The 72,089-nt window shown below is 36.5% G+C and overlaps 3 protein-coding genes and 1 long non-coding RNA gene across 7 annotated transcripts in view; 3 read left to right on the top strand and 1 right to left on the bottom strand.

The window, feature by feature from the left end:
* LOC145966223 (uncharacterized) overlaps positions 1-23,409 on the top strand; it is a 64,352-nt gene extending 40,943 nt beyond the window's left edge. For 2 of the 3 annotated variants that reach the window (XM_083090166.1, XM_083090177.1), the window contains exons 2-15: positions 12,425-12,825; positions 13,596-13,808; positions 14,484-14,612; positions 14,866-14,988; positions 15,165-15,527; positions 15,629-15,706; positions 16,098-16,517; positions 16,798-17,354; positions 17,436-17,631; positions 17,692-17,859; positions 17,960-18,196; positions 18,284-18,473; positions 18,574-19,254; positions 19,348-23,409. In XM_083090166.1, coding sequence (XP_082946292.1) covers positions 12,472-12,825; positions 13,596-13,808; positions 14,484-14,612; positions 14,866-14,988; positions 15,165-15,527; positions 15,629-15,706; positions 16,098-16,517; positions 16,798-17,354; positions 17,436-17,631; positions 17,692-17,859; positions 17,960-18,196; positions 18,284-18,473; positions 18,574-19,254; positions 19,348-19,571 — 3,933 coding nt within the window. In that variant the 5' untranslated portion in view covers positions 12,425-12,471 and the 3' untranslated portion in view covers positions 19,572-23,409. The remainder of the gene's footprint in view (positions 1-12,424; positions 12,826-13,595; positions 13,809-14,483; positions 14,613-14,865; positions 14,989-15,164; positions 15,528-15,628; positions 15,707-16,097; positions 16,518-16,797; positions 17,355-17,435; positions 17,632-17,691; positions 17,860-17,959; positions 18,197-18,283; positions 18,474-18,573; positions 19,255-19,347) is intronic. The other variant, XM_083090187.1, reaches the window with a different exon arrangement.
* A 2,759-nt stretch (positions 23,410-26,168) lies between these two features.
* On the top strand, positions 26,169-42,094 carry Cah1 (carbonic anhydrase 1). 2 transcript variants are annotated; one of them, XM_083090147.1, is made up of 8 exons: positions 26,169-26,566; positions 32,421-32,621; positions 34,505-34,626; positions 36,335-36,430; positions 37,641-37,755; positions 38,591-38,689; positions 39,727-39,905; positions 40,394-42,094. In XM_083090147.1, exons 1-8 carry the CDS (start codon positions 26,527-26,529, stop codon positions 40,460-40,462), a joined length of 921 nt encoding a protein of 306 aa, XP_082946273.1. In that variant the 5' UTR covers positions 26,169-26,526; the 3' UTR covers positions 40,463-42,094. The 2 variants fall into 2 exon arrangements, with proteins under 2 accessions (XP_082946273.1, XP_082946280.1); XM_083090154.1 differs by lacking the exon at positions 38,591-38,689 and having other exon boundaries at positions 26,170-26,566.
* A 3,168-nt stretch (positions 42,095-45,262) lies between these two features.
* On the top strand, positions 45,263-54,429 carry LOC145966203 (uncharacterized). The gene is made up of 8 exons (XM_083090130.1): positions 45,263-45,423; positions 49,415-49,551; positions 49,719-49,843; positions 50,084-50,223; positions 51,219-51,430; positions 51,575-51,812; positions 52,412-52,656; positions 53,486-54,429. The coding sequence occupies exons 1-8, from the start codon at positions 45,414-45,416 to the stop codon at positions 53,714-53,716; spliced, it is 1,338 nt and encodes a 445-aa protein (XP_082946256.1). The 5' UTR covers positions 45,263-45,413; the 3' UTR covers positions 53,717-54,429.
* Positions 45,501-47,106, bottom strand: LOC145966210 (uncharacterized). The gene is made up of 3 exons (XR_014436992.1): positions 46,917-47,106; positions 46,746-46,854; positions 45,501-46,651 (listed from the first exon to the last, which is right to left on the bottom strand). It is a non-coding gene; the product is annotated as an uncharacterized LOC145966210 (long non-coding RNA).
* Positions 54,430-72,089: the final 17,660 nt, after the last annotated feature.

The following is a 72,089-nucleotide window of genomic DNA, read 5'->3' as shown; positions in this document are numbered from 1 at the left end:
CATTACTTGGTATGCGAGAATTAGCGAGTTTGCGACTCGCTAATGCAACGCGTGGAGCGTGTAACTGCATTCTAGGTGGGACGGTTAATAACGGCGATTATAAGGGAAAATTCAGGAAGTGGGCGAAAGGAAGGCGAGCCGAAACGCGTTTGGCTTTATTGCATTATCGTGCCGTTTTCGGCGGCACACGCCACGAGATGTGCCTACGCTATTAATAGGTAGACGTACGGTCTATTACTCTCGATTAAGCCTATTACCAAGCCAACGGCATTAAACGATAACGCATTCCGACGCGAATTGCGCACGCGGCTTCGTTGCGTTTGCAAATATAATTGGCACGGTGCTTGCATGACACGTACGTTTGCGTTTTCTCTTCCTCGCCTCTTTTTTCAACAAATATTGGACTCGCAATCATAGTCTGCCGAGCGGTTTTATAAATATGTTGTGTACATATCGTAGTTTTTTTTTAAAGAATATATTACATATTTCAATTCTGAATTTTTTTTACAACACACGGCATTTTTACGATGGAGGATACAACTGTCATAAAATGGAGTAGAGATGGGGACATCGATAAGATGCATCGCCGTCATCGTCTTTAGTATCGAGCCGCGCCGGGTACGATAATGAATTGATCCTGAAGGATTACGCGCGATGCGTTTTTTCAACCAAATGAGATTACCTCGAGACTTAAGTCCCTGCGTAATCATCAGAGGAGCGTTGGAAGACGTGGAAAAAGAGGAATCACTGACGGACCCATAAAGAGTCGAGAAACGAGGGACATTGGACGCTCTAGTCCCGGATAATCCTTCGAAGATGGGCACGCATATCGAGGAAACGACCGGCCTCTTCAAACAGATCCTGTCCTACGCAGACAGTCTCTCACATTACGCACACAAGCAAATACATATTTCGAGAAGAATGTTGATGGATGCGTGAGATTCGTGAATTTGTTTAACGATTTATTTATTCAGGACTCGGCATCATCAACATTAACGTTTATCATTGTTATCGATCGGAGTTCTTGGACGGAAATCTCGTCGTGGGAGCGCAAGGGGGAGCGCAGTTTTTATCGCGAGAGAGCAAACGCGATCGGGCGATCTGCTTTTTTTCTTCTCCCCTTGCTGATGCATATACATAAGAGTCCCGAGTCGAGCTGTTCGTGAAAGCGGCGCATTAGCACGTAACACATGTCGGACCCGTCCCTCCGTCAGGTTTTTTGTCGACGACCTGCATTAAGAAGCCGCCCGCCGCCTCCGAGGAAATGGAGTTTGTATCTCGCACTGTACAGAAACGTGCCCGGGACCGAGATTCCGAGAAGAAACAGTGCGGCCGTTTGTCCGGCCTGAGATCGAACGGTAATTATGGCCCACAGTAATTACGTTAATTGTACGACGCGCACCGGGCTCGAATCCAGAGAGGAGAAGACCCCGAAGGGTTACGTGCGGTGTCGGGATTTTAAGGCTCACGAACGCAAATGAGGATCGATAATGACGATGACGAGGAGAATGACGATGATGACGATAATGGCGGGGGAGGAGACATATTTCGGTGATCCGCGGGGATTAATAGCGCGAATGGGAAAGCGCAAATTCTCGCCGACGTTCGCGTCGTTGACGATTAACGCGGTGTTTGACAATCAGCGATCCCCGATGCGACACGTGGAGCGTGTGCAAAAAATGACCGCAAAAACAGGCCTAAAATCGCCCGTGGACATCGAAGTTTGAGTCGATTTTGGCGGTAAATAATTGTACATCATGGAACATCAATCCTCTGAAAATTTCAGATTGAGCATACCTTTTATTACTGAGATATGAGGGGTTAAATTGGTCACTATACATCAATGAAGGGTATGCCATTTTATCCGTTCAACACAAAATACCTCGAGGTTATTTCTTATATCAAAAAATGTTTCAGATAAGATTTGTTTATCTGTTAGAAGACTAATTTATCGTGACCTCAAATCGACGTTTAAGTCAAAATTGTGAATAACCTTAAAGTATCTTGTGTTGAACGTGTAAAATGGCGTACCCTTCATTCGTGAATAATACCAACTTCAACCCTTCATATCTCAGCAATAAAAGGCTCAATTCGAAATTTTTAGGGGATGAATGTTTGATGATATACAATCATTTACCACCAAAATCGTATCAAAACTCGAGGTCCACGAAACGGGCGATTTTTGCGGTCATTCTTTCCGCGTGCGTTTCCGCGGAAACACACCACGGTTGCGCGGGTGCTTATCGAGAGACTTTTCTCCAACGAAAACTATCCAGACGGCGGACGTCCCGTTGAGCAACATCCCGGATAAAAACGCGTAACTTAATAAATGGCAGGGTAAATAAATCGCGCACATGGGCAGAACGGCGCCGGTTCTGCTCGACGAGAGCGGGAATTCAATGGCGACATTAATTTTGTCACGGATAGATCAATGGGCAGAGAAACTCTCCATTTTGAATGGAGCTTTTGAATTTTTCAAGCGGCGCTTTTCATACGATTTTTGCATCGATCGACGCACGCGTGTACGCCTTTCATGAGCGCGTTCTTTAATAACGACTCAATCAGTTTTGCGCACGCACGCCACGTTTGCTCGTCCGCGAGTACTAATCACCATGATTAAATATAAATGACGCAATGTCTCGTGGGTCGTTAAAATGGAATCCATTTTATAGAGAGCGCTTTTACGATTAATCAGCGCTCTCGATCTTCGTCCCGCGATGATTATTTGACACATATTTCATGATAATTATTGCATGTTGCTTTTACATTATCGCGTTATTGATATCAATGTGAAATATATTTTCGGTGCTCGATGCCAAAGGTCAAACTTATCGCGTCTAGAAATACCAGAAACAAATATAAAAGGATGGAAATTGCGGCGAATAAAATTACGAAATAAAAATACGAAATAAAATTTAGCAATCGAGGACGAAGGGAGCGACGAACAAACGCGGTTCCCGAGGTGCAAAAATGAAGGAATAAATCGTCAGGCGGAGCGATTGTGCGACAATCACGTCGTTTTTCCCATAAACATAACTCGAGCTGGTAAATGACGTAAAACGTGAAGCGCGTAAAAGAATGATGGCCGCGAGACTCGCACAATGCTCCCATTCACCAAGTGCACGTCGTTGCTGTTATCACACAATACGGCCCAACAGCTTCCACGACCTGCTAACTAGAGGTTAAAGTCTCGAAGGCTGTCCCGACGAGCGTTAAACGCGAGAGAAACGATTGCAAAAAAAAGAAATGAATAACCAGATTTTCGAGCGCAATGTGATGAATATTTTCAGTATCCAGGAAGGAGATGTCCACAGATTTAAATGTTTTCGGGGACAATTTCCTCGCGATGAATCAGCGAGCTCGCCGCGGATGAAAGTCGTCGGAAATGCGATTAATTACGACAGATATAAAACGAATACACGCATGTATTGCGCAATCAAAGCGTACAAGAAAGTCGCGCGTTGTTTTACGTAATACGATGAAAACTCGTGCGTGATATGGAAGATTGAGCCATTAAATGAAACGCATATTAATCTTGAGGTTAATTACGATTTATACGAGCGGCGGTATCCGTTTCGAGCAATCGTGCTCTTCAATCTACACGAGTCGCACAAAAGCTCGACCGGAGCAAATGTTTCTCCGGGTGTGCCTCCTCTCCCGGTACGGTTAGAAATAAAGCTGTGACACATTTTATCGCCCGTGCGCGGCCAGCGGGAAATTTGTCCGGGCGATTGTTTCCTTTTTTACTGGAAGGGGGTGGAAGGGGTGGTGTCTGCAACGGCACACGTGGCCAAACTGTGTTGCCGCAATAATAACGGCCGAGGTGACACCGCGCGTTTATCCAGCGATATGTCCCTTTGTCGATCCCCCCTCCCCCCTCCCCCCGTGCCTTCCGTTTCATTCGCGCGGAGGACATACCGATAAAGACCTTCGGGCGGAAACGTATCTCGGCGAACGGATAGGGAAATGGCTCTTTTCCTTTTTTCCGCATTGTATATGGCTTCGATAAAACTCGGCAGTAGCTGTCAAAAACTACTGCGACTTTTATCGGCAGTAACGCGAACGCGAGATATCGTTCGAATGACGCGCACCGAAGCACCTCGACGTCATCGGTTAACGTCTGATTTACTTCGTTTCGCGTAACGCGAGGGGCTATCGCGATATTTCATGTATACGCTGCCGCAGATGCGGGTGATGATCCGCCTGGCGCTTATCGTCCAAGTTTATAACTCGCGAATTTGATTGTATCGTGTCTCATCGAGCGTCTCAACGGCTCGATTCGCGAGAATGCTTAATCGAGAAATTATAATGTTAAATTTTGCAAAAGAAACTTAAATTAGACTTTAAATCAGACGTGTCAGAGTCGCGTAAATCTGCTTCGAAGGAGAGCGATTTATCTTTGTGTCAAAAGTGATTTTGGTTTGCACGATCACGTCCTGTCGCTCAGGGTTATCGATAATTCGCAAAATTGCATTTGCATTAGATTGACAGTTGTTTTAGCATTTTTTAAATATTAAAATATTATTTAAAATATTATTTAAAATATTTTTAAAAATATTATTTAAAATATTATTTAAAATATTATTTAAAATATTATTTTTTATGATGCACGAAACACGTCGCGCCTTTGAAATAAATATCTAAAGATTTTCAGAAATATTCTGTTCATACTTTCCGGTATTTGCAAACGTTCTTTTAATTTCTGAGAAGAATTTTATATCTCAGGGATTGAAAAAATCGTTTCAAGAAACGAAAAAATTCTTCCCATGTCCATCGCATTTGTCTTTCTCCTTTTTAAAATCATTTTGCTCGTGTAATGTTCACCGCTACATCACTTTTCCTCTCTTTTTCTCCTCAGACTTTCGATTCGCGCGAATATATGTAAATGCAAGTCTGTCAATATATCCGAGTTCGCGACCGACCTGTTGGGAAGATATAAGAGAGCCAACCTTCCCCGACGTCCTTCGACTTATACATTGACGTTTACATTGGGACGGGAGGCGGTGAGTATGACACTGCCATGAGATATTCATCGACGCCGCAGATCGATTTTCATTTCGTCCAGCATCCAGAAAGTATTTTCGCCCTACATATTGGAAACCGGTCCAATATCCCTCGTGAAAGAGTTCGTCCTCCTCTCGAGTCGCCTCGAGTCTCCTCGCGACTCGAGTACCACTCGCCACTCGAGAACAATTTCTACGCAGAACGGATCTTGGCTTTACGTTTACGACGCGTCAACACAAGGCGTTTGTTCTCGAAAAATCTGTGCTTCGTACATTATCCTTATTTATCGCGTCCGACCATTACCGGGGGATTCGAGGAGAGATACGAAGGAGAGACGCACCGTCTCCGTCTGTAAATATTTTATTGCAACGCGCTCGCTCGCTCTCAGACCACGGCAGTAATCCGGTGCTTGCCGGTAACTGCACGAAATAACGAGCGTAATGAATTCTCGTTTCGCATATAACGGACTTTATCAGGGCATAAAGTCAAAGAAGAGGCGCACAACAGTGCACTACGTTATTAATTTATTATTATGCCGTGTGACGGGGCACGGAATGCCGAATTTAGCCAAACCGAGCGAGCGGGATATCCGCACGCGCAGGTCGTCCGATATGAACCGTCTATTACGCGAAAACACGCGATTGCTTTATTAACGGGCTTTAATCACCGGTCGGGTCGAGGGAACTTTAGACCGGCATGCTTAAATAATCCTTGCGGATTATCGCGGGATATCTGTCAAGATCTGGCAAAAATTACGATATTCCTTCCTTGCAGCTTCCCTGAATCGATATTATCGTTGCCAATTTCGAATATCGTTAAAACATTTTATACAATATTTTTATAACTCGATAATATCAATTATAATGTGCTTTATAATTTTATAATTCATTGATACTTAATTTCTCGCCAAGAAAGAGAGAGATAATCATTTTCTGCAATTTTTTTGACGTTGAATAGCATTCTAGCTTGCAAATTACTAGCTATTTTAATTTTTGTCGTAATCAAAATTATGTATGTTATTAGGACTTTTAACTCTCAAAAGAAATTTGAAAGTCGAAATTGCAATTAGCGTAAAAAAACCACAGAAAATAATTATTCTCCTTCCCATCTTTCTCTTTTTTGGTTGATCTTGTATGCAATCTACTTACTGAATTTTTGCCTCGAACACTCAGCATAATTATGAGGAATGTTTTAGCTGTTTTCTAATAAAGTGCCGTTATCTTTCAACGTCGGACACCAATGTATATTTGGTCGTATTTTGCATTAAGCGGCAGGATTGTTTTGTCTTATCCCTCGGGACCGAGAGTTTATTCCTGATTGCGAATGCTTATGAAACAGGTTACGAGCACGGTTGAGCTTTATTAAATTCATCTATGATTTAATTCTATCCGTTGATCCCAACGGAGAAGTATGCATTAATTTTTTAAGCGACCCGAGAAATTAACATTAAATCAATCCGACCTCGCCAACATATTTTATCACTTTCGCGTAATTAAATGTAACATAAATTCTCTCCGGCGTTTGAACGACGTAATTTTTATGAAACTCTCCGTTTTGGGGCTCGGCCCGAAAAATTCACATTAATCCCTCGTGACCCAAATGACGGAAAGATCGCCGTTCGACCGAAAGTCCGAAAGAACTTCCTTTTACTTCAGGAGGTCAACGATTTTTCCATCGCGCCCCGTTTTCATCGAAACGCCAAGTGGCCAACTTTTATCAAAGCTATTGTCTCTCTCTCTCGAAGACGCGCGGAATATTCTGTTTAGCTCAAGTTTCCGCATTCCCGTGAGACTTCAGCCTCCTTTTCCAGCTCCTCCTTGATCCTGAGAACGGTGGTACATCGACCTGAGGACGGCATTGCTGGCGAGATTCTGCGATATTATTGAAATATGTTTCGCTGAAATAACTCGCGATTTTTACGACGGCGCTCACTCGCTGAGTTCTACTCCGATTATTTGCATATTTAATCCGCCGCGTAAATACGTTTGCGGTCTGTCGTCGCGCGGCATAATTAAGATATACTCTCGTCGTACGATAAATTGCACGCGGAGCGAGTAAGTGAACGACAAATATATCGAGTTGCTTCCCTTCGCCGCAAGAATGTCGCGATAGGAGCTCGACGCGCCTTATTCGCGCTATGCATGCAAATTTTTATCACGAGCTTACGCATATTCACGCTGAATTAGCGAAAGCAGAAATCGTACGTACATACTAACATTGCCGGTTTTCAGACACGTTTAATAAATAAATCACTTGCGAATATAAATGAGAGAAAATGCAACACGGTTTAATTGTATATTTTTCCATCTACGTATAATAAAGCACATTGTTTCGGTGAAATTTTATCCGCATCGTTCCCTGCAACATTGTTGCTAGGAGGCTCTATCAACGCTAAAACAGGATGCCGGTTTCAACATCGAGTCGACGAAAGAGGGAGACGCGTCTTTGCCCCTATTTCTGAGCCTACCGCAGCAGCATCTGGAAGAATAAAGACTGTGTAAACGTTGCTTCTGTGTACACGAGGCACGAAAAACGGTTATCGCGACGACACTCGGGCTCCGGAAACTCGTTAGAGACCACGATTCTCCGGTCAAAGTCGTGATCATTTTGCGGCAGGAATTTCTTCGGAAAAAATACAGGCGCCTCCTCCTGATGTTATTTATCGACCACTGTCGCAACCGATCCGCCCACAGGCATGAATCGTGCATCAGGTTGCAACAAAGTATGGCTAAAACGAATAATAATGCGATATCTATAATTAGAGCGTCCGTCACTGCGTATTCAAAGTATTTGCCGAAGTAATGTCCGTCCTACGGACGTTTTCTCGAATTTAAATGTCGAAATTTTAGAAATGGATCGATAAATTAAGAAAAAAAATTCTTTAGAAACTTGCTCGTTTTTGCTTCGTTTTGGAGAAAATTCCAAAAAAAAGATTTTCACTTTTTTCTCTTATTTATTTATTAATTAATTTATATTTATTTCATGTTTTTCACTTTCTTACATAAAGATAGATATTGTTGGCCTCTTGCAGCAATACAAATGTTGCATCTAGCACTGACAGCTCACATCGCAGCCAAATACTATTTTGGTGATATTTGGTGCATTGCAGCAGATTCGGTTTCTCAGGTTTCTTGAATCGATTGGCAACAAATTTTTGATAAGCCTAATAATTTTAGTGTTATTTTATATTTTTTGATGAGAACTTTTTTTGCGATTTTCTCCAAAACGAAGCAAAAACGAGCAACTGTGAAGGACTTTTTTTTTTAGTTTACACGCTCTACACGCTCTTGAAATTTTAATATTTAAATTCGGGACACTATATTCTTGTTGATAGAGAATTTCTTATAGCATGTATTACACGGAATCGTCCGTTCTTGGAAGATTAAAGAATTTCTCTCTTCGAGAACAGTCATGTTGGATTTTCTTTCATCTCACATTGCGAAAATTCTTACGTTTCACATTCGCTTCTTCCGAAGATACGGAAGAATCTGATGCGAGAAAGGAAATTTTCGACGCCGGCGGCGCCACGATGTCGCTTTTAAATTTAGATCTCGAGGGGACGGATGATACCGATACGACATACGCTCCGACTTCTTTTAAAAATTTCAATCTCGGATGCACAGGCACCTCTCTGACGTCACGGTTTAAATTTTCAGAAGTAACTATCAACATAAAGTCAGCTGCGGATTCGTTTCCTGCAGGCATCGTCGACAATCATTGAATTCTTTCGCGAGAAATAATGGATAATATTTTATTATTTGAGAAAATTCACGTGTTTTCCTCCCTCTATTTCATTCCCCATCGATCTAGATTCGCGCAATTTTAATCGCGAACGGAATTCATATTGCATCTCTGGTATCGTCGACGACGCTTGCATAGGACAGCATCGATTAATCCGCCTTTAAGGTCACTGACTCGAAAGATTATTGCCAACAAGCTGCTTTCGAGAAAAGAAATAAAATACGTGGGATAAGCATTGTCAATGAACTTCAAGAGTAGCTATTTTAATACAATGCCTCTTTTCTCTCGTTAGAAAATATCACGACGGAAATCTATAACGCTGTAGGTCGGAGATTTACGGTGAACCGTAATCGAACGGACAAAATCGAAGGAACAGGAACGCTTTATTAAGTCGCTGCTCAACGAGGCGAGATGCCGAATACATCGCTTACCTCTGTTCTCGAGTTATGTACGGCCTATCGATCTTTTTCGTTCCTCGTGCACTTCCGTTTGGCGCCTTGGCATCGCAAACAGTCGACGTTCCTGTATTCCACGCGCGTGTCTCGGCGACAACACGCTGCACCTGCAGCCAATGCATTTGCACCTTGCATACTATGCAACATGACTCGGGACAAGGTCTCGCCCGATGCGACGTGATAAACTATTTGCGTGAACGAAGGAACGCTATTAAACGGAAGGCGCGAGACCGACGAAGGACGCGCGTAATCGAATGTCAGAGTGTGTAAAAAATCTTATATGTCAAACGATGAGCTACGTAATTTCATATTGAAATTACTTAGATTTTTTTGCATTTATTATCCGCAATGTAAACTCTTCGCAAGGTATAATATTACACGCTAGGTGCATAATTATCTTTTACTCCGATAATTTTTATCCGAATAAACCCCTAGTACCTCTCTGGAATTCTACGGCGGTATTAGAGAAAGGAAATTACAACGTGCGCCGAGAACAATCAAAGAAATTCCGTTCCCCTCGACGATCGAACAATTGACATCGCGATATCCGATCGTTAAGCTTTGATAAATACTACTCGGTATCGCGATTGTGGCATCGTATTAAGGTCGCTGACGGGGATTCGCGACGCGAAGGAGAGGGTGGACGCACGCGAGGGCGATCGTTTTGCTCTCCTATTGCAATCCAATTGTGACAAATGCTTCCAAGTTCCGCGTTATTTGCGCGGAACTTAAAAATTGTTTGTCATCAGACATTCTCTTCCGCCTACAACTGTCATCCTTTAAAAATCATAGCGCGTCGTATGACAACGCGGTATTCATAGCTGATGTCTTCGGACTGACTCGTTGAATAAATAATTTAGACACGAAACAGTTTTGCGCGTTATAGTTCAATGTCTATACATCCTTCCTTTGTAACAAACTTTTCGAGATTTATTATAAAATCATGACAACCATTTCTCTTTGTTCAACGCATATTATCAGTTTTGTGTTACTTTTATGGCAGGATTGATCTATACAAACTTGGCACAGTCTATTTTTGTTAAATTAAATTTTTAACATAAAAATTATTATTTTATTTATAGTAACAATTTAGTTTATAATCGAAGCCATAAAAAATACATTCTCAAAAAATGATTCTCATTCGATTTTAAGATAAAAAAATCGCTAATATATCTCGATTCAAGAATTCTTTGTAATGATTTTTCTTTCGTTGTTGTATTAAAAGTTATCTTCTTGTTAGATTTGTTCTGAGCCAAAAACCAATTATTTTTTGCGTATTTTTTAATTTTAATTATAAATAATATATAGCAAAACAGATTTAAAATATCTTTAAAATTGCATTCGATATAAATAACTGTTAAACAATTTAATTGCAAACGAAAGAAAATTACTACAGACAACTATAAACGATTCTAAAAAAAATACAGTTGAGTTGAGATACTTTAAAATTGGAAAAGTTGCGTTTTTTGTATTTCTCATCAATTGCAAATATATTGTAACTTTTAAATAACAATTGCAAACGAATAGAAAATCATTATAGTATTTTCGAAACGATTCTCGAATCGAGATATCAATGTTTTTTTTTGGTGAATTATTTTTTTGAAAATGTATTCTTTTATTATTTCGACTACAAACCAGTAGTTTAAAATTATTATAGACAGCTGTACGGGGAAGTGCCATCATTTTCTGTGGTTAAAAACTTAGTTTATTAAAAGTAGGGTACCAACTTCGCATTATAGATATCAGATTGCGATGTGTAGCGAGTGAACGGTATAATAAGCTCTTTCTATATCTCGCTCCGTGTGGACGCATGTAAATGCGGGCACAAACTCAATTGTCTACACCCACCGGATAGCCTTCGCGGTCCGTTGACCGTCTTCGTAGTCGTCGTTCAGAGATGGATATATACCATATCGCGTCGTCCCCGTTTTCATCAGCGCGTTTAATCCGTGACCCGAACTCTCATACGAAACGTGACCGCGCTCGAATCAAGCGTGACCGCGCATTTTCGGTCCTTGAAATCCCTTTTCGTCTTTATATATCCACTATCGAAGGCAAGAAATACGTCTCGATTAAACTTTTATTTCAATCACCCGAAACTAACTCGTTGACTAAAAATACAACGTAATTGAATTTCTCCTACGACCTCGGGGGACGCGAGTCGTTCGCGAGCGCGACTCAAGCGTGAGCTTTCGTTATCATTATCGCGACGATCCAATTCTCGTCGATCGGAACATTTAAAAGTCGAATCAAATGTCGCGTGATTAAACACAGACGATGAGTTCTCCGAGTGTGACCTCATTTCGATCAATTCGCTCGATTTGCTCCGCAAATCGGTTCGATGACGTGATCGAAAAGAATCGCAAAAGTCTGGCCGCGAATTATTCGGGTGTGTCTAAACGCGTTTCGCAACAACTATTAAGGGTAGCAAAGTTTCGATGAAACTAACTCCCTCGACGCTTTTGTTGTTCGCCCGAGAATCCAACGGCTTAAACTGTCAACTCATTGGCCGATCGCGCCAATTAATGAAACGGTGCTCGACGAAACGAGCAATAAAAGGAAATAAAAATGCAATGGAAGCGTTTATTGGCTATCATTGGATACTATTGGATGCGTATGCTCTGCTCCCCGGTTACGAAAATGTTCCATTAGTCTCTCGGGCTGAACCTAACAGACGCAACGATAGTCAAACGAATAGCGGGAACAGCGAACGATCGGCCCGCGTAATTATCAGCCGTCTGGTTCAATGATCGATGCGATACACCATTCGATTGTACCGCATTTGACTGTATTTTATTTATGTATCGTTTAGACACCAGCTTTTTAGACAATATGTTTCATGTCTTCTTTCACGAGAAATGATTATTTATTAGTTACATCGAAATGTCACGTAATGCTATATAATCGTTTTACGATATTAAAGAATTTAAAGTAATTAAAAATGTAAGATAATGTGTATTTTTTTAAATGAACCAAACTCTTTGGCTAAAAAAATATTCCACTTTTTATCTCAAATATTTTTCCGAGGTAAAAGATAAGTAAAGATTGCACTCGGTCGTTCACAATCATTTAAAGGCTCAAGAGCTTAATACAGCTTTTCTTAATAGTTCCCATTTCAATGATCTTTATTATTAATCTTGCACGATAATTATTACGACAATGATACTTTATCTCAGATATGATATAATCAAGATATGATACAGATATGATATAATCTGTTGCAGGCGTAACAGCATGGTATGATACCAGCGACTGACGATTTCCCGGAAACATGAAGAAACATCCTCACATCCTTGCGTGTATCTTGCTCCTGCCTCTGGCGTTGGGTCTCAGTCTGCAGGAGGACGACCTGGTCTTCGACGATGTCGGCGAGGACAATGACAATGACAATGACAATATGTCTGCCAGGCTTTGGGATTTTGGGCCCGTTCTGATAAATAATCATCATGCGACTCGCGATCGATCCGATCGTAACGAGCACGAGTCGTCGTCCAGGGATGGCAGGAGGCATGCTTCTCGGGTCGAAAGAGTATGGGGCGTGTCGGATGCCGTCGTCCCAGTTGGCCATGTTTTCAAGATGAAAATACCGCGGCAAGCTTTTTCAGGAAATGTGGATTTTTACGAGGTAAGTCGGTGACGTGGATAGCAATTTATCTTCCAGGTCTGGGTTCGTGAAACGAAACCGGAAAATTATCTGACCAGCGGTCTTGTATTATATGGACAAGTCTCCTCGATGAGGAAAATGCAAGGATCCGAAAAAAGATGGTCTCATTAGAACTTATTGTACTTTAAGTACATAAAGATATATGAAGACTTTAAGTACATAAAAATATATGAAGAGCATCGCTTTTAAAATTTCGATAAATAAAAGATATTCGCTATTTCATTTAAATTACATTATTAAATTACATATGCAATTAATTATATAATTACATTATATTTTGTAGAAAGATCTTATTATATAAAGAAGAGAAAAAAATCTCTCGAATATTCGTATCTACGGGAAATAAAAGTCGTGTAGCTAAATGAATTGTTGGATGACTCTTCTTTCGTATTTATCGAACTCCGTCAAGTATGTCATCAAGTACACCGAGATGTCGGCTGAGTGCTATTGATTTACTTATTCTCACACACACACTTGTCATTTTCTTCCCTCTCAAAGTTCGGGTGAGATGCAGCATCTTCCATTGAATCCATATTTGCGATTCAATTTGCTCCCCTCACGGCCGGAAATCCTTCTTAGGTTGAATGGCTCTAGTCTCCTTTTGTCCTCGAAAATCATTCGGGCAACGCTCATTCCGTCGCGCAAAACGATTCAAATATTCCCGCATTCAATATGATACAAATAATTACCCTTTCACGAGGAATAGTACTAGCAAAAAATGTGTCTATCAGGTTCGCGGGACCAGTAATCGCGATCGTTTTCCGGAATGGATGTACTGGGACGACGCGGCGGCCACTCTCCTGGGTGTGCCGTTGAAAGAGGACACGGGTAATTATCACCTGACCGTCACGGCTTTCGGTAAGCATCATGACACCGCCAAGGATCAGTTCGTCGTGCAGGTCATACCCGAGAAACTGGAGGAGCTCAAGCATAAGGACGGCAGGGTGAGTGTTTGTGAGTGAAAACGTTAACTCGGTAACGAGAACGCGAGCGGCATGAGAGAATCGTTAGCTGCGAAAACGTTTCCCTGGCATCGTTTCAAGTTTCTTATCCAAGTCGGACAACAGGTCTCCGTCACTACACGCTTGCTATTTTCGCGCTAATGAATAATATAACTTAAAGATAGAAACGTACATGTGAAAAGGACTTTCGTGAATATTTTGTATCGCATTTAAATCATTAACAAGAGACATTTCCATTTCATTTGTGCGCGACACCAAGGAAACAAAATAACGTTAAAAAGTTGTTCAATCTGTGTGATAAAAAGAGGAAAACGCTGCGTTTTTTAGTCTACAATTTAATCTCGCGTGATAAAATCCGCGTTTGATGAATTTACAGTGGAATTTAGAGCAGTTTCTGCGATATAAATCTGTCGAAACCGCTCGCGTCCACACATTGCGTTTAAACGCAGTGAAATTATTCCCGTGGACATTAATTGATTGACGTCAATTGATATTAGTACCACGTGCGTAACGCAATGTCGTACGACAATGCGTACACAATTGCATGCATCGTGTCCGTACATATTTCGATCGGCGATTTCAATCTTTGAAGCTTTGCGTGCTGGTAGGCGTAGCAAACAAAAGCGACTGATGGAACCGGAACGATTCTAATTGCAGACGCATTGCGACGACGGAGAAGAGCAGACGGTCCTCACGATTTTGCTGGATGCGGCAATAGAGAAATTATCGCCTACCGTCAGGACGAACGCTATTGAAAACCTCGCGGGATTTCTGGGAATGCACACGGTATTGATTTCATCATTTTGATTTAATCATCTTGATTTAATGTCCCTTGAAATTAATTGATGTTGTTGTTTTTGCATTTTATTTTTTGGATACGATAAAAAAAAATAGTATGTTTTCGAGAATTAATTAAAATAAATTTTTATTATACATACGCGATAAAAAAATAGAATTTATTAATTTAATTCTTGTTGAATTTTTCTCTTCCACTTTTCGCATTATGAGTCTGTTGTACAATTTATTTATTTTCTTATAGAGCGCATTCTCGATGCATTCTCAAGGCCTGAAGGCACTAGGTTCCTCCATTATTCTTAGCGGACCTGGGAACGTTAGACTTTGCAGAATGAGAAAGAATCGTTTGACTACTATTCAATGGCAGGTGAGATTTGACATACTTAACGATCTTTGTTTAGTGATTACTCGTTTTTATATCAGGTATATAACCGCATCGACATTTTACGAGTTATCAGTTTTTACGATATCTCATTGATATTCGATAAAGTAGCTTTGTGAGAAACATGCTCGCCGAACAACAGGATATATCTGTACATATAGGTCGGCTGCGACGGTCACTTGTGGAAACATCAAGCGGAAATGGTGAAACAACTGCGGAAGCAAGCAAAAGACGGCACTCTAGCGGAAGTTCTACAGTTGCCCGTGATATTGTGGCATGTAAGAACGGATTCGAGTCCCTCGTTGAGAAATAGACGAGAAGCCGGTTCTGGCGACTATGGCGACGCGGACGGTTACGATGATAATTACGATGATAATTACGAGGACAATGAGGACGATTACGACGGCGAGGTGGGCGAAGACGATAACGAGGATTCGCGAGTACCGCCGACTTATATGCCGGATGTGAAAGTCCCGGAGCATCCGCACAGGCATCACCATGGCGAGGCGACGATCGATTGGAAGGTGAGTTGCTGCGATGCATGTATAACTGCGATCGTCGCGAAAAGTTGCGGGGATAGTTGCAGAAATAAATATTACTCTCATCCTTATATTGTTCCTTTCAGAACGAAGACGTCGATGAAGAAGAGATAATACCGAGAATGCGGCAAATAGATCTGGAAAATAAAACAACCACGCCTACGGTGAGTATCCTCGTGGAATTATACGATTGCGTGATTCCTTTCTCTCGTCGATGATTATATTTAAAATATAATTTCTCTACGATTTTTATTAAAATTCTTTTTCTGTACGCCTTTATTCGCCATGCCATATCGCTTCCGGAGGATTCGTTGCGCTTGAAGAAATTAGAATAGCTACTGGGTATTTTTTAATGCTGGCCTATTTTTTTGTATCTCGCAAACTGTATACTTGTCCGTGCAAATCTACGTTCTAAAGTCAGCTGATTGCGTCGCGAAAGTCTTCGCAAACAGAAGCCTGATACTTTGTTCTCAACTTGTACATTTTCTTCATTTTCTTCGTAACTAACCATTCGTTTTTTCGTGCCATACATCGCATCTACTAACGATTTCGCAGACAACAACCACTGAACTTACTACATCATCACCATCAACAACTACTTCCACCACCACGACGACAAGTACAACCACTACCCAAGTCGCGCCAACGACGCTACCTACTACTGCCAGTAGCACCACAACGACTACAACATCAGCCGATACAACAACAACAGCTAGCATCTCTACCGCTGTAGATCCATCGATAGAATCTCCGAAATCAGAAACCACAAACGAGGAATCTTCGACGGAGAAAACGAAACATGTGGAACCCGTTGAAGCCATTACCGTTTTACCGACCGTTCCTTCGGACATCATTACAACTCCTCTTCCTATAATTACTCTACTGCCTCTTAGCACAGCATTCGTCCAGACTAGCGTGCCCGATAAAGTTGAGACGGAGATCGTCGCCGGTATCAATAACGTTACGACGGAAGAGGTAATGCTTACGTGCTTTAGCGCTTTTCTCATTTGTATTATACTTCCATGCCGCTGTACACGTACCAACTTCTTCATACGCATATCGTGCCGAGTTGTCAAACTGTCGCTTCGCCGAGATAAATTGTTATTCTCTGATAAAAATGTGATCCGTTATTATAACGGTCCATTTTATAAATTTCTATCACAATCATGCAAATTTCTCTATTAGAACTATTATTTCAGTCTTCCCAATTGCAGTGAGTGCTCTGCATTTTAATGTACGATCTTTTCTTGCTTAGCCGGAACAAACTACGACTTCGATAAGAGAACCATCGACTACTATACCGACGCCGATTGTAATCACGGACGTTAACACTACCACTCCTTCGTCTGTAGTCGTAATGAACGTTAGCACTATTATTACTACCACTACTACGCCTGTGAACGTAACACATGCCACAACCACGACTACTAACGCGATATCGTTGACATCGGATCTTCAAACGACATTGAGCACGATACCGTCTACTAGTACCAACACGATACCGCCTACCACTACCACTACGACTACAACCACTACTACGGCTCCTACTACTACCACAACGACAGCTCGGATTATTACGGAGAGTATCGAGTACGGCCAAGTCAACTTCCCGCCAAGACGCGACAGAAGATTAAAAAAGATACCGGTAACCGCTGGTAAACCATTGAGCTATGTTATACCAGCCAACACCTTCACCGATTTCGAAGATGGTGACACGAGGAAACTGAAATTGAATCTGTACTGGCACGGCGCACCACTCAAAACGACTCACTGGCTCCAGTTTAATCATCATTCGCAGGAAATTTATGGATTGTAAGCTAACGTATACTCTATTATTTTTATTCTCGTATGAAGAATAAAAATAGATTATTTATCAAATTTTTTCTTAAACAGGCCTCTCGAGAAAGATATATCTACTTGGAATTACGAGTTAATTGCCACGGATAGCGAAGGCGCCAATGTTTCCGATAGTCTCGACATTCATGTTCAGCAACACAAGTTGAGTCGTAGCGTCAATCACGAATTCACAATTTACTTGAGGATCGATAAACGAAGCGAATTCCCAACAGATGTTGACTGGGAACGCAAAGTACGTATTTTTCATTCTTTCTCTTTTCTTCATTGATTATTTACTTTCTTTCAATTATAGGTAATCCGAAGCTTGGCTGTACTTTACGGAAACGACATCCAGCATATTACAGTTCGTTCCATTGAAATCAATACATCCGATCGTGAACAAGTCATTTTTACATGGACTAACGATAACGTTCCCAGAAGCAACGAATGTCCAAAAGATCATATAAACAGATTATGGCGCGTAAGTAATTACTATATCATTTCTATCTTGTACAAAAAAATTTTACAACTTTTTAAATAAACTTGCGCAAATTTCGAAAATATTATACGTGTGTCACCAGGTGCTCGTCGACAGTACCGGGGATCCATCATCTTCTCTAATAAGAGTACTCGCTCCAGAAATTACTGTTAAACGTGTCGTATTCCAAGGTATTGGACAATGCGAGGATATGAATCGTCTTGAAGAACCAAAAATTTCTACCGAAGAGCCGAAAGTTAATTTACCGCCTGTACCGAGGAATCAAGTCGACCATGTTAATGCGACAGTTGGACAATTGCTTATATTTAAAGTGCCAGAAGTACGCTTTTATTAAGTCTTTTATCAAGTATTGCTTTTACCATTGTATGAATAATATATTTAATAATTTTGTTATATATTTTTGCAGGACACTTTCTTCGATGCTGAGGATGGATCGTCGCGAAATATGAAAATGTCACTTTTGACTATCGATCGAATACCTATTCCACCTCACGAGTGGCTACAATTTGATAGCAAAAATCAAGAATTTTATGGAGTTCCAATGCGTCCTGATATCGGCCGTAAAGAATATCAGTTGGTTGTCACTGATAAAGACGGTAAGTTTCATCATCTAGTTAGTTTTATTCTCGAAAATATAAAAAATATATTTGTCTATATAATATTAAAATAATATTAAATTAAAAATCATTTTTCTAGGTGCGAGCAGCACAGATGGATTGATCGTTGTCGTTCATCCGGCGCCGCCCATGGCGCATACGGTGGAATTTTCAATGACATTGGATATTCCTTACGATTCCTTCGCGCATTCTGCGCTTCAGAAGCGTAACTTTATCGAAAAACTGCGAGATCTCTACGAAGATAAAGACACGAGTGCCATCTCGCTACACAGCATCTCGAATGGCAGTACCGTAATCACATGGCATAACAGAACTCTGCCTACGTCATATTGCGCTCATGAAGAAGTCAGCAGGTTACGATCCGTGCTTGTGAAGAGCGACAACGATCGACGTTCCGTAACGGATGAGGTGTTGGAAGTAATGGGCTTGAAATTCCCTGTAAAACAAATTACGGTGATTCCGATGGGTATCTGTCTCGGTGAATTGACGGGCGTGCATTCGCCAGATAGCCACGTACCACCGGTGGATGATTCCACATCGGTCGGCGCGTTCCGTGACGATTACCTCCTCACTTTTGTCCTGCCGGCGATTATTATCGCCGCTATGCTCATCGTAGCGGGAATCATTGCGTGCGTCCTACACAGGCGAAGACGTAGCGGGAAAATGAGCGTCAGCGAACAAGATGACGAGCGACAGAGTTTTCGCAGCAAGGGAATTCCCGTAATTTTCCAGGATGAATTGGAAGAAAAGCCGGATCCTGGTAATGATAATTTAATAGTACCATTAATAAAAATATATTGACAATGTGTTATGTTATCGATTTTTCATCTTGACATTTATTCTTATATTTTAGGCAATAAATCGCCTGTCATCCTAAAAGAGGAAAAGCCACCCCTTCCACCACCGGAATATCAGAAAGCTGAAGACGGAGCTGACGTACCGATGCTCCCGAAGGAGAATTCCGAGGAACCGTACCAGCCGCCGCCGCCATTTGCCACGAATCGCGACACCAATCGGCAAAATCGTCCTAAGCCCACTCCGACGTACAGAAAACCGCCCCCTTATGTGCCTCCCTAACAAAATACGGTACACTCGCCTACACGTAAATATATGCTAGCAATGCTCGGAGACTCACCAATACACAAGCAAAACCAAATCAATTATAAAAAGCAATCTCGAATTGGCGACGATGACAATGATGATCGTGGGATATTGAATATTTATAGCGACGTTTAAAAAAAGCCCTTCCATTCATCCGGTATGACAATATATTGCTTAACGAGACGTGAATGAAGAGAAGAATCTTCCACTGAGAATCTCCTCCGAGAACTCACATGCGTTTTTACTTATTTTGTATATGTACTAATACATACAACGGCACGTCTCATCATCGATAATACGTTCGAAAAAGATCTCTCTTTCTCTCTCTCTCTCTTTCTCTCACACACACACACACATACACATACATTCAATTGTCTATATTTCACGCGAAAGAAAAAGAAAAGTTTTTCTAGGAAGTATGGGAATACAAATCACGTGTTGCCTTTCGTAAAGAAATCAATTGTAGGGAAGGATCCAATGCTCCGAACTCGATACGTGAATTTAGTTTAGAGATCGTTGTAGAACCGAGACAACGGTAGAGTAAATGTACTTTATTCAATTTTATAGCATTCGAGACAGCAACGATACTCGTAAATATTTCAATAATCAGTGCCATTTATTAAGCAATAAGGATATCCGACTGTGAATAACAGCACGTATAATTACTACGGTTCTACGGATTTATTGCAATTACTGTTTACACAGAGTCTCCAGGTATCAAAAAACGGATTTAACGAAATACATTGTATTACGCACCTACAACGTATAACACTGCCAGAACGATAAATGCATGATATATCGCCAAGTGAACCGGTTTTTCACGATGCACATATATATAATGTAGTATAATATTATATAATATTATTTTATTCCTATTTTTTCTCATTTCTAAATATTTCATTTAGATTAATTTGTGGTGAAAAATAAATTAAATATTAGTTTCGTGAATGGATAAACTGGCTCATTTGGCGATAGCTTTTTACTTAAGGAGAAAATATATATTGGAGAGAATTGAAATGTTTTTGAGACATAAATTTAATGAAGCGATTATGATATACATGCAATATGCCATTGCAAAATGACAGCAAATGCTTCCATGGGCACAGTAGGCCATGCAGATAACTTATCTAAGGTATAAGAAAAAACACATTGATTATAATAATATATACAAATATAAATATATATAAATACGTATATATACATATTATATCTATATTTGTGCCGTTCGATAAAGATGTGAAAGTCTGCGGTCATTTAAATACTGCCAGACCAATCAAGTTATTTGCATTTACTTTTCGCTGTGGAAGAAAGATCCATTTCTGTTTGTTTCACGCACAATTTTTAACGCGCTTTATAACTTTTATGACTTAACAACCGCAATAAATATGTATATTTTTATTATTTCTTTGAAACCTCTTAACACGTACGAGTTAGTATCGAAAGATCAACTCGGAATGGAAATACTGACGAAGCACTGACGTATATAAGGATGAGACTATTTATAATTTAGATTTTACATAGTTACCAAGCCAAAAAATACTTAATGTTTAAAAAGAGAGGGGAATATAAAGTAAAAGTAAGGACGTATTTGTAATTGCGAAAGAGAGCGTGGCTCGCACTCTTTAAGACGCATTTTTTTAATAATGTTTTTTGTAATTTTTTAATCGCTACGCGACTAGACATACACAACTCATCCGCAGTATCATCGTTTGTATGTCCGGTGCGACGAAAGAGTGCGAGGTATGGTACGAGTACGTATGCAGCCGTTTCTTCAATACCTCGATAGTTTCCTGATATTTTTGAAAGGAAATACGAGAAACGAAAAAAAAAAGAAAAAGAGTTTCGTATTGCGTTTCGAATTTGTAGACTCCGTTTATCGATTTGTCAAAACGGACGATAAGTGGATCGACGAATTTGCGAGCGCGTCTATATACTGGTATGAATGCTAATGATTAATACGTATGTAAGATGCTAAGAAAACGTTTCGTATACAAAGGCTACATAAAAATTATGGTATAATATATTAACTATTAATTCATGTCCTTGTAACGTAGAAAATTTCATATACACTACTGAACACAAGGAAAGCTCATGAAATACGACTCATAGATTTTTTTCTTTCTTTCGCGAGCATATATATGTATACATATATATGTATGTATCAAAACTTATGGTCAAATGGTTTCTCTATGATCTTGACAAGAGGAACGACTTGTATAGTTATATATTAATTGCATGATTCAACTGCTCGCGGAAGATAGAATCGGTGAGTTGTTTGTCATGAACTAGAATACTTTTCATCGCTCGCGCATCTTGTTTATCGCAGAATCTTTTAGAAAAAGAAAAGAGATTGCAATCGTCGCCCGTACGTGATTGCTCTTATGACATTTTATATCGTGAATTAATATACATGTATAAGTATGTTTTATTATTTTTTATAAGTACGAATATAAATATATCTTGTATGTTAATTTCCCTATTCGAATGTAACAATTTATGTTATCGTAAGATGGGATTATATATCTATAATTGTGATATTTCTTTGTGTGCGATTTTCATTGAAAAAATAAATAATTTATATTGTATCGATATCTCAAATTCCAGCAGATAATTGTCTATGTTATCAATTTTTATGGTATTAAAATTTTATTATTTTAACGCACTGGATTGTATTTATTATTTCAGGCAAAATCACATCACAAAGTAATAACGTAGTGGCTAATAAAGGAGGAATAACGCTACTTAGTAATATAATACTTGAATACTGAGAATTTACATAATACTTGTGAATTGACGAATCATTGTACACGCCAGAAATGCGATGCATCATAAACGGTCAGGTACAGAACTTTAATATTCCGTTTGTGATCTGCGGTAAACAAGCATAACTCATATCATGCTTCTAATCATATCATTGTTCTACACGTATCCCTTAAGCGCTACAATTGTGTTACTTGTGAAAATGATGATAATGTATGATAAGATGTACGATATTTATACGATAGAAGGGTCAAAACACCTGAGAGGGGATACTACGAAAGAAAGAAAGAAAATAAATTTGTCAAAGAGGGCATATTTGTTAGCGGCGACTTTTCTGGCCTGTGTGTGAAAAATGTTCGAAAGTATTTTATAACTGCGTGTAAGAAAAAAAAAGAGAGAAATGAAGAGAACAAATGGTGAAGTTAATGTGACCATGACTTTCGTATACGGTCGTTTTCTGAGAAATCGGGCTAACAGCAGAGACAAAGTAAAAGTTCCATTAGAGAAAAATAAGGAAGGGGGAAGAAAAGGAGAGAGCTATCTCGCATCGCCCATACGAACATGTGTTATATACATAGCTCTATATATATATATATACACACACACACCTAAGAGTAAACATATTGACTGGGATTTTCAGATTATTTTTATTCGCTATAAGAGCGCTTCGATATACCAAGTGAAACGTTTTGCGTTGATGTATTTGCGAAACGCAGGATGGAGCGGCTTTCGTACTTGCTTCTCCGCTGAATAACGAAAAGCCATCGACACGTATCTCTTAAGTTTTGTGCTAAATAAAACATATCTCGAGAGAGAAAAAAAAAGAGGAGAAAGAAACTCCGCGAAAAGTGAAGAACGACATTGATTGCTTCGAAATAAAGCGCGCGCGCGATAAATTTGAGATCACGAAACGATATCGCTCTCGTCCGTAATCAATGAAAAAATATATCGAATTAATAATAATATACATATACAGATATATAACTCTCTCTGAGACAAGTACTACATACTAAACATGTGTAAAGTTAAGAGTTAATAAAACCATTTTAGGATACGACGGGTGTTAATCTCTCATTCATTCTCCAGCAATATCAACGTCATCTCCAAAGATCAAACAATTATGGGCGTGTATATTCACATCGCATGTTTAAGCAATTACTAATCACGCGACCAAGATTAATTTTATTGGCTCACGTGCTTAACGACAAGATTCGACTTTGAACAGTAATATTTGATCTACTTTTTCTAATGCTCTTTATATATAATTTTTAATTTGTTACATATATATTATTGATTATATAATATATAAATAATTGCTATATTTATATATTATACAAAATTTATATGTAATATATATTTTATATCTATAGAGATGAAATGTATATTTAGTATTATTTGAACAATTTTGTTGTTCTTTTTTTGTGAATTTAATTGGTTAAAAAGAATTTAATGCATTTAATGGTATATTATCTTGCAAATTAGATTCCAAAAGATGTTGTATTAGCCGTGATTTAAAATACTCGAATTCGTACGATTATATAAGATTTTCAAGAATGCAATTTTGTATTCGTTCCTCTCACGTTTTAACATTCTGAGTTTACATGCAAGATAGTTTGCGGTACATGCTTACGTCATGAAAAAGGATAATATCTCATTGTGTGATTGCTTTAGACAAAGTTATATACAATAGAAAAGGAAGGAAATGGAGCTCTTAAAGCGATTTCTCGATAAATATCATTGCTGTGACTAAGCTAATGTTATTTCTTGTTTGTGTAAAGATAAACAACAAGCAGTTATGTAAGAAGAATTGTCATTTCATAAAAATCATATTCTCACTTTATTTTTCGAGTATTATACACATCGCATTGTTTTAAATTTTAAACTTTATCGATGTGAAGGAAAATCGGAAGTATCGTGAATGCCATAATTGTTTTGCTAGAAAGGTTATAAATATTACAACTTTTTTGTTAGGATCAAAGATCTTTTATTATATTTATTATATATATAATATATTTGTCGTTTCAATTTTATTATTTGTGTTTTTATATATTTATTTATATATATAAAAAATCTAAAATATCGAGTCTTATAGCAATTCTTCACAATTGTCCGGAAGGAATTTGTTACGATTCACTGCGATTCAAGGATTGGTCGAGTCGAAGAGATAAACAAAAATATTTTAGCACACGCGAAATATCTCAACATGCACACGCGAGTAAATTGCAGTAGAAAAGATGCGCGAAAATTATTTCGCAAGAAGAATGTCATTTGAATAGTGAATATTATTAATGTTTTGACGCAAAATCTTGCCAGAATTTATTAATATTTATTAGAAAAGATTCTCTCATCTTCAATCTTCTCTCATCATTATTGGCGCAATAAAGACAAAATTAAAACATTATAGCATGTAACATATTCTTTGACGTCATATTACGTGTTATTTGTGCTTAACAAAGGAAGAAATTCTCGCACACACGATTCAATCACTTATTGTTCGCAAACATAAGATAAATGCTTTTTATTTGGTGAAAGAGTGTGATTCATCTAATCTTATCTTGATAGTGCTATGATAATTCATTAATTAAACTTTCTTTGCAGCGCATTAAATGTAAATAATAGATAATAATGGATAATAATAATTGATTTTGCACTAATCGTTATATCAATGTATTATACAGGGTGTCCCAGACCACCCGTACACCCCTTTTAAAATGAAAATAAATGGCTTTTGTCAAAAATCGCGAACAATTTTTAAGTAAATCGGGTACGCTCTATCAAATGGTGATATTTTCAACTTTTGATTCCGACCGGAAATACGCCATCCGGATCGGAAGTTGAATTTTTTTAGGGGAACATGGTACTTTTTATTACAGATTCGAATTGTACGTGAAAAAATAAGAAACTTTTGTATCAAACGTTTTTTCTGAAAATGCCTCTCAATCTTAAAATTGATCTTGAAAGTAACTGTGATGAACTTTCAATAATTAATATTTCTATTATTATTACAAAAATTGTTACATGGAATAGGATTTCTTTATTTAATTTACTGCGCTCTACCTCCTCACAAGTGCGTGAGCTCATGCTCAGGGACACCCTGTATTTTATCTTTAATTTGCTGAAAAATATATGATAGTAAAGAAGGAAATTTTATTGCAATGAAAGCATAAAACTGCATATATAAGTTTATTTTATTAAATTAATATTACAAATTTTTTAAGAAATAATATCTGAGTGAGTGCAAAAGTAGTTTGTCAAATAAAATTGGGAAAAATTATAGTGCTTTAACAGTAACTTTATCATAATATAATAAAGTTTTCAATTTCCTAGCAAAACATTATGGAATTTGACACTTTCGATTTGTTATTATATTGATATTTAATTATTACAGTTTTAATCCGGCTTTTTCGCCCATAGTAAAGAAAAGTGTTTTAATTACCTTTATTTTAAAATAATCTAAATTCCAAACTGCATTTAAAATAGATTTATATAGGTGAACGACAAATCAATTTGTACCAATCTAGGCGGGATTCGAGATTTATTTAATATTTTACGATCAAGTGAATCATTCGAAAATGCATCAATATATAATAGCGTCCGTACAATTATTTATCGATCATCGATCCGTCAGCGTCGCGTGCGCCGATCTCGCCTCACCTCACCTCGTCCCGCCTCCTAGTTCGCACGTGTGCTCGCTCATGTGTACGCGCGCACGGCGGGGAGCGCACACGTGTAAATATTTACCGGCGCATGCGCGGCTGGCCGGTCCAGGCGCATTCACGTGACCGCGCGCGATATAAAGCCGTGCCGATGCGCCGGCCGGTATTACGGTCGTAGGAGTAGGGCGCGTAGGTTATACCGGTTCCCCGATCGTGGACGAAAACAGAGACGCGAGAGGAAACTACGATTATTCGGCCTGGAAAGTATCGCGCGTGTAAGAGCGAAAAAAACTAGAGATCCTTCTCTTGGCGGAGGACATAGTTTGCGGAAAATCGCGAGTCGAAACGATCGAGAATTTGCGCGATTTCGAAATCTCCGCAACGTAACGATTGAGTGAGCAATCTGAATATCGAGTGTTCGTTTATTTGAAAAGTTTGGCACAAGCAGACAAAACGATCGGGTGTAAACTCTACTCGGATCTCAATTTCCTGTAAATCGCTTGTGCCTGTATGCGATGGGTTCGAAGGACGAGTGGGACTATTCCATCCAGAATGGTAAAATATTATAAATGTTTCTAAAAAATTTGCGCAAATTGCACATCGCATTTGATCGACGTTTATCGAGCAAGCAAAGTTATTCAAATTTACTACGATTATAAAGCAATGTCATGTATAAATTTTATAAATTTCTGAGTAAGAATTATAGATGTGGAAAAATCAGTGGACAAATTTTGGAGAACAATAATTCTTTTTTTTTTTGCAAAAATTGTAATTTTCTGAAAATTAGTTTCCACAATTATGATTATCACATTGATTATTTTCTTTTAAATCGAGCGTTGCATTTGATTCTGCATGGTTTACCTCGTACATTCTGATAAGAACGTATCGAAATTATTGATTGACCACTTTGTCAATCGCCGTACATTCACGACCCATTCGTCATCCAATATGCATATAACCAGGATATTTTTGTATTAATGTTACAATCACTATGTACTAGCTAGCAATTGCACTAGTCTGGTGCCTCGTTCGCGGTTTACGATTAACTGTGGCGAATGAACGTGTTAGCGATAACACTTATCGCCGGAATTAATTGAATCGGAGTTGCGGAAGACATGAATTACAATGAATTAATTTCAATTTGAAAATTAATTTCATTGTATATTAGTCAGAATTTTCTTTTCCTTAAAAAGAACATAATTAAAGGAGGATATTAAAATCTATATTTATACTTTAAATAAACGGATGTATGTAAACTGACTAATTAAAATCTTGGCGGAAAAAATATCCTTAAATTAAATATTTTTTCTTTCATTTCTGACAAAATTATTTTTACGATGAAATTATTTTTCTTATTTGTTCTTTATCGCGACACAACTCTGACAAGTTGGACAATGGGCTCTTTGGGTTTTTCATTTTGTCGTATCCTTGAGCGTTGTCTTAGGCTATATTAAATGTAACGGTAATAACGGAAAATATGTGGCACACGTGCGTAAATATTTTTCTTTTATTCTTAAAAACTTTCTCTTTTTCCCAGAAAAGTTTTCCAAATTGAAATCTTGCGGGAACTTTATGCTTTGAGAATCACGCGACATATGCGCTCGTTTTTCTCTTCCAAGACTTTTGTCGGTCCTATTTAATTAACATTAATTTTAATTCGCGTATTCTTTTGAACGCATGAAAATAGAGTATGAGAGTACGATGCTTATCTATGCGAGACAAATTTCCTTTCCTAAAATTTAAGGAAGAGAAGTACAGCTTTTTTCCCCACTTTTTCATTCATTTTTGGTCGATTTCGATTCGATTTCCGGATGGCACCGTCACAGGCTCACTGACCCGGGGCCATTGTCTTCTCGCTCGAATGCAGGGCGAACGGGCCGTGCCAAGCGACGGGGGAGAGGTGCTTTCCCCCGTAGCCTTCGCCGAGCGCACGAGGGGGCCACACGACTCTCCGCGGGTAAATGAAAATCAATAGTTTTCTTCCGTAGGCCGATGCACCTGTTCCCGCGGAAAGTACAGGCGCGCACGGACACACGTACACGGACGTGCAGCGATACGCACACGAACGCGGGGGGTCGCAGACCCAGTTTCACTTTGTTCCGTCGGGGTTGCCGTGCATGCCCCCGAAACGTCCTTAATCTCGAGTCAATTTGTCAGCGCTATCTTTTCGCCGATTGCGAGAAAGAAAGAGAGAGAGAGAGAGGAAGAAAGAAAGAGCGAAGCGCGCCGAGTATCGTGATTTGCATGCGTCCTCGGGATCGGCCCGTTGCCAAAAATGAGACGAAACTTCGCAGAGGGATGATTAAGTTATTTGATTCCTCGAATACGCGCGCAGTTTGGCCGCGGCTGCGAGGTGCCTCTTTGTTGAAGATTGATTGATGTTACTCGATCGTCGTGAATTATTCGGAAGACAACATCGTTCCCACGATGTTTCGCGATATAATTGCGGATTGTGTGTCGAGCGGCTTATTTCCCCGAGGATTCATCTTGCCCCGCGATTTGTAGGCCGAATTATCCGAGCACCGATTAATCGGTTTCGTTTGCGAAATTATTCTTTCGATCATCTTACGTACGGATGACTTTCGGAGACAACGACAGGACGCGAAAGAAAGTATTTTCATTTCTGGATCAATTCGGATTTTGAGTAATCGAGGTCGTTCTCCGATGCACGAAGTCACGTAACGCACGGTGATCCCCTTATTTGCGTATTCCGCCCGTTTCTCTAACGAGTACCGGAACATCGATTTTGATCGCGCTCGTATAAACGAAGATAGATGTTCCGTCTTATTTAATTAACATATGAGATACCTGCGGAATGATGGGGGGATATTTTGCTTCAATTTGACGACACGATTCATTGGAGAAAATTACATAATTAATAATAATTGGAAATTAGAAAAGCGATACGCTAAAGCAAATTGTATAATCAAATTGGAGGCGACGTTTGTTCCGAGAATAAACAGAGGGTTGAAACGTTGAGAAATATTGAAAATTAGCCTATACAAAAAAGTCTGATTGCTATTCGTATATATTCGTATATACTACATCGCGGCGCTTTCTATCGATTTAGGTTGCCGCCGAGGCGAATGCGATTTCAATCGAGCTTCATTCGAGATAAAAATAGTAGAAAAGAGAATGTGTTTTTATTACATTAAGAATAAAAAAATACAAAACGCCGCTTCTCTTTTCACTTCCGATGCGCGAAGCGTATTTGACGCTTACGAGTGTAAATGCAATTTTTATAGATCCTTTCTGCGAGAGGGAATCTCGCGCAATCTCGCGAACGCTTATTTTATTATTTACAAAGCTCTTTCGCCCACGAAACGCGCTTTCCATGGGAATTTGCACCTCGTTACAGGCTATAAGAGCGTATATTTCATCGATCCTGTTCGGTCTACAAGTAATATAAATCGCGCATTCGAGCCGTATGTATCTTAGCACTGTTGTGAGAACAAACCGGCGGAAAAGAAAGTACAGGAGACAATCGAGATGCGGAGAAATCATCTCGCGAGCAGCGCGACGCTGTCAATCGCATCGTCCTTCAGTCTCGACGATTAACTTGCAAATTGTCTGCCGACTGATGGCTGCCATTCGCGCTTATTATGCACAAAGGTGAAACCTATACAGTGTACGTGACTTATTTGCCCGTCGTAATTGTCAATTCTACAACAAAGAGCCTTTTCTCTTCTACGTTAAATATAATTTAATGTAAATATATATTTAAATTTAATTATATTTAAATTAATATACTTCCAAAGATGTATGTAAAATATTAGAATATATGTTGCACATATCTTTCGAAACATTGAATATCGATAAGATAATTATTCGCGTGAATCTTTTTGGAAAAAAAGATCGAAGTTTTCGATTCGCGAAACATGAATATTGTAAGAAGAAAAATTTCTTGCTATTAAATATTGCAACGCATTAAGGTGTTGTAAATAATGTAACAATTCCACGATAGACATCATTAAATATCACGCGTAATCGTAGGATAACGACGAAGCGTGACACTATTCTGTTGTTAAATGACCATCTTTCATACGTAACATAATAATACGTAACATAATATTATACATAACATAATATTACGTTTCTGATTGATTGCCTCAAGATATATTTATAGCATTAATAATGCATGAATAAAAAAAAACATGCATATGCAGAAAATGTATTAATCTTCTCGATTGATTGGAAAGAATTATAAAGTCAGAAGGAGGAGGTCTCAAGAAGGAGAGAGAAAGAAAAATTTTTATTAACTATATTTTTAGTAAATACCGGTTTTTCAGCCTTTACGTTTTTTGAGACTCATTGAATCGCGGCGCAAGGTTGAACGAACTTTTAAACGAACGTTCTCACTATTTGCTTTGCTGCGAGACCAAAGTAATGACATTTAAATTGTCATGTGTACCGATAATATTGTTCATCGAAATTACTCAAAACGGCGCAAAAAAATGGACATTCAGGTATAGAGGTTACTTAAACTGCACGTAGACACTCTTGGCAATAATAAACGATAAATCAGAGATAAATCAGAAATAAATCAACTATCTCTGATTTATCTCTATCGTATTTTCGCACCGGTTGCAATCCGCTGATAATTGTCACCGATTAGCCGATAGGAAAATAAATATCGAACATGAGCTCCGTTATCGAATGTGCTGCTTTTCGAACCGGTTAAGCGGCTACCGTGAGCGCGTTTTATTGCTACTACATCTATCCTTCAATGGGGATTCACGTGACGCCGATCTCAATGTCGTCGATGGATTTATTATGCTCTTACATTTTATGGATGACTGATTCGTTTCATTCCGCAGTCTCAATTTTATAACCGATTATGCAAATATTACTATTCCACGTTTATTGAAATACGATGAGTATTACAATCAAGGATGTGATCTTGAAAATCTCTATAATGTCTCGCTATATAATTTTATTATATTGTTGGAGAAATTAATAATAAAATTTGTAAAATTAATAATAATTTTTTAAATATCTGTCCTTTACATTCTTGATTTCGTAACGTCAAGATATAAATGACTTTAAATCGTAATCTCTTTTTCTCTCGAAATACAATTTTACTTATTGATATATTTATTTATTCACATGCTCTAGGGAAAGCCCATTACATAAATAAAATTAAATACACATAATATATATAATATAATATATATATAATATATATAATATATATAATATATATAACACATATAATAGAAACGCAAAAACTATAAAAAGCTATGTCCAACGGATATATGATGAAGATGTAATTATTTAATTTCGCGTAATTTCAGTCTCGTGGCAATCAATTGATCACAAGTCTGTGTTATTCGGTAGAAAAGACGAAGAAAGACGAATCCTGCGAAGAAAGACGAATCCTGCACGCATGAGCGTTTAGGATGCGTGATGCACGTTATGTCATCTCAAAATTGTCACATGAGATCTAGTGAAAATTGACGATGATTACAGAGAAATATTACAGAGAAATTATCAAGTTGTCAAGTATCTTGCGTTTTGACCGATTGACGCAAATCGATGTCTGTTTAATTCGCGCGACGCAATTTTCTCATGGCCGTTCCCACCTTTCGTACGCTTGAACCTCTTCGACATCTAATTATATCGCAAATAATCGTTGAGATCATGTGGTCCCCGATAAAGAGAAATTAATGTGGCGGTACATCACATGTGTCACTGATAAGGAAAATGTGAGATTACTAGAGATAATATACTTGATTAGCTCTTTCGCGTCTGTTAAATTGATATTTAACCAGATATTCGCCAACGTGTGCTTTTTCTGAACTGTAATTGAAATTGCACATATAACATTCGTTGAAAAGATAATACATTATATAAGTTCAACATATAATCCTTCGTAGCTTTCGTAGGTTATCTCTAAGTCATTTATCGCTTTGCTAATAACATTGTAAAACCAGGAAATGTTATAGCTTCTGTAAATATTATTCTCATATTTTCGCGCGGACAAATAAGTGGAGGACAACTTTACAGAGATCGAAGGTGATAAACGTCTGTAGACCAGGATTTTTATAAAAGCGAATTTTTTTATCAATTATCAACACGTGATAGTATATCGTGAAAAAGAGCTTCTTGCGCGTTTGCTAACGTTGAGTCTTCTTAATTTATTTATAGCGAAAACTCATATCACAGAATTATTCTGTAATATTATCTCATCGCGAACGCGCCGACACGCGTGTTTCATTCTCAGTGGGAGATTCGTATTTGCAAGTCAAACATAAGAAACGAATAATCAGTCGTCTATTTTGATTCGCTGATTATTATCGCCATATCTTAGATTCGCCGGAATCCTTATCGATCCCGACACTCTTCATCTGTCGCTTACGTAATAGATTTTACGCTACAATTGACTCGATTTTTCTCCTCTCTTTCGCAGGACCCAGCACGTGGGTAACGAAATTCCCCATGGCTGCCGGCTCCAGGCAAAGCCCGGTGAACATCGAGACGAAACGGGCGGAATCCGATCACGAAGCTCTAAGCAGCAAGCCACTGCGTTGGAAGTATCCGGCTACAGCTTCCCGGAAGCTGGTTAATCCCGGTTATTGTTGGCGAGTGGATGCCGCGGGCGAAGGCACATGTGAGTATTTTAGGTATCCTTCTCCCTTCTTTCCTTCTCTATTCATTCTTTTTAGACACCTTAAGAGTGTTGACGCAAAATCTTTTTAGACTCCCCTTTACTCTTTTATTGAAATAAATTTATCACGGATTTTTTCGAGCAAAAAACCACCATGTATGAATGATGCATCTCGGTCCAGATGTCGTTATATTTAAAGACCACCAGTGACTAAAATCAATGACGGAAGTGTTCTCGTTCCCGCGATCGCAATCGAAGCTCTGAATCGCAGATGAAATGCATGGATAAAAATGCGACGTGTTGCGAAAGCGGTGCATCGCACATTCATCTAAAAATCGCACGACGATCCAGTATAATTTTAGATGATTGTTTACGATATCTGGCCTTGCGTTCCATCTTCGCATTTATAAACATTAGTACGCTGGCAGCCGAACGGGATTTAGCTTAGTCGGGACAATGTCTGTGTGAGAGAAGCGTGTTTTCTTTCTCTCGACACAACACACAAACGATTTACGTAAGGAAATGCTTTTTATTAATTTCGTGCATCATGCATGAGCCTTACGTAAGAAACGAACAGGGTTTCACGGCACGATTCGCTTGCAAGACTCCCTTTGCGACTATTTGCAAAAACGCAGATGCAGGTGCAGAATCGGCATATCATTACACGCGAGGTACACGCAGCCGCAAATCAACCGCACGCGACAAGATGAACTAAAGGCCCGTCTATTCGCGGACGCAAACGCAGAGGAATGACGTGTCATCGCACGCAGATACAAATCAACCGCACGCAACGAGCTGCGACGACTCATCATTCATGATGGTCATCCCACACTTCTCTTTTGTCTTTTTATAATTTCACAAGTCGGACCTTGCATTCAATATAGACAAAACAGCCTTGCGATATTCTCTGCGTTTCGCGAATAGACTGCTTTACATATTTTGAAAATATAACGAGAGAGAATATATCGCTCGCATAAATAACGGTCGTAAAATGCGACGCGTGTACAGATGGATGTATATTCTACTTCGTCGTCGTTTATATCGTTTTAACGAAGGCTCCTCACTGTCGACTTCGTGCCACTTAGAGAGGGCTTTTACCTTCGCCGAGTGCTCGGGGCGTAGTCGAAATGAGGACGACCGTGCGCCGTGGCGTATTATGTGTATTCATATGTGGCACGAAGTGGCGCGGCGCTCTATAAGGCAATATGTGACACAAAACAATCGGTTGATAGAACCAGCCGATAGCGGAGTTACGACTTCGGCCAAGAATTCTCATTATCTTCCGCAGGCGAAGAGGAATCTGATTCATGAGGAAATTATCGCTGTCCGTTGTTGCATTCGATAGAAAAAGGGGATGATCGATAAAAAACGGGGTTTCTGTTACGTAAAATAAGTCGTGTCTCTTTTATATTTCTCTATTTTTTTGAAAGTTTAAAATTATCGCTGTCTTTTCCGCTGCACATTGCGAATAATTTTAGATTCCTCTACCGCGTTCGTGGAGAATTCTGCGGCTTTTAAAACTTGGCGTGACAAATTTTCCGCGACCAATTTATCACAGTCGAGGCGCGACAAAATGCGTCGCAGCGCGTCTGATTCGCACGATTCACCGGCGCAAATGAATGATACCAGCAACGATACATAGCAACGATCCTCGTTATAGCCCCCGTGCAACCCACGTAGTTTGGCTGATCAAGCATATCCTGTAATAGAGTGTATGTATCTGTAAACGAGAATCCGCACGGCCGTTTATTGGAGCTTCGCTGTAAAAGCTTGCTCCGAAAACTTCCACATTTTGCTTGGGGATTTAATTTATAAAAATCTTCTTATTTATTCTTATCATTTTTTTTATAACCGATATAAGAAATCTCGACTTTTATTGTCGACAGTTTTGAGCGGTGGACCGTTGATGGATGATGTCTACAAACTGGAGCAGTATCACTGTCACTGGGGATGTAGCGATTCCAGGGGATCCGAACATACGGTGGATGGACAAGCTTTCGCCGGAGAGGTAAAGCACAATTAATCTTTTACGAGTGTTAAAACTTTCGACATGTGACTAGGCTGTCGTTAACTTTGCTCTCTCGACAAATAAATTTGTGACAGCGAAGAATATTTATTTTTTTTCTCGCTTTTACATCACTTCATACTTAATAACGTATGTCAAAGCTGCTCATTTGTAATCCAGCCACGTGAGAGTATGATTCACTGTTTGCAATTATTCGTAGCTTGCTATGGCAGCATCGACCTTGTTCGCCATGTGCGATCATTTTCCCGAAGACACGTACAAGCTCGTTCGAAGTTTTACATAGATGACTTGTAAATGTATAAGTGATGAAACAGATAATTTTTTAATGGGAATAAAAACTTTGCTCATTCTGAATATTATATAATACGGCCTATAAAGACGCTAATTAGGGATGTGTTATGTGGATATGATGGTATAACGCATCATTTGTCACATAAATAAAACGCTATTAGCTCGTCCACACATCGCGTTAATAAATACGCCAACGTGTCAAAGGTCTTTATATGTTCTGGCAGTTGTGTGGGCTGAAAGCTGCATCGGGTTACGAATGCGAAGAAACGAAACAAACGCGCTCGGAATGAAAACAATAATTGGCGTTATCATTGAAACTACCAGACTTGCGTCGCTGAATAAGATAACGAGACCAGCGCGTCTACCTGACCCGAGCATCGAGAGAACTCTCGTAGGCGAACAAACGCCCGATCGCGAAAAAGGATGCCAATAATTAACCGAGAACAATCGCGTATTTCCTGAACACACTTCCGACACGATCCCAGAGTGGACTTTATCTTCATCGCGGGAATTTTTTCGAAAGCTCATACACCATATAAGCCACATACATTTGTATACTTGATAAATAGATTATGCAATCGTCTACGTAACGGTGTGTTTGCAATCTTTCATGAATAGTTGACTTCAACTATTGACCCTGTTTGCGATAGAGAAAATATCGAGACTCGCATAATGCATGGAAAGTTCCCTCGTCACACATGACAGATTCAACGAGCGATGAAGACACTTTTGAGATTCCTTTTCTTTAGTGATCGTAAATTTCCTTGAGCGACCGCGCGATTTAATACACTGACGACTTTCAAGCTCGATGTTAATTAAACGATTCGAATTTAAACGCATTAGCAAGTCAATTGGCGATTGTAATGCGCTCGCATTCAATTGCTGCGCACGTCCGTCTTCGATGCACTTAGAACGGATGCACAGACGAATACACTCTTTCCTGTCCCGGACGTACGCACATGACGTTCGCTTTATCGAAAAAAAATTCTAGGCGACGATATCTCTCCTGACGATCCGGGAAACCGGGTCGGTCGGATATCCGTGGAATTTCAACGTCCAGAGCCGATTACGTAATTCCTCTAACGACCATCCCTCGGACGCAATTATCATTTATTGATACCGATAAAGTTCTTTGTTGTACTACCATTCGACGAAATGTGGAATAATTAAAGTTAAAAGGGAATACTGGATAATTTAAGCGAGATAATATATCACTAATAATCATCAGTGCTCTTTGTTAGCATACAAACATATAAAATGACATTTTGTAATTGATTGTTTGAAGAGACGATTAGACATTCGTTATATAGACCTGTCCTCTCGCTCCTCCCAGTTGATTGCTCTCTATTAAATTTAATACGCGTAATTTAGATTCATTAAAAGACGCCGTTTGTTTCAGCTGCATCTGGTGCATTGGAACACCAGCAAGTACAAGACTTTCGGCGAAGCTGCGAAAGCTTCCGATGGTCTGGCAGTCCTGGGAGTCTTCCTTAAGGTTGGTGATGCGATATAATAGTTTCAATAATTACGAGCAAATTGGAAAAATTTTCATATTCTTCAAAAGATGAGACTTTTTTTTAAAGAGTAATCAATCTATTTTACTTATATTACACATAAAGAGTATTAATTTACATCTCTCAGACACTTGGTATGTTGGCTTACATCGAATTTTTGTACAAGCGTGTCGGATGCAAATGATACGCGCAATGAAGCCGCACCTTATTTTAAAAGGGATTCTAATTCGCTTACATGTCGCCAGGTCATGTATTTATAGTTACTTAAGCTTTCACACAAGACAAGCGAACCGCACAAATAGAATCCATAAGCGTGTGTTGGAAGTATTATCACCGATCGCCGTCGAATGGTCGATTATGTAAACACGCGAGACACGTCCGGGGACATAATTATATGGTCGTCGTATATCGAGCACGAGATACGTACACGTTTTTATCAATTACAAGACCAGTTATCGTTTACGACAGAAAGAACATTTTCCGATACGCTCTTCCGCTTTACTTTGTACTCAACGTTTGGATTGCGACTCGCGATATCCGGTGGAAAGAAATCGCGACGTGCTCGCGGTGATTAAAAAATTAATTTTTCAAATAAATAATATTTTTTAATTAAAGTCGCGAAAATAGACGCAAAAACTTGAAGACACAAAAACTCGCCGATGTTTCCGCTTCTCACGAGGTACCGCGATTATCTCTTACGTAACGTTGCACTGCAGTTTCGTGATACGTTAAGGTCGCGCGTGAGGAACGTATGTATCGTAAGGAAATTTATGCGCCACGTGCAACGGCGACGTGTCAGACAATTCGAAAAATGTCGTTGCGCAATTGGTAATCAACGTCGGCTCGATGTCGAGCATTTTTACAGTTCCTGCCATTTATGCTACTCGAAATGTTTGACAATTTTCCAAACATTATCTTTTTGCCGCTTAAAAGCGTCCAGGGATTAGATAAGGGAACTTTTAAGTTCGAAATAATTTTTAAACCTCTTGTGATGAGTCACGTATGAGGATACGGATAAATAAGTTTACGGAACGCGTAGTTTTGAGACGCCTTGTACATATAATTATTTTGCTGATGACGGATTTAACGTTGATTGAAGATGACCTATCATTTCAGCGAGAGCGTTACGTGTTTCCTTGTGAAACTTGGTCATTTGTCAAAATATCTTCGTAATTTTTTTTTTGCTCGTAGGTCGGCAAGACCCATGAAGAAATGGACAAGATTGCGCGTTTGCTGCCGTACGTCTCGCACAAGGACGAGGTCGTAGAAATTACGGAACCTATTGACCCTGGTAAACTTCTTCCCGGTAAGTCGACATCGCACGATGCAATTTGGTGAATTGCCTCTTTGATAAGATATTCCGTTTATTCGTGATACATAGTGCCCGTGATCCATGTCCTTGTTGTTTCTCTTGTAATATTCAATCGTATCGGTAGTTGGAACTTGTTTGCGAATGTCGATCCGGTAATAGTCCGTAATAGATGTAATAGTCCTGATCTATGTTAATTAATTCGGAGCAAGAAAGTTACAAAATCGAGTTGAAATAGTTTCGATTTATTTAATTTTTAATTGATTCGTATTCTTGATGTACATTCCAATAATCGATCTAGAACACTATTTCCTTAAATCAATCAATGAAAATGTCATTAATCAAAGATTTTATTAAAGATAATTAATATTAGTATTAGTATTAGTATTTAAATTCAAAATTGTATGCATATTATTTCTTTACTCTTAAATATGATAAATCCACAAAAAGAACAAGTATGACTCTTGTTAAAAAATTGAGATATTTCTTTAACAAAAAAATTGCGCTCTGAAAGTTTATCATATAATATTATAATATATATAAAATACATTTTAAAATATTATTGATTGAGAACTATTATTATTAACTAATTTTTTCAGCGAGATTTCATTGTTTGTTCTACGATTGATTGAAATCACTGCTTGTGGTGAACACTGATTCCATTTAAGAGAGTAACAATGTTAAATAATAACAGAGCATTCCTTCCCCAAATCTATGCGCGCCTTGTCACGGGCGTCGTTATCATTTCACTTTAAACGACATTCGCCGCGTGTGCCTCCGCATTAACGTTACTAATGAGGTTTTTCCCGCATTTACGCGCCGCGTCACGCAGTGCGTGGTGGACGGGCTGGCACGCAGAGATGCGTGAACCCGTGCATGCGCTGGGCCGACCGAATCATACCACGCCACGAAAATAAATGGGATTTCCAAGGTTTGTATCTTGGAGATAAAAAGAGAGAGAGAGAAAGAGATGCTGCGCGCTTCTTCTCGTTTCTTTGCAGCATCGCCGCTCGAGGAAGCTTTACGGTTATTTTTAAGCAGCTGATTTCCCGAAGCCCTGCATGTCACACCACGGTCGAAGGAGAGATGGACGCATGTTGGGATTCATAGTGATCGATATTTCTTTTTCACGCTCCGAGATAAAGAGACATATTTATCGAAGATGCAGCGTTTTTTGCAAAGCATATTTCTTTATGGATTTTTGCCAAGGATTTTTATTAAAATTTTTCAACTTTTGTGCGATAAGATATATACATGTGTTTATCTGTACTGAATAGCACTTATATACGTTAGTGTCCTCGTAATTTAATCTCGATCAAAGCGCACAGTTCTTTATATTTCATAAGTGACACAATATTATATTTTTTTTGCATGTTTTATATTTCAAGTATCTTTATATGTGTAGATCTTTATCTCCAAATATTACCTCTAATGTCCTCGTTACTTAGTGATATTAGTGTTATTTATCAATATTACTTTAAAGAAATATTTTTTGAATGACACCGATGACATCGAAAGATAAGAGACGATGGAGTATTCGTACTTATACAAAAAGTATTGCTTTGCCAGAGAATAATACATTAATCAAATTGTATAATTCTATTTTCCATACAGTTTCTTCCCTTATTAAACTTTAAATCACACGAGATATGTGACAGAAATATTTCCATAACTTGAAACAATATTAAAATGAGAGAATCGATCTCGAGATATATATTTCTAAATTAAATTCAATGATCATTTCGAAATTAATTTTGCTACAATAAAAGATGCATAAATCTAGAATCTTACAATGATTTTTGTCGCGCTAAAATTTTATTAAACGACACATTGTTATTGATATGAGCAATCATCTGGACATCATTTCTTCATCGCATCGCTTTAATCGTCAGCTTAAAAATTGGTCGCTTTAATTAGTCGCGCGAATGCGAGAAAATATCTTCAATTTTCTTTTCTTTTCTGGTTCAGACGATAACGGCTACTGGACGTACTTGGGCTCGCTGACGACGCCGCCGTGCAACGAGAGCGTCACTTGGATCCTCTTCAAAAAGTATATCGAGGTGTCCCATCATCAGTTGAACATTTTCCGCAATCTGCGAAAGTTTCCACGTGGCGAGGAGTGCCCGTGCCACGAGAATCACGGAGCGGTAAGCTTTCGGCGCTTTTTTAAATATATTTATTCCTCGAGCTATAACTTTTCCCATTCATCCTTCATCGAGACTTTGCACGCAAGTGCAACGATCAGACATCTTTTCCTTATTTAACAAGAATTGCAACGATTCCCCGTATCGCTTTCCATACGTCCTCCCGTGCTTCCTCTCCTCGTTTGATAAATGAACGGCGATGAATGGCGATGAACGTGACGACGAACGCCTCTGCGGCGCCGCGATTACCATTTTCCAGCCGCGAGATACATATCTTGTTTTTCTCCCTTCTCCTTTTTCTTCGGCCGATATACATGAAAGTACCGAGTGGAGCTGTATGAGCTCGGCTATTTTTAGGCGTCCGCAGGACGTCGACGACCGCGACTGCGACGTCGTCTCGGCGACGGAGCGGGAATACATTTCGAAGACACGACACACGACACGCCTTCGTTTTTAACATCGATCTTTTTCTTGTCTGTCCCCCGTTGCAGGTGATCAACAACTTTCGCCCACCGATGCCGCTGGGAAATCGCGTCTTGCGGGAATGCGGTAGCTTCTAAGGTTTGTCTCTCCTCGCCCGAGAAATGAAAATGAACGAGAAAAAGAGAGGGCAGGGATAATCGTCAGGCTCTCTTGGTTTTTGCGGATCATCGACCCCGAAGCGACGACTAATACAGTCGCTATCGAACGACAGCGTTCAACGTGCCTTTGGATTAATCAACGATTACACTCGCGTTACTCTCCGCGAGATCCTGGCCTTCGTTGTTTCCTCATAATTAAGTTTGCATCGCACGCGTAATCAATTCACTTGTGTTGAGAGACGGACTTTCGCGGCGAGAGGAAATTCCTGTTACTCTACGAAAACGAATTAAAAATATTTGATAGCTTTAGCTCTCCTAACTCGACGTATCCTACATTTTTATTATTATTTGACATAATTATGCGATAAGTTGTAAATCGTAGAATGGGCTTGCACCATTATTAAGCGTATTTCGGAACTATCGCGTCCTTGTGCAGTGTAAAACAGAAGCGCTTCATACGAAAATCGTATCACATATTTCTTTACAAAAATATCATACATCGGTGTCCACCGATATTTTAAAAGACGTTTAATTAGGTAATTAGAAGATATCGTGCATATTTTAATTTTAAATTACAAATTGATTACAATCTCTTAATCGAATACGTTTTGACGATGAAGATACGAGACATTAACAGGAATGTAACTTAAAAAAAGATACATTCATTACTTTAGTAGATGCATTAACAGGTAATTAATGATCGTATTTTTAACACATTTTTGTCGTCGATTAAACTAGCTGAAATAAAATGTATAATTTTAATTGTTATTTATTGAAAAACTTTAGATAAAAAAAAATTCTTTCGATCAAAAGAGATCTTTTTTTTCGACAAAAAGCAATTATCTTAAACCGCTCAGGTATCGAGTGAGTCTTTGGGGAGCGGCCATGGTCAGGGACATCGTGTATAGTAGCTACCAAGTGTGTAAAACAATTTCATTTTAATTCAAGTGCAATTATGAGTGAAACGTAGAATAACAAGCGTCTGCTTTTCGCGCCTTGGGAATGTAGCTTTCTCGCTAATTAGAAACTACAATCCGCTTGTGCAATACTTGCGCGGCTACGAAAGAAGCGAGAAATGTGCCTACGCGTATGTATGTAGATGTGCATTATTTCGCGATAGAGAATAAGATGGGACATAAATAATATTATGCGATGCAACACTCATTATATCGCTATACACGTTAGACTAATGTACAAAAATGGCAAGATGTAATTTTTAGATGTATACTCGCGATAAAATCAAATTCTGTTCGATCTCGATCCGTCCTCGGAGCCAGTCATCGACCAGATTCGCTTCCGCAAACCGACGCAACGTATAATGATGTATTGGGTATAATGATCTACCTTGAGTATGGATGCTATACGTTATATACATGTGATTTTTAAGAAATATTCGTCGTTCCATAACGGCATATTTATTATAAAGCAACGCGTACGATTGTTGACACGCGAGAAATGTAAGACCCGAAAATATCGTACAGCTCTTCATTCACAATTGTGTTCGTGTATATAGAATTTACGAGAGCAAATCCGACATAATTGCATTGCACAAGTTTATTGTACGCGCATCACTGTGATGCAACAAGTGAGATGCTGATGTCGCTGTCACAGCGGATGCATCTTTAAGGTGTGTAGCAACAGGTGACAATTGGTATGCAGCACAAATATCGAAGAGATGAGATAATTTTTCAAAGCTCGCTCTTTCAGAAAGAACGACAGAAGAAAAAATATATATACAATATTTATATGTATATTAATTCTCTTAAAGAAATTTCTTCAATCTCTGCAATTATGATCTTTCGATTAACGCGAGAAAAATAATTTACGGATTGAAAAAATTGATTCGGATTAATAAAATAATTGTGGGTGATAAGTTACAACTCTCGAGCGTCAACAATAGTTTTTAAAATAAACGATAATGCTATATATACTTATTTAGATATATTTTGTGTCATATACTGATGAATTTTACGCATGTGCTGTTTTGTGCAATGTATGTTAAATACATTATTATTATGCTGACTACTTTATCGTATGTATTCTCAGGAATCGCTGTTTATATGTATTTCTATAAAATATATAAACATTTTCTTTTACCATCGCGTCCATCCTTCGATTTTGGCTCATTTGCTAAACGCATATACGCCGATGTTATAATTATTGTTGGCGATGTAAAATATATATGTATTTCGTAGCTTCGACTGTGATAGAAGGAGCAAATAAAGATCGTTTCGTTTGTTCTTTTACGGCAATATTTGACGCCACTCTCCATTATTTCGCGAATAATCTAGCATATAAAAATACAAGATATAACTCTGCAAACATTGTGCACTTCTACTACGAGTTATACTTGGTATCGCATGAAAGGATACAAGGCTAACAACCGCTAATGCTCGTACCTGACTTTGATGTTCACCGTCGGTTGGGACCAGTTTCAGGGACGCGAGAAGGAAAACCAGTGTACGAGAGAAGGCATGACACGACGATACGTGGAATGACCGAGAAGAGGCCTTCCTTGATGCGCCCCCGAGCTATATCTTGCATTAATGACGCTGAAATGATACAATCGTGCACGTGCGAATAAAAATACATAAGAGACCGATTGAAAAATGAAGTTCTTACAAAATGAATTTCGTATAGCGTTGTTTTTTCAGCGCGATTCCAAAGCCTTAATATTAACGTTAACACGTTTGTTTCAATTATCTAGTTCCCTGTTAAATATCTTTGTTCCTGATATTAAATTTGCGAATCTTTTTAATTGTCATTCGCGAGCCTCGTCTCAAAAGATCGCGTCTCGAGTTATGGAGTTGTGTTGGCTCGTGAAGAGAAAACTGTCTCCTCAGAACCGGTCAGTGCACGTGCATCGCATCTGACGATACATGTGCATCGTTGAGATTACTGCACTCGCTCAGAGACCGAATATATTTAGACTCGTTGCATTAGGCTAGAATAATATTTTGGATGATAGTGTGAATAAAGTCTTTGTTTTTATATGATTATATTGAATTTATTATTAATTATATTGATATTCATATTCTTTGCTATAATACTGATTATATTTAAAAATAAATTTCTATTAAAATTAATTAAAAATAATATAAGATACGAGGAAGAAGCCTAAAATTTATAGTAGAATTAATGCTCCAGCAAGTTGCTAATATAGTTGCCAGCGCGTTTGAAAGTGTTAGTATTGTCAATTTTCCGCTTGCATCCTCTGTCATTCCGTTTGCCATATTTAAATGCCACATTGTGCGTAAATTGCCGGGACGAGGCTGGAAAGCAATTGACGTCAATTGTCAACTGTTAGAAGCGTAACAAAAGTGTTTAACAGCTTACAATTAGTTAATAGAAGCGAACAATTTTTTTTACAATACAGAGAAAGAGAGAGATGGATAGTATGTTATTTTTCTGTAATTTGCGATTATACATTTAGATTCACAGCTGTAAAATATATCTGCTGACACAATATGCTATTTTTCTTTTGTGTAAAATATATTTTATGCATAGAATAAATTATCTTTAACTTTTTGCACTGATTACATAATTAATGCCACATCGCTAGAGATTAATGTTAGCAGGTGCAACGTTGAAAATATTTTTAATTAATTCGTAAACTCGGTTATATAGAATGTCTCTGCATGATGAATACAAAATTGATAGATTGATCACGCATATAAAATATATAGAAATTAAAAAATCCCTTGCCACGATAAATATGTATATATTTTTTATTTAATTCGATTCTGAATTTCGTATCGTCGACTATGAATTTCTCACATGTTTACAGAAATCCACTTTATGGAACATGGATACGACAGTTTGTCAGAATCAATTGTCGATAAGTGGTGATTATCAATCGATTACAGCTATCATCAAGAGATAATTTATAATAATTGTTTGTATTATTGACTGTTAATAAAGAATTAAGACGGTCGTAAAAAATATATATTTATTAATATATTTATTAATTAATAATTAATTAGTAAATATATATAAATATTTATAATATATTGTAACATTTTTATTTTTGTGCTGCGTGTAATTTACAATTGAATCTATATGTTTCGAAGAATTCATTGCTGAATCGTTCGGAGAATCATCATTACGCGGAAATTTAATTTTTATACGAATCGAGCTCATCCTAATGGAAGTTTATTATTTCATAGTTATTATTACATACATTGTCATAACTTATAGATCGTTACTCAAATATAACGGAAATATAAAGGTCATTTAGTCGATAAGGATTACTAGCTCATTCGAATGAAATCATCATCTAAGAATGATAATGATTGCATGCATGCATTTGTTGTTTGTTTCACGCGATGCATAAGCACTTATAATAATTCGCAACCGCTATCGGTACCATTTAAAAAATGAATTGCAACGTTTCCCTTTCTTTTTCTCTCTTTCTTTCTCACGCATGAATAACGAATTGCACAATACTAATAGGGAATAAACTTTTATCACGCAAGCGCAATGCGCCTATAAAAATGCCTATTACGATCGGGAAGCGAGCGGGAGATAATATTAAAACATGAGATTAATTCGAGATATCAATGATTCACAGATCCATCATCGCGATGACAAATTATACATTCACAGGCCTGGCGATCTTGCTTGTTTACGTCACAATAAATCGGATCTGTGATCTATCTTTCTGGGATACAGAGTATTGGAATTCGATACATGTATCTAATCGCCGAGAGAGAGAGAGGGCGAGATCCGCGTGACTCATCCCACTCGTTAATTATCATTCGCATATACACGTCGTACCTGCGCGCATTGCGCATGCGCCGCGCTGCCGGTTGCGGTCGCCAAGACGTCAAAAATTCCGCGCCGCATCGCAGTACGAATTCCGTCGTCGTAGTGTGCACATCGTTGTGTTTCATCTCGTATAATCGGACGATTTTACCACTAAAAGAGCAACATGGCAGTCTGTAAGTTGTAATACCCCGTATTTTTGACTGAAATGTTCTATCTGATATTTTTATTTGGTTTCTCGAATCTAATAATTGTAATATAACTTGTTTTGCATAATTCTTGTTGCTAACCTATACCTTATGAAATCTATTGCATTATTCATCGCCGTATCGCGACTTTTTTGGAGCAGAATAACAATGATTACCATGATTGCCCGATTTAAATTGACGCGTAACATTACGTAACGTTGTATCCGCAGAATTAAAGATTTTAATGTAATATATCTAAGATAATATTTAGTGTAATATATCTAATTGTAAGGTAATATTTCGTCAATCTTTATTTATTTGTATTCGTTGATTAATTTTATTCTGGACGGATTTAAGAGTCTTTTTCGCGAATTCATTTCCGCGGGTCGAGCTTTATTCCATTTTACGGCTTTCGGATTGAAGGGAATCGAGTTTCTAGGCGAAAGAAATAGTACCTTTCTTCTTAAGAAGAGCCATATGCCGTTTCTTTTCTAAGGTCTTTCTAAATATAGAGCTGGGGCGCGGCTGCCGGTTTGACAAGCCGGCCGGCGTTTCGATCTTTTATGCGATCGCATCGCGTCCTGAATGCTCAAACGATTCTTTAGAACTATTGTATGAACGTTTATATAGATCTGACCTGAAAAAAGATTGCAGAAAAGATCGCCGCGTGGAAAATCAAGAAAAAGATTCTTAAAAGCGACTAATATAAGAGACTTGTTGCTTCGTTTCGATTTCCAGATGTTCGGCACAAATAGAATGAAAAAAAGTGCAATAATAATATTTATTAAATCGCAAAAACACCGGTATAAATATTTCCATAAGAAGTATATATAAATATTTATAAAATTAAGTATGAGTATATGAAATCTGAGATACATAATATGTATCGCTCTAGTATCTGTTGTGCGATTTAATGAATATATATACCACATCGTCTGAAAACTGCTTATTCAGTTTCAGAGTTTACATGTGGTATTAATGTGAGAAATTTCGCAATTATAGCGGCATAGTGAATGTGAGAGTAGATCTCGGATCCGATGACGAGTCCCCTCGTCGGATATAACAGCCTCAATCACGTCATAAGAATGCGATCCTTCCACGTCCACATAATCCGGAGTGATTTCCAGGGATTGCTGGCCTCGTAATAAAGTTGCCACCTCCGAGCTTCTTCATCTTATTGTCTAAAGTCGTTTCTTCCGCTCTTTAAGCGAGAAGACTAATTTACCATTCTCTCGAAAATCTTATTTTTCATTGAATCTATTTTTGATTCAAGAACACACACACACACACACACACACACACACACACACATTATTTGAGTTACACGTTTACGATGCGGAATATTTTATCCTCTCCATTGTTCCTGCCATCTTCGTGACGCGATCGTATGTCTTGTTTGGATATCATCAGAGCGGAATCCTTGGGAGTGTTTTGCAAATATAATGCGCGTGAAAGATGGACACTTTTCCCATTCATCTTACCGTGAAATTGGAGCGTTCTATTGCACGACTCTCTAATTATATGTAACCTTTGCCCTGATACTTTCTATCACATAAGCTTCTCGAGAGATCGCACGAAGTTGAATTTATTAAAAATTTTATGGCAACTCGTCCATCATTCTTCAAAAGGCGTCTATAAATGAAACACGTTGTATTTATTACGTAACCGGCGTGAAGGAAAGACAAGTTTGTGAACACGTATCGCTTGAAAAACGATACTATTCGATTGCGACAGCTGAAAACATTTTTATAATTAAATCAAATACAGGAACATTCATTGCATATATCAGATATTGTTTAAATGCATCATAAATTGATTTTAAATTTTAAAAAGAATTTTTTCGAGTTTAGATATAATATGGAAAAAAATCTCGATGGAGACATCCTTCGTGTTTTAGAGCAGGTGACGAATTAGCGGCGAGTAACACCTGTTGTAGGAAATTTCAGTGGCAGAAGATACGTTAAATTACGTTCTCTCCCGGTCCACTACGGTAAAGCAACGACAGTTGCCATGCGAGGTCAATGGCAGCACTGATGGCGAATAATTCTACATAGTCGAGCTATCGGCCGCGATTTACCGTAGGACTAACTAGCGTGCAACTATTTAGCGTGAAGCTCAAATATTATTCCTTTTCCGACACACGCGACCGCTGTATCGTTATCTGAATTCTTTTTCATTGTTCCATCACGAACGGATGTCGCGGATGAAAAAATACCAAAAATTAATCGCGCGACTCGAGGATACCGCGTGTAATTTATTTCGGACGATGTAGAAGAGAAATTTATAAAATTTTTGCTTACATTCCAAGCGTGAGCAAATGATAATTGCGCAACGCGAATCGGACTCAATAGCTCTAATTTTCTCGTTGTTATGTTAATTGCGAACGAGGCACGACCCACATTTTATGAAAGCTAATCAATTTGGCGCGCGAAATTAACGCGACTCAAACCATCACGATCTTTAAACGTCGACGGCAGACATTCTTCGCGTTCGATAAAAAAAGATTTTACAAAATATTTTTATCTGTATATTTCGAAAACTTTCAGCGGAGTCGCTTTGTATCGGAGCAAATATCAAAGACGTGGATTCAGAAGTCAAAATAACAGAATAATCTTCGGGAGGAAAGCTTTATTAGACAGACATTAACAAATATCAGCGTCTCATCGGGCGTGTAACACTTCGAGCGAGCAAAGGACCGCGGGCGGCGATTATTCCGGACATCGAGTAATTGACTTCGAAATAAGAATGACATCAGAGTGTTAGACTTACTACGCTCGACGATGACCTCGAGTTTAACATCGGCGTTACATTCCGTATACCGTATAACATGTATAGGGATATCTTGTACAAGAACCATGCCAAATCACCTCGCGTTAGAATCCCTTCTTTATTTTACAAGGTTTATGTCAGCGATGAACAGTTAACTGCGATACGTAGCCAACTATTTATAATCATTACGTCTATTTTCTTACTCGCGTGTTATTCAATTTATATGCGTTTCGAAGAAAAACACTACTAGAAAATAGAAAAAATAGATAAGAAATGCTAATGTTGTGCGGGACTGTTGCCTATTTCGTGCGACCTCGAGATTAATAGCATGCTATAAAATTCTCTTCCTTACGTTTTAATGTATATAAATTATGTGAAGATTAATGGAATGACTGTATTTTTGAAGATTTTAAATTAAAATTAAAATTAAATTTTAAATTAAAATTAAAAACTGAAAAATTTTTGGACTGAAAGAACCCATCGATGATCATCGATTACTATTAATTTTTTTCAAAATGAATCAGAATTATCAGTTTATTGTTACTACGAAACATGATCTTTTTAGCCCAAGAATAACCGTTTGCTCAAAGTTTTAGTATTTCGGAGCAGAAAATTGTGTCGCTTATTTAGGACGAAGGGCCACGTACATATAGCTCGATCGACTCGAGAATATGTAGGTTCAGACTCTTACGCAACATTGAAATTATCGGCGACGTTATATGCGAACATCTTGCTGACAAACTGACAGCAGGTGACTCATCCTTGCGCGTCGAACGCATTGATAATACTCTGTTTTTACGATCCGTATTTTAAAACAGAACGACACAGAAGCTCGCACATGTAACTCGTTTGCAGCGAAAATGACCTTTATAGACCTATCATTAAAATTAAATCACGATCGAATCACTAGATGTAAGTCACGTACATTGATTATCACAACTAGCGCGCAATATCGATCGAATCCTGCATCGTCCTACTTTCCTGAGTATTTGACGTAGCCGTAGGGTCGGTCTGGCGTCGGGATGTCTGGATATTCGGCATCGATACATTTTCCGCGTCATATGGTTTCCCGAGAACGCTCAACGATATTAATCAGAGCGCGAAGCTCGCACTGAATCGGCTGATTCTATCACGATTTACAGCGATTTATAAAAATGTGAGATGAATTATTCCGAACGCGATGGCATGACGTAGTCTTTCAACTTTCCAGCGCTTTCCACCGAGGACAAGTTGGAGTACCATTTCTATCCCGTGACAGCTGGGCAGATCCAGTTCCGGGTGAAGGCGCCCAACGATGCTCACGTCGCTCTTACCACGGGCCCTCAGGAGGGAGATCCGATGTACGAGGTGAGATATTGCCTTCCCGTTTATTTTGACGCAGAATATCCGAGAATCAACAAATATCTTTCTAGGAACAAATTTTAACTTTAAAACTCAGCCATTTTATGGTGACATTTTTATGTGATGGAAATTAAATTGTGATAGCATTATTGAAACTCGCATTCTTTTTCCAGGTTTTTATCGGAGGATGGAGCAACAGCAAGTCCGTTCTGCGCAAAAATAGAACGAAACCTGATTTGTTGGAGATAGAAACACCTAGCATCCTCAGCGGTGACGAATATCGCGGTTTTTGGATCAGGTAATCGCACGATTATTCTTACATTCGTTAAAATCGTTAAGAGGCGAGCATTCATTGTTATTACTTGGGCTTAATTAGCACCAATTAAATCTTGTTCCGCTCGAATTCTTTAGAACTTGCTGTCGCACGAGTCATCGAGTTTCGATATTTTATATATAATTGTATATAATTGTGTATAAAGTAATATTTCTCTTATGTAATATTCTCTCAAGTAATATTTCTGTTATGCGAAACTCGCAGGTGGAATGACGGGATTCTTACGGTGGGCAAGGAAAACGACTTGGCTCCGTTTCTGAGCTACACCGATCCAGAACCATTCGGGATCGGTTACTTTGGCGTCTGCACCGGCTGGGGTGCCACCGGTGACTGGCTTATCGAAGGTAAAATTACCTGGGAAAAGGTTTCTTTTGTTCTCACTTTTAAGGATACGAGTTATTTTCCCAGTACTTTTTGCTCTCTTAACTCTCGATACATATTTTTCTTCTGATTCATCTTGTTTTACAGATAACGTAGACATACTACTCGCATCTACGTAGGTAGAAATAATAAAAACACTCGTAATTTGTGACTACAAATCATCTCTCTATAGGTTGCTCAAATCTGCTATATTTCCTTGTAGATTGATATTTGACATTTTGATTTTCTTTCCGGCATTCTTTCGGGTTACGGACGATCTGCTAATGCATCGCGGTTCGCACAGCCATATGCTGCGGCGGAGATCAGGGTGGTTGTACGTAATGTATTTAAAAAGCAATTCTCTGTTGAAAGAGAATCATGGCATAGTCGCACGTGATCGTTTCTTAGATTCTGCTTGTTCGCCCGAGTATGTCTGATTTCATCCTAGCACGGATTATCGCCCCATATCATGTGTGATCGATGCTGGATTAAGAGCGCATGAAGAAAATTCGATGCCTCATAGAAGAACCTTATATTTAATAATTTCAAGAGAAAAAAATTAATCCAGCATATCGATACATGGCACGTTTAGTTACATAGTAGACCGTAAAGCACCGTAAACATGACTGATTTTCGTCCATATATCTGATACTTGGATTTATTTATTTGAGTGCTTCCTCGCTTCCACCTGCTGAAAATTACATCATTTTAAATAATGAAGAATACATAGAAGACGAAACAACGTGTGAAAATTTTTTTCAATTCGAAGGAGAGCAGCATATTGAAAACAATATGATGTAAATACATGTACATAAATTTGCTATACGATAGAGTTCAATTTCCCATTCTATTTTTTCTCTCTTTTTTCATAATTTGTTTAAATTACTCTATATTAATTACAAATTATTGAATTTGTCATATGGATAAATGTTTTCAATTTTTAATTATGTTAACTTAATTTTTTTTTACATTCGATAAGGTCGCAAACCCTTGAACACCCCTAACAAGCTAGAGTACAAGTTCCACGCCGTGCGAAGCGGCTCGGTCCTGATCGACGTGAAAGCCAAGAGCAATGGACATATCGCGCTGACCGACCGGAAGGGCGAGTCGAGTCCCATGTACGAGATCATGCTCGGCGGGTGGGAAAACAAGGCGTCGGTTATTAGATACGATCGCAAACAGCCTGACAAGGTTCGCTACGACCTCGCTAATTGTCGTGTCAATTAATCGGAACGGTAAAATTGGTCCAACGATTAGGACGATTTGGCGATTCCGAATTAAGCTTTTTACACACGTCTTTCGCTCTCACGTGGGAAATTTTCCGAACTCGTCCAGGTGCGCGTGGACACGCCGAATCTGCTCAGCGAGCGTGAGTACAAGAGGTTCTCGATTACGTGGCTCGAGGGCCTCGTCACGGTCAGATCGGGCGGTCAGAGCGGTGCCATCCTCATGGAATGGCGGGACCCGAATCCCATCGGCGTGAGCTACGTGGGGGTGCGCACCGGTTGGGGCGCGACCGGAAACTGGAAACTCCGTTTCGAACAATATCCCGCAGTTACCGGTCAAAAGAAACGTAATAATCTCTCTCTCTCTGGACGTCTCTGTACTTTTTTCTCTTCCTCTATCTCTCTCTCTCTCTCTCCAAATGGCGATACGAGATCGGCATCAATGCCGAACAACGTTGTGTAATAATTTCGTGCGATTGATAAACGGCATTGACGCAATCTCGAGATCGTCAAGTGGATAAATCTTCTTGCTTAGCTGCGACATTAAATATGTATACGCCCTCACGCCGTACACGCAGCAAAAATCGCTACGCCGCTTCTTTCCTTGAACCTTTTTGTCGACTGAGCTTTTCAGCGTTCAATTAATAAATAACACCGCTAATATTTCTCTCTGTCATTTTTGTCAGTTGTACATTTGTAGCGCACATATCTGGGTTTTAATTTTTACTTATTCAATTTATTCCTTGAGCATGCGTGTGCTCCATTAACCATGGCATGGAATTTCATGGCACATAGCTTACGCACTTGGGCAAATGCACTAATATAGCTTGATTGGTTGAGAATGCATCGCTGCATTATATTGTCTTTCGATATTTTTCATCGTCCCGGTATATAATATTGAAAATTCTTTTTGCATTATTCATTAAGTATAAGGATGTGATTACAGATCCTGGCACGACGCCGTCTGCACCGTTGGAAGTCCGTGGACTCGACGTGGGAAGCACGTGCTGGTGCGACGCGTCCGGTGGAATGGTACCACCTGACGCGGTCGAGGGTGGAAACGACGACGGACCCTTGTTCGTCGGTAGGGCTCATCACGAGGGTGCTCTCATTCCCGGTAAAGTGAAGCCCACACATTCCGTCTGCTACGTCGCTTGGGGCGGCGAGGAGCATGGAAAGACTGATTACCAAGTGAGCATAGATCCAAACAGACATCTAAAAAATTATAAACGGAATCAAGATTGATTATCATAAAATGCGAATGACATAGAAATCCAAAAATTATATTTGTTTGATATAAAATTTATTAGATGTATCGATTTTCGGATAGAAGATTTATGAGGAGAATTCTAGAGATTCCCTATTCTCTTAAATTAAATCAGTGAAAGTATCATTTAAAACATATCAAATTTAATTGAAAAAAATAAGTTTTTTTATTGATATTCAATAAACACTCATATTTTGAGTCTCCATTTTAAAGCTTACTGATTAAAGCAATAAGATTTCATTAAAAAATTAGTAATCATCATATATTTGCAAAATTAAAATTTTTTTTGGGGGGGAAGATAAGTCTTCACATACATACACATATCGTGAAATAAAACACGTATAATTAATATTCAAATTTAGAATTATATTACACTATTTTCTTAAGATGATTAAAAATAAATAAGAGTCTGAATAAAAACACTCAGATTTCTTTAACGAAATATATAATTCATTTTATATATAATAATTAGAAGACACTTTAAAATATCACTATTAATGAGTATTGAAACAGCCACAAACTGATTTTTTCAGACATTTCATTGACTTACAATCTTACTATAACTGAGACTATATGTGACTGTATATTGTTTTTCAGTAACACACTGATTCTAATTAAAAGAGTATATTTTCAATAGTTACATATGAATGTAATCGTATTCAAAATCAATCACGTATTTACAAAACTAATAGTTTAAGAAAATTTTCAATTTCCAAAAAATTATTCTCATTATTCATCTTCTTTTTCTTGTAGGTCCTTTGCGGCTGCAATCCCACATGGGTGGCAGTGAGCGGCGGTGATATCCCGCCGAACGCGATTCCGGGTGGCGAGACTGAGGATGGCGAGCCGTTGTTCGTCGGTCGCGTACACCACGAGGGCACTCTGACCATCGGCAAGGTGCAACCCTCCCACAGCGTGTGTTACATACCTTTCGGCGGCACCGAGGTTGCCTTCCCCGAGTACGAGATCATGGTCAAGCAGTAATCGTCAAGGGAAGCTTTCTGACCACGAAGGAGAATTTGATGGGAATCGTCGACTTATTGGCAGTTCTGCGGAGAAGAGACAACTTTAAAGGAGAGATGGCGATCTTATATTATAATTATGTTACAAAGTTCAATGAAAAAAAAAAGAAAAAGCAAATAGACAGAATCAATAATTTGATTACACGAAGATAGATCTGTTTCTGATCTGTCAATTTTTTTTTAATAAAAATCTATGTATTTATTGAAAAATATGGAGAAGAAATCTCAAGTGTGCAAACTAGTCTAGTTTAAACTGTAAGTCGACAATATTTACGCGAAGGATGCTGTAGAACTGACCGATAAGCCGGCGATATGCGCTGAATACACTATCGTCTACGCAAGCGTCTGCTTTTCGCACAGAATATAATTGCGGTCGCACGCTATAGGAAGAGAGCAAATTAAACGATAATACATGTATAGCTCGACTATAAATGTGTATGTTTACGCTATATGTACTCTTGATCGCTGCGCACCGGGTATATCGTCCGGATAAACTGTTATTTTGTCGCCTCCATCGTGAGGTGACAAATCATAGATATATATATATTTTTCATGAGACAGCTATCGTTTTTTCTAACGCACAATATATATATACTTCAAGCTTCTCGTCAAAAAGTATATTTTCGGAGATTCTGTATTGCTATATAACAGAGATTAAATGTACGTCGACAAACATTTCGTTGCATTTAATTGTACTCTCTATTCTGAAATCTCTCCCTAAATCTTCAAATATACGTAAATGTCACACATAATAAATTTATGCAATACAATCTGTCTTTCATTCATTCTACGGATATGATTTCGCAATCATACATAACTAGCGCAAAAAAAAAGACTACAGCTGTTTCAGAATAGCGAGACATTCAGAATATAGAGACATTCAGAATAGAGAGGGATTCAGAATAGAGAGAGATTCAGAATAGAAGAATACAGAATAGAGAGTTTTTACTGTATATTTTTTCTTCGGAGTATTCGTACCAGAGAGAAGACTGAGAGGTGTCATGGCCTGCTTTTAGGTGATCCCTGAAAGCGATACTCCCTCTATGGACATTGAAAACGTGGACATGAACTACAAAGCCAATGTCCATGAATATTCTCAGAGGGTAATATATAATGTGCACAATATCTGGTTTTGTTCTGTGCTATGTGCACGAAATGCCGGTAGCACCAGAGTATAACAATCATTATTTTGAAAATAATATATAAATATGATAAATAATAATTTTTATAAAAATAATTTTTATAAATTACTTACCTATATGTGTATGTATGTGTGCCCATACGTTGTCCAAATGATTTTAAATATAAGAATAGACTATATGAATATCGGCGTATGTTACCGCCGGTATAGCTCTCAGGTTCATGAGAGTACTGAAACCTCCTCACCTGGCAAATGCCTTCATTAGGGCGGAGATACAGGGGAGGAAAAATTGAGGAGGAAAAATTTTTTTATTTTTTTTTTATTTTTTTTAATAGAGTTTTTAAACACAGAATATAATACATATAAAAAATATATATTACATAATTATAATATATACAACGTAAATTATAATTAATTTGCAATTACATAAAAAGCACATTACAAATTATTAAATTATGTAATATAAAAATAATTACATTACAAATATATATATTACAAAATTTAATGCAGAATATATAAAATACAATGCATTAGAAATATGTATTACAAAATATAATACAAATTTAATATAAACTATAATTTTAAACTTAATACAAAATAAAATTTATTACACGAAAGTGTCCAAAATATACGTATAATATAAAATTTACTAAAAATTTTTACATAGACCAGACAAGACTGATTAGTGATGATTAATTACGCGATATTTATTATTAATAATCGACATAGAATAATAGAATTTAATTAGTTTTATATAAATAACGTATAAACGTAAATAATCAAGATCAAAAGAGTCATTAATAAAATTATTGATCATTTCTTCGATTGTAGAACAAAGTATTTGCATTATTGACGCATTTTGCGCAGACCATGAAAAGAAATATTTAAAACGTGTAAAGATAGAACAAGCTTTGATGTAAATCAAAGATTAAATTACAAAATAAATTGCGATTTAAAATTCGCGAGAAAACGCGACGAATAAATAAATCGACAATAATCGAATATTCACACACACACACACAATTGCGAGATACGCATAACTTTTATAATATAATAATCGAATCAATAGACACGCGTGCGATATAATTATTGTCACACAAATGTTGACAGACGAAGATATTTTAACAAACATTTGTGATCCGTATTGTTTATGAACATAAAATTCACTGTCCGATGTATTTGCGATTAATATATACGCGACTTTATACGAATTTCACGATTCAGAATAAAATACATATCCTATTTCGCGCATGATTAACTGAATAAGAAGAAATGAGCTCTATAAGCTTTAAAATATAATTAAAAATCGCGTTGTGGCCATGTTTAATAGAAAATAACGGAACGAATGATTTTCATTAATATAGTTATCGATCGTCTTTTAAATTATATAATAGAAGAAAATATTTGCACTACCAGCATTTTGCACGAACTATTAAAAACAATATTCAAAGACGTGGAAAGATAAACAAAGCTACAATGTATAAGTCAACGATTAAATTATAAGATAAATCGCGATTTAAAATTCACGAGAAAACGCGACGAATAAATAAGTCGATAATATGCGGAATATTTGATCGCGATACGTATAATTTTTATAATATAATAATCGAAGCTCTCAATAGACACGTGCGCGATATAATTATTATCACGTAAATATAGAAAATCGAAAATATTCCAATAATCATTTGAGGTTTGTAATGTTTGTGAATATGCAATTCAGCGACCGAATTACTGCGAATTCTTATAAGATATATCGCGATTTAAAATTTGCGATAAAACGCGACGATAAATAAATCGATAATATCCAAAATATTCAATTGCAGATACGCGAGTGACATAACAGTAATCTGATAAAAAGAGGAGCGATCTTAAAAATGGAGAACGATTAACATCTTGTTTCTACATCAGATTTTGCAAGATCAATCTGCGAAGAAAAGTTAAGTGATCCGTTGAACGTCGGGAATTCCATCGTAGGAGGGAACGAATCCTGGATCTTCCGGACTATTCCCGATAGCAATGATTTCAGTATTAAATCAAAGACAATTATCCCTCGTCATTATTTTCAATTCCCAAAATTGATATTCACGTCAGAAAACATGTTCTTCCATTACTAAGAAATATATTTCTTTATTGAAAATTAAATGGATATAACATTTGTCATTGAAATGTGATTACGAACGATTATATTTATAAATAATAAAATACATGCATTATTGGAGTTTGTGTTAAATGTGCGAACACATAATTTGGGGTACCGTCTGCGCGCGCGAGACGAATCGAACCCGATAACAGCAAGATTTAAAAAATTTCAATTCGAAAAGTGTTCAAAATAAAATAAATGAAATAATTTTAAATATATAATTAATTCTAGATTAATTATCTAGATTCTTATTCTTGTAACGTTTAAATTAATAATTTTTTTTTTAATCAATATCTTACTGATATAAGGGTACCCATTCGATTCGTCTCTAAATTTTTAAGTATTCGCACATTTTATGTAACATTCATGTATAATTTCGCGTATATATATATATATATATATAATATATTATATTAACAAAAATTATAAAAATATTTTGGATACGTTAATTTGTGCATGTATTTTAAATAATTTTTTCAAATTAATTAATAATTAATAAAATATATTTGTTCGTAATCATTTTTATCATAAAAATTAATTAAAATTAATTAAATTATGAAATTATTTAAAAAATTAAAATTTATACACAACGCTATATCCATATTTAATCTACTATTAAATCTTTCTGGCGTTATATAGACAATAATGATACCAATCCTAATAATGAAGAACATTTTTTAACGAAGAAGAGAAAAGATACATTTCTCTCATCTAAATATATATTATTTAAATTAATTCGACGTTAAAGAAGCGTATCGTCGTTGAATTACTACCGAAATCATTGCTTCCGGAAATTGCCAGGAAAACCTGGGATTAGTTCCAATCTTACAATAAAAATTCCCAATTTTTAACAGTCCACCGAACTAGACGTCGCGAATGGATCTCACAAGAACCGGTGAGAAATAATTCTCCATGATGAAAATCGTTTCGACTTTTCGGCGGTACGAGCCACGCAATTTTTATTAACGTTTATTTAACGGAAGAAACAACGATAACTCTTTTATTAAAACGACAATCTCGTCTAAGAATGCGAAAAGAACGCGGGAAAAACACGGTGATTTCGCAACCGTAATTTATTAATTTATTTATGAATATTTTCCGATACGAAATTCGTAAGTATAAATATAACTGAAAAAACAAATTATTAAATTCATGATAATTAACTCGCGATTCTATAATATCGAAAGTGATCGTTAAATTTTGTGAAGCTAATATTTAATCGTTGACTTATCACATCGAATCTTCACACTCTTATTCGATAATTCTTTATATTTAATTAGCAATATTTAGGAATATTATCTGACGAGAGGGACAGCGATAAAAATCTTTTGTTAAAACGATAATTTTGTATAAAAACTTATATTAAAAATTTTATATTTGATCGCACGATGTATATACTTAATATGTATACCTATACATTAGACGGCACTCCCGGTTTCGGTACGAGCGAAAATCCCATTTCACTTACGAGAATCAACTTCGAGTCACCCGGTCGGGATTGCAACGATACAACGAGCAAGGACTAAGCCCAAACCGGAAAGAAGACGAAACGATTGACGGAAATAGAGGAAAATGAAGTTCACCAACTCTTTTTCGCGCATAATTATCCTATCTCGTATCGAACCTGGACCCGCTAAGCACGATTTCAGGTGCTCCGCCCGGACATATTATGCCTCCCGCGGTTGCTATATGCTACACCAGGCTAGTAGACGGCAAAAGAAGAGGATACCCACATTTTTTAAATGCTTACATTCAGCAATTTAGAAAATGGGGAGGCAACCCCTTTTACCGAGCGAAAATCGTGCCTAGGGGAATCCACCCGACTCCTCGACAGGGTTAACACACGCAGTGCGTGTGGCTGTAGACGAGCAAAGAGAAGGGTCCCATTGACGACCATTCCGAGCAATCGATCGAGTTCTAACTAATTCGGGCCGAATCACTCGACGAAGCACGAAGCAAGAGTGTACGTTACATAGCAACGTGTGCAAACTCGAAACATCCCAGTTAGTTGGCATCGGAAGTAGAGACTCGTGACAATATAAGGAAATTTATACGATTTTTATACGAAGAGTCCAACGCGGAAACGCGAAAACGCGACGACGCGAGAATACTACACCGGAGAAACGCGGTAATGCCGCTGTCCGCGACATGTCGACGGCACCGACGATGGAAAGTCGATGACGCAATGTAATTCTTTTATTAAAACGACAATCTCGTCTAAGAAGAACGCGAAAAAGAACATGGGAAAAACACGTTGTTTTTCACAACCGTAATTTATTAATTTATTTATGAATATTTTCCGATACGAAATTCGTAAATACAAATATAACTGAAAAGCAAATTATTAAATTCATAATAATTAACTCGCGATCCTATAATAGCGAAGGTGACGCGAAGAGAACGCGGAAAGAACACGGTATTTTCGCAATCATAATTTAATAATTTATTTTAAGAATATTCAGTTCCGCGCGATATGGAATTCATAAATAGATAAATCTAACGGAAAGCATATCATTAAATTTATAATAATTGACTCGCGATTCTACATTTTATATAAAAAATTTCCGAATTTATTAATGACTCTTTGATATGAAAATATAAACAGTTATTCTTTTACGAATATTTCAAAAATATATTCTATAGAAACAAATATGTTAATTTAACGAATTAATACTATACGTATACTTACGTATAATCATATATATACATATAATATATACGTATAATCATTATACGTATACTTTCGATAATTTTTCGTGTAATTTACATAAGAATGTATTCACGTAATTTACAATCGTAAATACAATTTCATGTAATATAATTATAGTTATAATTGTATTTTATACACAACTATGTCAATAATTAAAAATATCAATATTAAATTATAATTAATATACAATTATAACTATTTACAATTTGCAAAACACAATTTTTTAATTACAAAGTACGATTTACAAAATATAATTTATGATGTTATCAATATCAAATAAATGTACTCGATTTATTCAAATGTTTAATAACATAAATAATTTGATATTGATAGCATTAACATTTGGACTTAATATTATAGCTATATATTAACACATTACCGTCCGGAGACATAAAAATATGTTTTTTCTTGACTGCTCGTAAAATGCCGGAGACATATAAATAGGGTTTACCTTAAAATATGCCGGCTACACGCAAAAGTTTTCGCGCAAACAGCCCGGACCGTAATGTGTTAATTTACACATTTATATGATATACTTTTAATTTTTAAAATCAAATATAACATGCTAAAATATATCTTGAACATTTATAATTATGCAATTTGTTTAATCTTCTTGAAAATAATTTTAATAATTTAATTTAATTTTTAAAACATTTTTAAAAAGAAATTCAATTTAATTTTTTAAGAATAATTTTAAATTATTACAAAGAATTACAAAAGTATCCAAAATATACGTATAATATAAAATTTATTAAAAATTTCTACATAGTCCAAACAAGGCTGATTTGCGATGATGAATTACGCGATATTTATTATTAATAATCGACATACAGTAATAGAATTTAAGAATAGAAATTAGTTTTATATAAATAATGCTTAAACATAAATAATCGTGATCAAAAGGGTCATTAATAAAATTATTGATAGTTTTTTCGGTTGGAGAAGAAAGTATTTGCATTTCTGGCGCATTTTATGTAGATTATTAATATTCAAAACGCGAAAAGATAGATCAAGCTTCGATGTAAATCAATGATTAAAGTACAAGATAAATAACGATTTAAAATTCGCGAGAGAGCGATAACGAATAAATAAATAACGAATAAATTAATAGTTGATTACGATATGCATAATTTTTATAATATGATAATCGAAACCGCTAATAGACAGCGTGCGACATAATTATTATCAAACAAATGCGAAGATATTTCGAGACATTTGAGATTTATAATATTTGCGTATATAGAATTTTTTACAAATTTTTAGAAGATAAATCGTGATTTACAATTCGCGAGAAGACGCGACAAATAAATAAATCAACAATATTCGGAATATTTGATTGCGATATGTATCATTTTTATAATATAATCGGAGCCCCTAATAGACACGCGTGATATAATTAATAGAGAATAACGGGTTTAATAGAGAATAACGGAACGAATAATTTTATCAAAGTCTCTCTCTAATAATTTAACTATCTAACTATATCTCTAACTATCGATGTATTAGTAGAGTTTAATAAGATTTATATAATGATTTGAATAATCGCGATTTTAATCATTAATAAAATTATCGATCATCTTCTTAAATAGTAAAAAAAATATTTGCACTATTAGCGCAGACTATAAAAGACAATATTCAAAGACGTGGAAAGGTAGACAAAGTTTCGACGTATAAGTCAACGATTAAATTATAAGATAATATTAAGTTATAAGATAAATCGCGATTTACAATTAGCAAGAAGACGCGACAAATAAATAAATCGACAATATTCGGAATATTTGATTGCGATATGTACAATTTTAATAATATAATCGGAGCACCTAATAGACACGCGCGATATAATTACTATCACGCACAAGTGCAAAGATATTTCGACAGATATTTAAGGTCTGTAATATTTGCGAATTTATTTGCGATTAATACGCTATTTTATAGGAATATCGCGATTGAAAAATACATATTGAAAATACATACATCTCGCGCATGATTAGTTAAATGAAATAAAATGAATCTTAAGACTTTACAATTTTGAATATAATTAACATATAATTAAAAAATCGCGTTGTTTGCCACGTTTAATAGAGAATAACGGAACGAATAATTTTATCAAAATCCCTCTCTAATAATTTAACTATCTAACTATATCTCTAACTATCGATGTATTAGTAGAGTTTAATAAGATTTATATAATGATTTAAATAATCGCGATGAATCATTAATAAAATTATCGGTCATCTTCTTAAATAGTAAAAAAAAATATTTGCACTACTAGCGAAGACTATAAAAGACAATATTCAAAGACGCGGAAAGATAGACAAAGTTTCGACGTATAAGTCAACGATTAAATTATAAGATAAATCGCGATTTAAAATTCCCGAGAAAACGCGACGAATAAATATAATGATCGAAGCTCTCAATAGACACGAGCGCGATATAATTATTATCACGTAAGTATAAAAAATCAAAAATATTTCAACAATTATTTGAGGTCTGTAATGTTTGTGAATATACAATTCACCGACCGATTTACTTGCAAATTTTTATCAGATAAATCGCGATTTAAAATTCACGATAAACCGCGACGAATAAATAAATCGATAATATTCAAAATATTCAATTACAGATACGCGAGTGACATACTGGTAATATCCGATAAAAAGAGGAGCGACCTTAAAAATGGAGAACGATTAACATCTTGTTTCTACATCAGATTTTGCAAGATCAATCTGCAAAAAAAAGTTAAGTGATCCGTTGAACCTCGGGAATTCCATCGTAGGAGGGAACGAATCCTGGATCTTCCGGACTATTCCCGATAGCAATGATTTCAGTATTAAATCAAAGACAATTATCCCTCGTCATTATTTTCAATTCGCGAAATTGATATTCACGTCAGAAAACATGTTCTTCCATTACTAAGAAATATATTTCTATATTGAAAATTAAATGGATATAACCTTTGTTATTGAAATGTGATTACGAACAATTATATTTATAAATAATAAAATACATGCATTATTGGAGTTTGTGTTAAATGTGCGAACACATAATTTGGGGTACCGTCTGCGCGCGCGAGACGAATCGAACCCGATAACAGCAAGATTTAAAAAATTTCAATTCGAATAGTGTTCAAAATAAAATAAATGAAATAATTTTAAATATATAATTAATTCTAGATTAATTATCTAGATTCTTATTCTTGTAACGTTTAAATTAATAATTTTTTTTTTTAATCAATATCTTACTGATATAAGGGTACCCATTCGATTCGTCTCTAAATTTTTAAGTATTCGCACATTTTATGTAACATTCATGTATAATTTCGCGTATATATATATATATATATATATATATATATATATATATAATATATTATATTAACAAAAATTATAAAAATATTTTGGATACGTTAATTTGTGCATGTATTTTAAATAATTTTTTCAAATTAATTAATAATTAATAAAATATATTTGTTCGTAATCATTTTTATCATAAAAATTAATAAAAATTAATTAAATTATGAAATTATTTAAAAAATTAAAATTTATACACAACGCTATATCCATATTTAATCTACTATTAAATCTTTCTGGCGTTATATAGACAATAATGATACCAATCCTAATAATGAAGAACATTTTTTAACGAAGAAAAGGAAAGATACATTTCTCTCATCTAAATATATATTATTTAAATTAATTCGATGTTAAAGAAGCGTATCGTCATTGAATTACTACCGAAATCATTGCTTTCGGAAATTGCCAGGAAAACCTGGGATTAGTTCCAATCTTACAATAAAAATTCCCAATTTTTAACAGGCCACCGAACTAGACGTCGCGAATGGATCTCACAAGAACCGGTGAGAAATAATTCTCCATGATGAAAATCGTTTCGACTTTTCGGCGGTACGAACCACGCAATTTTTATTAACGTTTATTTAACGGAAGAAATAACGATAACTCTTTTATTAAAACGACAATCTCGTCTAAGAATGCGAAAAGAACGCGGGAAAAACACGGTGATTTCGCAACCGTAATTTATTAATTTATTTATGAATATTTTCCGATACGAAATTCGTAAGTATAAATATAACTGAAAAAACAAATTATTAAATTCATAATAATTAACTCGCGATTCTATAATATCGAAAGTGATCGTTAAATTTTGTGAAGCTAATATTTAATCGTTGACTTATCACATCGAATCTTCACACTCTTATTCGATAATTCTTTATATTTAATTAGCAATATTTAGGAATATTATCTGACGAGAGGGACAGCGATAAAAATCTTTTGTTAAAACGATAATTTTGTATAAAAACTTATATTAAAAATTTTATATTTGATCGCGCGATGTATATACTTAATATGTATACATTAGACGGCTCTCCCGGTTTCGGTACGAGCAAAAATCCCATTTCACTTATGAGAATCAACTTCGAGCCAATCGGTCGGGATTGCAACGATACAACGAGCAAGGACTAAGCCCAAACCGGAAAGAAGACGAAACGATTGACGGAAATAGAGGAAAATGAAGTTCACCAACTCTTTTTCGCGCATAATTATCCTATCTCGTATCGAACCTAGACCCGCTAAGCACGATTTCAGGTGCTCCGCCCGGACATATTATGCCTCCCGCGGTTGCTATATGCTACACCAGGCTAGTAGACGGCAAAAGAAGAGGATACCCACATTTTTTAAATGCTTACATTCAGCAATTTAGAAAATGGGGAGGCAACCCCTTTTACCGAGCGAAAATCGTGCCTAGGGGAATCCACCCGACTCCTCGACAGGGTTAACACACGCAGTGCGTGTGGCTGTAGACGAGCAAAGAGAAGGGTCCCATTGACGACCATTCCGAGCAATTGATCGAGTTCTAACTAATTCGGGCCGAATCACTTGACGAAGCACGAAGCAAGAGTGTACGTTGCATAGCAACGTGTGCAAACTCGAAACATCCCAGTTAGTTGGCATCGGAAGTAGAGACTCGTGACAATATAAGGAAATTGGGATTTTTATACGAAAAGTCCAACGCGGAAGCGCGAAAACGCGACGACGCGAGAATACTACAACGGGGAAACGCGGTAATGCCGCCGTCCGCGACATGTCGACGGCACCGACGATGGAAAGTCGATGACGCAATGTAATTCTTTTATTAAAACGACAATCTCGTCTAAGAAGAACGCGAAAAAAAACGTGGCAAAAACACGGTGTTTTTCGCAACCGTAATTTATTAATTTATTTATTAATATTTTCCGATACGGAATTCGTAAATACAAATATAACTGAAAAGCAAATTATTAAATTCATAATAATTAACTCGCGATCCTATAATAGCGAAGGTGATCGTTAAATTTTGTGAAGCTAATATCTAATCGTTGACTTATCACATCGAATCTTCACACTCTTATTCGATAATTCTTTATATTTAATTAGCAATATTTAGGAATATTATCTGACGAGAGGGACAGCGATAAAATTCTTTTGTTAAAACAGTAATCTTTTATAAGGACGCGAAAAGAACGCGAAAAGAACCCAGAAAGATCGCGAAAAGAACCCGGAAAGAACGCGAAAAGAATGCGGAAAGAACGCGGAAAGAACACGGAAAGTACATGGTATTTTCGCAATCATAATTTAATAATTTATTTTAAGAATATTCAGCTCCGCGCGATATGGAATTCATAAATAGATAAATCTAACGGAAAACATATCATTAAATTTATAATAATTGACTCGCGATTTTATAACAAAGGCGTCTGTCGAATTTTATAACGCTTATATTTAATCATTAATTTAGCATCGAATTTTTACATTTTATATAAAAATTTTCCGAATTTATTAATGACTCTGATATGAAAATATAAATTGTTACTCTTTTATGAATATTTAAAAAATATATACTATAGAAATAAATATGTTAATTTAATGAATTACTATTATATAATCATTATACGTATACTTTCGATAATTTTTCGTGTAATTTACATAAGAATGAATTTACGTAATTTACAATCTTCTTAAACATTTATAATTTTGCAATTTCTTGTAGTATTCCTGAAAATAATTTTAATAATTTAAATTAATAATTTAAATATTTTCATTTTTAAAGCATTTTTAAAAATAAATTTAATTTAATTTTTTAAACTGAAATAAAGCCAAATTACAAATTTCTCTATATTATATTAGACTGCTAACACGGCCATATCTCATATGATAAAATGTAAAACAAAAGCAACCATTTATAACTGGACAGAATTTATACCGGGTATCACAAAATTTAACATAACATAACTATCGCTTTCGAAAGATGCAATTGTAATTTATATGAGTATCGCTTGTATATTTATTTTAATAATTGCTGGTTATTGCTTATATTTATTTAAATACTATATTTTAATATTTTGTAACTACTTATGTTCATTTTAATCACTATCTCATAGAAGTTTATATTTATTTTAATAAATGCCGGCAAAAATTGAAGTACGACATAATATGTATATTAATCTAATCTGTATATGTATGTCCTGCCCAAATGTAAATGGTTATCCTGGCTTCAGCTGTTAGCAGCCTGGTATAATATATGAAATTCTTATAATATAAAAGTCTCTGTGCAGATTACCAATAAAAATTGATTGATATTATAATAATATATATAATTAATAAATTTTTTATAGTAATGCATAATTTAAAATAAAATATAAAATTAATATGTGTATAACATTTATCATATTACATTTATCACATTACAAGTTATTTCATTAATTAATGATTTGGCTTTACATTAAGTTTAAAAACAATATCTACAATAAATGTTGTAATGGATGAGCTAATAAGAAATTAGAGTAAGATAAGTGAATAAGATAAATGCGCGTTATAAGCGAATAAATTAGCATTAGATGTAATTGATACAATTTTTAGTGTTCTTTATTTTTAATAAATTAGGTAAAATCTACAAAAATAATCTTTTCTCTATCTTTTTTCTTTATAATTGAAATACTGCAATATATTTTCGCAATGGATGCAATATATTTCGAACGAATTTATTAAAAGTTATTTAATTTAATCTATTCTAGCTCATCCATTTTAAGGCAACGGATTTATCTATAATCTGTATGAATTCGTTACTTTAAAATTAAATAAAAGTTTTTATCACTTACCGGAGCATTGATGTGCCACAGCAGAGTTGTCATTATCGAAGCTACGTTGTCTGTAACATACAAATATAAAATTCATTTATAACAAAGCTCAAAATACAATCAATATTTCAAAAAATTATTATTGTGCGGAATTTCATATCCGGTGTGTAAAATAATAAGCAGATATAAACACGTGAAAAGATTTTATAAATTTTAAAATTACTTTTTAAATAGAAATTTTTATATATGATTTTTATAAAAATCTTTCTCTCTAATTTTCTCTTTAATTCCTTTAAATTATAAGAACGAGAATTATATTCACCATCAGGTTGCTTCGCCGATGCAAGATGCCTCTCCCAGGCCTCCTCCTCCTCTCACAATAGTTTTTGTTGGTCTGTAACATACAAAGAAGATTCAAATTGTAGTCACGGTCAAAAAATTATTATTATATGCATTTAATTTTGCGTACGATTTATAACAATTGATATACAAATAATAAATATTCACCATCAGGTTGCTTCGCCGATGCAAGATGCCTCTCCCAGACCTCCTCCTCCTCTCACAATAGTTTTTGTTGGTCTGTAACATACAAAGAAGATTCAAATTGTAGTCACGGTCAAAAAATTATTATTATATGCATTTAATTTTATATCCGACGCACATAAATAATAAGCAGATAAACAATTTTATAAATTTTGAAAAAAATTCTATTAATAAGTAATAATTTAATAATTCTATCAAAAGCTATTCGAACGTAGAAACTTTTAAATTACAGTTTTTATGTAAAAATTTCTCTCTTTTTCTCTTGTTTAAGTCATAAAAAATCAAATTACGCGATTAATTACTTAATTTAAATCGCGCGTACGCAATTAATAAATAATTATATATAAGCGATAATTTATTTACCATAGAGTTGCTTCACAGGTGCCTGATGCCTCTCCCAGGCCTCCTCCTCCTCTCATGTTGTTGACGCGCGATACTTTCAACGGCACTCCCGCACTCACGAGCGATATTTTTATATCGCTATTTTCGCTATTTTACGCGCGATACTTAACGATTTCCGCACTATTTGGATGCGATTAAAAATTTTATATTTGATCGCACGATGTATATACTTAATATGTATACCTATACATTAGACGGCACTCCCGGTTTCGGTACGAGCGAAAATCCCATTTCACTTACGAGAATCAACTTCGAGTCACCCGGTCGGGATTGCAACGATACAACGAGCAAGGACTAAACCCAAACCGGAAAGAAGACGAAACGATTGACGGAAATAGAGGAAAATGAAGTTTACCAACTCTTTTTCGCGCATAATTATCCTATCTCGTATCGAACCTGGACCCGCTAAGCACGATTTCAGGTGCTCCGCCCGGACATATTATGCCTCTCGCGGTTGCTATATGCTACACCAGGCTAGTAGACGGCAAAAGAAGAGGATACCCACATTTTTTAAATGCTAACATTCAGCAATTTAGAAAATGGGGAGGCAACCCCTTTTACCGAGCGAAAATCGTGCCTAGGGGAATCCACTCGACTCCTCGACAGGGTTAACACACGCAGTGCGTGTGGCTGTAGACGAGCAAAGAGAAGGGACCCATTGACGACCATCCCGAGCAATCGATCGAGTTCTAACTAATTCGGGCCGAATCACTTGACGAAGCACGAAGCAAGAGTGTACGTTGCATAGCAACGTGTGCAAACTCGAAACATCCCAGTTAGTTGGCATCGGAAGTAGAGACTCGTGACAATAAATAAAATTGGGATTTTATATGAAAAGTCCAAAAGTTCCGCGAAAACGCGACGACGCGAGAATACTACAACGCGAAAACGCGGTAACGAAGCGCTTGCCGTCCGCGGCACGTTGACGGCACCGACGACGCGAAAGGGTACTTAGCTTCCCCTTCAGGCACCTTAAGATTTATCATAAATAGAAAAATTTAAGTTAAACCTCAAGGCACCATCCAAGTACTAAGCCCTCCCACCGCGACAAGGTGTACCCCATGGGAGGGTTATATTATATATAATTTTATATATAATATAATACATAATTTGAAATTTATTTTGTATAGTACATAAATTTAAATTCGCAAATATAAACGATAAATAAAAATATAAAAGATAAGAGAACATCTATTATACAAAGCAATGTTCAAAATAATTGATTTTAAACCTAATTATTGCGCGCAATTAATTTTTACATTTTTACTTTTAAATAGATATATTTTAATATTATAAACTGCGTAATTACAAAATAATTTATATTTCTTAGATATAAACTTTTAAAAATATGATAAATAAAAAAATTTCTATTTTTTTATATATGAAATATTTAAATAAATATATTAATTTGAAATGTTTTATAAAACATAAAAGTATCTGAAAATATTACTTAATAAACAATTTTATAAATGTTTTAATTATTTTAAAATAAAATGGAATATTTTTTAGAAGTATATGTATTATATATGTTACAATTTAAAATCACTATTAAATCACAATCAAAGAAATAAAATGAAACGAGAAATATGTATATTTTGAATATATATATTATTGATAAATAATTTATATATTGTTGCGTCCGCGGAACGCGGTATATATCGAACGCGATATATATCGAACGCGATATATATCGAACGCGCGCGACACAATCGGCATACGCTGACGCTCGTGCACTCGTAAATAATAACGCGATTTAAGGTGCACAAGAATTTTAAAAAATCGCGAGTAACATACAAGAATTCAGAATAATCGTAAAACGGATCACAAATAGACGCGCGTCCGCACAACTTGACAGCTGGGCTTAAACTCTCTGACAGTCGTTGTTTATAACAATATCTTGACAACGCGCGCGAAAACGATCTTCTTCGAAAGAATTCAACGGGTGACGAATACATTCAGCGGGACGGGACGCGGGGACGCATCAATATAATAAATAATGAATGTGATAAATAATTTATATTAATGACTTACATCATATCTTATTGATCCATCCACTTCCAAAACCTCCTTTTTTCTTTTGCTTCCTTCGCTCTTTTCTCGTGGCACTTTAATCCTCGTTGCACTTACACTTATTCACGAAAAGTTCTTCGTTACACTTGCAATTGTGTTTAGAGAAAGAATTTGATAATATATGAAACGTCTCACATCACTACTTCACTGCTCAAGAGCCACTGAGCGAATGATCGTAAGTCAAGAACATTACCGCGGTACTGTTTATATCGCCAGGGTCGACTATGTAAAGAAAGAATTTGATAATATATGAAACGTCACTACTTTATTGCTCAAGCTTACTGTGCGAATGACCGTAAGTCAGAAACATTACCGCGGTACTGTTTATATCGCCAAGTTCGACTTATACTACGTTATTGTTATAATTCGTCGTTGAAATCTTCTATGAGTTATTGCCGATTAAGAAAATTTAAAGCGTTGATTGAAATTTATTTAATTCTAATAGATATCGTTAAGGAAATTATTATAATAAGCATTAATAATCGAAAGATCATAACAAAATTAATTCTTTTATCCCCTTTTATGAATCCCCTGTTTCAATTTTTATTGGCAGTAATTAATGATTGCGATGCGATAAAGATTTATCGTTGCGATACAGTTTCATGTCGTTTATTATAAGTTAATTAATTTTTAATTATTAATAATTATATCAAATCATGTTTCGATACTAATCGTAATCGTGTTTAGGAAAATATTCGACAAAGAATAGCAAGAGAAGCAAAATATGTAGTATAATTATAATATAATTTATAAATTGATGATGCTATCAACATCAAATAAATATATATTCGAATTTATTCAAATATTTTCAATAATATAAATAATTTGATGTTGCATGAGAGCATTATAACACACACGCTTGGACTTACAATAATATTATATATATAGAAAGAAAGAGAAAGGAAAGTTCGGAGAGTAAGATAATTTTTCGAAAAATGAAGATATTGCAAGATATATTTTCCATTTTTCGAGACTTTTATTCAAGATTTATTCTCTATTGTGAGTGTTATAAATAACTTTTACACATAGTTTTGTTATAATTTTCATAATAACTTGATATACATAATAAATTGTTATATAGAATATATACATAGAATATTTGGTAATTATATACATTAGCGATTCCTCACCGATTTCAATGACCTTGAAATATGTTGTCGGGAGCATGATTCTGAACAACTTTTCCTTATACATGTTACCGCCGCTTGGCCTTAGTTTCCGAGATATTTATAAAAATATTTTATGGTTTTGCAATATTGTCACCATTATGAAATAACTTTTTTGCACCATGTATTCAGTTTTTGACAAAGTAATAATGTTTACCAAAAAGAGTTGTAAAGCGAGATCCTACCGGCGGGGTGGTTGCGGGAGGGGGGGCCGAAGGCACCCTTGCACTCCCCGCGCGCGCGTGTGTGAGTGTGTGTAATATACATACATTTCTGATATTTTTTAATTTGTATAGAATTTAATACAATTTAATACAATTAAAAAATATCAGAAATGTATGTGTACACACACACACACACACGCGCGCGCGCGCACGGGGGGTGCAAGGGGGGCCTTCGGCCCCCCTCCCGCAACCACCCCGCCGGTAAGATCTCGCTTTACAACTCTTTTTGGTAAACATTATTACTTTGTCAAAAACTGAATACATGGTGCAAAAAAGTTATTTCATAATGGTGACAATATTGCAAAACCATAAAATATTTTTATAAATATCTCGGAAACTAAGGCCGAGCGGCGGTAACATGTATAAGGAAAAGTTGTTCAGAATCATGCTCCCGACAACATATTTCAAGGTCATTGAAATCGGTGAGGAATCGCTAATGTATATAATTACCGAATATTTTATTATATTACACGAAAATATCAGAAATGCGTACAATGTAAAATTTATTAGAAATTTTTAGATTGGCGTATATAGCTGATAATCTATCGCAATCAAAAGAATCACTAATAAATTTATCGATTATGTCTTTCAATTAAGAAAGAGTACCCGGAATTTTAATGTATTTTGTAAGGTTTTCTAAAAGAAATATTATCGCGAAAAGATAAACTAAGTTTCGATGTTACCCAATGATTAAATGAGAAAAAAAATCGCGATTTAAATTTCACGAATATACATGACAAATAAATAAATTGACAGTAATAGTAATATTTAATTACAATCCGTGTAATTTTTATAATAATCGCAACA

Source organism: Camponotus vicinus, unplaced genomic scaffold (assembly GCF_025532165.1).
Source record: "Camponotus vicinus isolate PSW18456_S1 unplaced genomic scaffold, iyCamVici1.0 SCAF_1, whole genome shotgun sequence".
Classification (NCBI taxonomy): Eukaryota; Metazoa; Arthropoda; class Insecta; order Hymenoptera; family Formicidae; genus Camponotus; species Camponotus vicinus.
The sequence above is the reverse complement of the archived record's forward strand: the minus strand, read 5'-3'. Positions and strand labels throughout refer to the sequence as shown.

Excerpts from the sequence above, each read along its gene's own strand:
- LOC145966203 (XM_083090130.1), top strand. Across the intron at positions 51,431-51,574 it reads ATCGCAAACAGCCTGACAAG|GTGCGCGTGGACACGCCGAA; the intron begins GTTCGCTACGAC and ends GAACTCGTCCAG. Across the intron at positions 52,657-53,485 it reads ATGGAAAGACTGATTACCAA|GTCCTTTGCGGCTGCAATCC; the intron begins GTGAGCATAGAT and ends TTTTTCTTGTAG.
- Cah1 (XM_083090147.1), top strand. The coding sequence starts at position 26,527 with ATGGGTTCGAAGGACGAGTGGGACTATTCCATCCAGAATG. Across the intron at positions 32,622-34,504 it reads TGCCGCGGGCGAAGGCACAT|TTTTGAGCGGTGGACCGTTG; the intron begins GTGAGTATTTTA and ends TATTGTCGACAG. Across the intron at positions 34,627-36,334 it reads GACAAGCTTTCGCCGGAGAG|CTGCATCTGGTGCATTGGAA; the intron begins GTAAAGCACAAT and ends CGTTTGTTTCAG.